Source organism: Polypterus senegalus, chromosome 5 (genome assembly GCF_016835505.1).
Source record: "Polypterus senegalus isolate Bchr_013 chromosome 5, ASM1683550v1, whole genome shotgun sequence".
Lineage (NCBI taxonomy): Eukaryota > Metazoa > Chordata > Cladistia > Polypteriformes > Polypteridae > Polypterus > Polypterus senegalus.
The window spans coordinates 187,766,913-187,827,281 of record NC_053158.1 but is presented as its reverse complement, the minus strand read 5'-3'; the positions used below and the strand labels follow the sequence as shown (position 1 = coordinate 187,827,281).

General features: G+C 40.0%; 1 protein-coding gene across 1 annotated transcript; it reads left to right on the top strand.

Annotated features, from left to right (window-relative positions):
- The first annotated feature begins 13,453 nt into the window (after positions 1-13,453).
- LOC120529723 (vitelline membrane outer layer protein 1 homolog) lies at positions 13,454-59,899 on the top strand. Its single transcript, XM_039753786.1, has 5 exons — positions 13,454-13,484; positions 14,037-14,103; positions 58,844-58,964; positions 59,222-59,334; positions 59,532-59,899. Exons 2-5 carry the CDS (start codon positions 14,048-14,050, stop codon positions 59,815-59,817), a joined length of 576 nt encoding a protein of 191 aa, XP_039609720.1. The 5' UTR covers positions 13,454-13,484; positions 14,037-14,047; the 3' UTR covers positions 59,818-59,899.
- Positions 59,900-60,369: the final 470 nt, after the last annotated feature.

The following is a 60,369-nucleotide window of genomic DNA, read 5'->3' as shown; positions in this document are numbered from 1 at the left end:
CTTAATTCAGAATTTTGTAGAAGACCCTTTGTTTGCAATTAAAACTTCAGGTGTTCTTGGGCAAGTCTCTACAGACTTTGGACACCTGGCTTTGAACAGTTTATTTTTTTCTTGCTGGGAGCTCCTCTCAAGCTCCTTAAGATTGCATAAAAAACATCTGTAAGCTGCTATCTTAAGGTCTCCCCAGAGATTTTCTATGCCCTGCGAACGTTGCGATCAAGTTCCTGTCTCACTGGGCCACATGTTTTGGGTCTGCACCAAATTAACATTATTTTGGACCAAATCTTTAAATGCGTTTCAGACAGCCTTGATGTCCCAATCACTCCTAACCCATTAACTGCTGTGTTTGGGGTACTTCCAGATGAGCTTAAAGTAAAGAAGGACAAACAAACTGTGATCACCTTTACTACACTATTGGCACATAGACTTATCTTGCTTAATTAGAAGAATCCTAACTCTCCGATTCTACATCGTTGGTGGGGAATCCCAAAAGAGTTTAGAAACCTTACAGTGCTTAAAGCATTTTTTAAAATTTTGTTTCCAAGTGTAGTGACTCTTCAGGCAAAAGCAACTGTCCTTGGAGAGGTTTCCTTATTAAAGTCGCAAAAAAAGAAAAAGATTCCAGTGAGCCAACCCTGTGTGAAAGTCGTCCTACGCAATAATCCTCCTCCTCTCCTTTCTCTCATCTCCCTCACACCAGCCACAATTTTTTTCCAAGGTAAAGTGCAGGTAAATTTGTTTTACATATTTTTACTTTAAATTTTGCATTAATTGTTTTTATATGAATATTTTTGGGTTGTGGAATGAATCATCTGAGTTTCCATTATTTCTTATGGGGAACTTCGCTTTGATATACAAGTGCTTTGAATTGCAAGCATGTTTCCAGAATGAATTATGCTCGCAAACTGAGGCACCATTGTACTTATTATTACTAGCTTAAAGTTTTACTCTGTTGGCCCAGCTCTCTTTTTTAGGGGTGATGGTTGATTTGTCTTGAACTTTTTTTCTTATTTTGTAAAACTTGAGTTATTTGTATGGAATGTTTTTTAATGTATTTTAATAAAATCAATAAAATTAAATAAAATTTAAATAAAAAAAAAACATTTCTATGAGATTTAACTCTGGGCTTTGTGTTTGGGCCACTCAGTCAGAGACTTGTTCCAAAGCCACTCCATTGTTGTCTTGGCCGTATGCTTTGGGTCATCGTTGTGCTGCCTGAGGTTGTGTGCGCTCTGGTGCTGATTTTCTTCAACAAACTCTCTGTATTTGGCTGCTTTAATCCATCTCTGAGTTCTGAGCAGTCTCCCTGTTACTGCCACTGAGAAGCATCCCCAAATATTGTCACCACCATGCTTTACCACGGGCATGGTATTAGGCAGGTGATGCATTGTGCCTGATCTTTGCCAGACAAAAGGCTTGGGGATCTTCCAAAAACTTCAATCTGACCAGAAAGTCTTTTTCTTCTCATTCTCTATTAGTCCTTTAAACTGGCACATGCCTTTTACTCAAAAGTGGCTTGTATCTTGCCACTCTACCTTAAAAGCCTTTTTGATTGAGTGTTACTAAGATGGTAGTCAGTCTGACAGGTTCTTCCATCTCAGCAGTAGACTTTTGAAGCTCTGTTAAAGTGACCATTTGGTTTTTACTTACCTCCCTGACCAAGGCTTTTATTACCCAATTACTTCGTTTGGCTGGACAGGCAACATTAAGAAGAGTCCTGGTAGTTCCAAACTTCTTCCATTTCACAATTATGGAGGTCACTATGACCCACGGAGTCTTTGAAATGGATTTTATACCCTTGCCCTGATCTATACCTCACCATTAGTTGATCATGGGGTCAAGAAGGAGTTATTTGAACTTCATGGCTTGGGTTTTGTTCTGACATGCAGTGTGTATTGGGGCATTACATACACAGGCATGTGTGTCATTCTAGTGATATCCAAGCAGTTCAATTTACCAAGGTGAACTCCATTCAACTTCCTGACACATCTTAAAGAGAATTAAAGCAAAGAGGATGCACCTCAGTACAATTTGGAGTACACAGCAAAGGATCTGAATACTGATATGAATGAGATATTTTAAATTTTCACTTTGTATACATATATATTTACATTCTATGTCTTGTTTTTTTGTCTTGGCTTGCATTCCACTGGCACAAAGAAGTGAGCTGATAAATTTTAATCAGAAATGCATAAATCAGGACTTTCAGCATAATCCATCAAGGATTTCCTGCATATATGGTACAGGATGTCAAGTTCAAGTTTACTATGATGTATACATAGTAAAATTAAATTCTTATTTACATGTAGACCAACAGATTGCATTGTCTACTGTTACTACTCATTTGGATATTAGCTACGGATCTGACATGCTGTAATGCATGACAGCTTGGGGTACCGTAATGTTTGAGAGGTGGGAACGTACTGACCTGCACAAATTCTTTTGGTGAATTTAAACAGATTTCACTCCCCCTGCCCTAAGAAATCTCACTAGGGCATATTGTTCAACATTAGTGCAATCCTGTAGAAGAGTGTTCATGTTCATTTGATCTTGGCCTCAGTTAGACTAATGGCAGAGTGATGTGCTGTGCTGTTCAGACTACACATAAGCCATTGCAATCATGTTGCATTGCATCAGCTTCTACCTGTTGCTTTTCCTGCATAATTTTAAAATTGCCATTACTTCCTATTGTGATGGATGGCTGGCATTTCAGTCCAGCCGGAACATCCCTCTAAAAAAGAAGACAGCCATTTTAGGGCATTACATCCCCGGGACGCTAGATGGCAGCTCCCCTGGATGGAAATGGTTCCTCGGATTCATGCAGGGCAGCGTGAGACATGGAGTCCATCTCTTCAGCCCTGTTGAGTGCCGTGGGTGCCGCCAGGAGGAGCTTACCAAGAACCCGGGGACTTTTACAATTACGCCACTCCGGAAGTACTTCGGGGTCACGAGGACGGAAGCCTGCAGTACTTCCGGGACAATTGATGAAGAAAGATGTAGTGTTGACCCGGAGAAGAAATACTTCCAGGTCAAAGGACTTTGGGAAATCTCAGTGGGTGAGCCAGAGTTGGGAGGGTGTGTGATGGAGCTGCTGGGAGTGGAGGATTGTTATTGTGATTACTGTGTTTATTAATGATTGAGAACTGTGGATTGTGAGGTGCTTTGGGCACAATATTGGAAGAATATTATTATTAACTCTTCTTGTGCTTTTACACGTGTCTAGAACATCTGTCTGGTGATTTCAAAAGGGCAACAGCAACTCCTAGAGTTTGTATGTGTAAATCTATCTATCTATCTATGTAATATATGCCATCGGTGCAAGTATACAGTGCTAAGAAAAGTGTTTCACCCCACTGGAGGTTTCACATTTTATTATACAACTGGATCACAATGGAATTGACATGATTTTTTTGGAACTGATCAAAAGAAAAACACCCTTTAATGTGAAAATTAAAAGATATTTCTACAATGTGTGTGATCAGAATTCAATAAAGCTTCACTAAAAGAACCTAATGGAAATATCTTCAAGCAACTGTAATAAAAAAATGTACATTCTGGCTGGGAATGATTAACTTACAGTCAGAAAGAACCAGGACTTTCAATAATCTATCAAGGATTTCCTGCATTTGTGGTATAAGATGTCAAGCTCAAATTTAGTACCATGTGTACACCGTACACAGCCTACATAATACAATGGAATTCTTATTTACATGTCTCCTCAGACTATTTGGTAGTAATACAAAACCAATAGAGACACGCACACACCCAAAAAAGTGAATAAATAGTATGAAACATACGCACACATACACACACACACACACATATATATATATATATATATATATATATATATATATATATATATATATATATATATATATATATACACACACACATATATTTATTTTATGGACAATTGGAAGGGCACATGAAAACGTCAAGAAAATGTTGTGGGTCACCCCTTTTAATCCCAATTAAAATACTTCCAATGAAATAAATAAGAGATGTGGACCTGTTGACAGTTTGTTAAAACAACCAAACCGTTGATTACCTGAGCGGGTGTACCATGTAAGCTTATTAATACCCTGGAAGGACTGGGAAGTTGATTTAGCTTTCCACCGACTAACCCCTAGCCCTCTTTGGCAAATCACTGAAAATAAATTATGGTAAAGAAGTGATCCAATTTCACTGAAAGAGCCATCCTGGTTATAAAACTAGTAGAAGTCAGAAAGCCAGGGTGGATCATACTCATTTCTCATCATATTGTTACACAGTTAAGGGTACTCATATGGGAATACACATCTCCCAGATGCGTAGAGAGTGGAACATTGAACTGGAAATAAAAAAAAAATACTAGACCTGGGTATAATAGAAGAAAGTGTCACCTCCAGAAATAGCCCTTTTGCATTGGTCTGCATACCGGAGAAAAGCTGGAGGTTTTGTAATGACTTCCGGCCACAGAAATGATCGAAGAGTGGATTGCCTACTCAAAAGGATGAGCAAAACACAAATTCTAACCACCCTTGTTATGACAAAAAGTGCTGCCAAATTCCCTTACCAGAATCCACAAAAAGAAAAACAGCATTTAGCACACCTAATGGTCACTGGCAGTACCGTGTCTTTCTCTTTGGACTTCATGATGCCCAGATGACCTTCCAATGTCTGGTGGCTAAGCTGATATGACCCCACAATACCTATAGTGCTGCCTAACCTAGATGACATAGTCATCTATTCTAACACCAGAGAATTATATGTGCCTCATGCCTTGGTTATGCCAAGCATCCTCTATGAAGCCAGGGCACACATCAACTTCAAACATGCTAATTTGGGTTGACAGAGACCACATATCTGGGGTATGTAGTTGATCGAGGCTCTGTGAAGACACAGTATTCCAAGGTTGCAGCAACTCAGAACTCGTTCTTTCTGTAAAGTGAAAGGCAAGTGCAGGCACTACTGGGATTAGTAGGATAGTACAGGAGATCTGTGCCCTTATTCTTGGAACGAGTTATACCTTTATTTGATTCCACATACAAACAGGCACATAACATGCTGGAATGGAACCCTGTGGCTGAAAGTGCCTTCCAGGATTTAAAGAAAGACCTTACTTACTGCTTTTAGTTAATAAATAGAGAGGGGTACCATGGAGGTTCATAAGCCTTCATCTTGTCTCATTTAGTTTATATATATATATATATATATATATATATATATATATATATATATATATATATATATATATATTTAATGAGGGAGAGCTGGGACCCTTACCTGGCCAGGACCCCCTCAGTGTTGAATGACCCGGGGAGATAGCATGAACATGGCATTGTCTCCCCCAGATCTCTAGAAGCCAGCCCCTCTCAGCTTCAGCAGCTCCACAGACTCCCACAGGGCATGATGGGAATTGGAGTTCTTCAACTAGCCCTTTTGAGTTCTGGGTGCGACGCCAGAGGGTCCTTTGGGAACTAGCGAGCCCTGCTTTGTGGGGCTCCCATCATACTCCGGAAATGCTCCTGGGCCCAACCTTTGGGATACAGAAAGTACTTCAGGGGATTACTTAAAAGGAGTTGCCTGCCACAACTCCAGGGTCTAGAGTCAGGAGGAAGAAGATGAAACGAAAACAAGGAGAGAGAAAGAAGAAGAAAAAAAGACAAAGTTACAAAGTGTGCTGTGTGCTTCATAACTGTACTTGTAGTTGTGGCATGGGAAATGCTTATAAGGAAGAGTTCCCTACAATAAAAACACTTGTTAGCTGTGACTTGTGTTCGAGTCAGTCTTTGTCATGTGTTTGGGGAACTGGAGAGCTCCCTGGTACCCACAAAATATATATGTATATATATGTATATCGTCACGCATGCACATTAATGGATCAACCTCCAGTCTCTTCTGAGGTGTGTACTAGTTGAAAGGGGGCACTTACACTAAACTTATCCTCTCTTTTCCCCTCCACAGTGCTGAAAAGATGCCCAGTGAGGGCAACTGACTATGTCGCTTTTCGTCCTGTGGTATAGCAGTTCTGCGGCTCCTAAAGAATGGCTAGTTTTTTAAAATAATCTATTGGCTGTGTCAGTCTCAGTGGGCGCACTCGCACAGCTGTGTGGAGAAGGTGAGGTAATTGGGGCAAGTCGCACCTGCACGTGAGGGTGCAATCTTTCTCAACTGTTTCATCAGCTTCTTGGGGTGTATGACTGAGACACTGTGCCCATGGAGCCGTATAAGTATGGGGTAAAAGGGAGAGAACAGAGAAAGAAGTGAAATGCCGGGAGAACAGCAATGGGTGGAGAGGCAGGTCGAGCCAGCAGCATGGAGAAAGGCGGTTGTTAGAACCGCGTAGGTGCAAGGGTTTTGGTGCTCTAGGGGTGGATTGTGCCTGCTGACAATTCTGGTAAGAGCAGGTACAATCAAGGTGGAGTCCTCCCTAGGGATTCAAGGTATGACTGTGGGAGCATGAAGGAGGACGGGAGGATAACCGACCCTGAGCGGTCTGGCGGAAGCCAACTGAGGCAGCCAACACAGGAGTTGGGAGGAGAGGACCGCAACGGCAAGTGTCTCCACCAGCTGCATGAGTTATGGGTGAGCTGGGGAGATGAAGAAGGTGTTGTGTTGGGCTCGTCCATGTCAGAAGAAGAACAATGACCCGCCTGATGTGACACTGATTTTAGTCATCCTTTAAATCTTTTTATCTCACAGATTTCACTGCTTTTATGGATTATATATTTATTGTACGCACTGTACTTTCTTTTGGATAGGAGCATTCCTTTGATTTTTAATGTTTAATAAAAGCACTTGCCCTCTGCACCATCCCGTTGCATAGTGTGTTTTGTCCCCATCTGCCAAGCTTATTCTGTTGTGTTATCGATGGTGTCGGGTTCAAGGGAATCCCATAATGGAAGAGGGAGCATGGAGCATATCCTGTGGTGCCCATAAGGTGGTGCCACTCGTTAAGACAGTGCTCCTTCCCACTGTGACTATTACAGGTTTACCAGTCTAGAAAAGGTTTCTCCTGCTAGGACTGTGACTTTTATTTGTTTAGCACCATTGAGTGCACCTTTTGTTTGGACTGTTATCACAATTAAACGAGGATGACCGGATTGCAGTTCCTTCCAATGACCACAATATATATACGTATATATTTTACCTCTCCCTGTGATGGACTAGTGCCCTGTCTTGGGGATTGTCCCTGTCTTGCACCCAATGCTTGCTGGGAATCTGTCGAGCCCCCTGTGAACCTGTTTAGGATTAAGCGGGCTTGGAAAATGGTAAGATACGGTATATCTTACATCTTCTTCAACATTTCCTGATAAGGTTCGTGATGGCAGCAGGCCAAGCAGGTTAGCTCTGACTTTTCTGTCATCGGCTACAGATTGCAGCTCTTCGTCAGGAATTCCCAGGTGCTCCCAAGAAATTCCAAGAGATATAATCCCTCTAGCAAGTCCTAGGTTTGCTGCAAGGTTTCCGTCTAGTGACACATGCTCAGATTTTTGTCTTTAGACTCAGCTCCAATTTTTCCACCATGGACTGATGTAGCAACTGCAAAACAGTTGGGAACTGCACACCAAAGGAAACCCTACCAGGAGCAGAAAGCTCCAGACATTCTAGCTCCAAGCATCCATAAGATGCACAGGACCCACGACCATGGCAAAATGACGATCCAGGATGGCGTATACATACTGTAAAAGGATTTCACTCGACACACTTAAAAAAGGTTTGGGGCAGCCACCTGTATATTATTCCTGGCTGCAAAAGAGTCTTTGAAAATACAGAGATGTTCTCTATATCGAGTCCAAAACAGAACTGAAGAAGGATTGACAAGATGGCAGCTTTAAGGGATAGGACAGGAAGTGATGTAAGGGGACCGGAAGTGATGTTTCTTCATTAGTCAGCTGTAACTGGAAGTGATATTCTTCTAGGCGCTGGAACCGGAAGTGATATTCTTCTGGGTGCCGGAACTGGAAGTGACGTAATCTGTTTTAAATCAGACAGGTTTTCCCGCGGCTGGTCTGTAGAGGTGACAAGAGACGGTTTAGTGCACCCCGCCACCCCCTGGCCTGGCGTGGAATTACCTTTGCTTGGTGACAATATGTATCCTTTTTAAGTCATAATGTTTCTTGCAATTTATGTTTTTATGACAAACGCCACCAGGGTATTTCAAACCCTTTACTCCATGACATTTGAAATTTTTCCCTAAACCCATGGAGGCAACACAGAGAAGGAATTAAGGACTATTCCTTTAAGAAGACCATTTCTCAAGAAGGCATACACTAGACAGAATTTTGTAGGTAAGGCTACAGTTCTTTTTTGGCTTGTGCTCCAGACAACAGAGGTATTTCTGGGGATTATCCCAGAAGTATCAACAAATGATGGCATAAAGTACCTCTTTGCTAAAACAGCCTTTTAGCTTGGACTTAGGAAATGATTAAGTAGCAAAGACTCAGGCTGGCAAGTAGGTGGAGTGGCTAGTTCAACACAAGAAGATAAGACAGAAGCAGGGGCAGATCTACCTTCAGTGCATTCCAGGTGTGTACCCAGTGGCCCCCACTCGATGAAACAATCAAGCATCTGTGCGAAAGTAATCACCCATGGGAACACCCCGATCCCATGTCCAAGCGTGTCCAGGCATTGAACTAAACAAAGGGGACCAGGCTTGACCAAACAATTGAGTGTCCATACATGTTGAACTCACTGAGGGGGAAACACTTGATAAAATGATCCAGTGTACATGTGACAAAATCAAAAGCGGGGAGACCTATATTCATTAAATCACCCAGGGGCCTGTAGGAGTGTTAATCAAGCTTCGCACTGGAGTTGTCTAGAGATCAGAGAAGAGATTACCTTGGGTGTATGTGTACTATATTTGTCATATAAGTATTGTGGTTTTGTATTTCTTCTGCTTAATTAACCTCCTACCCATTATTATGTGTTCAAATAAATCTATTTTTGTACATTTACTCTAGGCACAGGTAGCACAGTATTTAAGTAAATAAATGCTAATAGGATTCTCTAGAACACAGACGGTTAAACTTGTATTTTATTGCAAGTAAACAGATTAAGTGTAGTTTTTAGGATGTGAAAAATAAATATAACTGAAAAATATTTACCATGTAAAATGTAAACAAAAGTCAAACATTTCCTGAGTTTATTTAGGAGTTCAAGCTTGTTATTCTTCTACATTAACCTCTGGTTGCTGCACATGCCTCCGCAGACCATCACTGACCCATCACTAAAGCGGTCATGCTGAATGATGTTACAGGCAGCATAATGTTCTCCACGGCTTCTCCAGACCCTTTCACGTCTGTACTCAGAGTGAACCTGCTCTCATCAATGAAAAGCATAGGGTGTCAGTGGTGGACCTGTTATTTTTGGTATTCTATGGCAAATGCCAGTTGAGCTCCACGGTACCGGGCAGTGAGCACAGGGTCCAACAGAGGACATTGGGCCCTCAGGCACCCCTCATGAAGTCTGTTTCTGACTGTTTGGTGAGATGCATTCACACCAGTGGCCTGCTGGAGGTCATTTTGTAGGGCTCTGGCAGTGCTCATCCTGTTCCTCCTTTTCCAAAGGAGGAGATACCTGTCCTGCTGATGGGTTAAGGACCTTCTATGGTCCTGTCCATCTCTCCTAGAGTAACTACGTCTCCTGCAATCTCCTCCATGGTCTCGAGACTGAGGTGGAAGACACAGCAAACCTTCCGGTAATGGCACGTATTGATGTGCCATTCTGGAGAGGTTGAACTATCTGTGCCACCTTAGTAGGGTCCAGGTATCGTCTCATGATACCTGTAGTGACAATGACTGTAGCTAAATGCAAAACTAGTGAAAAAACAGATGAGGAGGGAAAAATATCAGTGGCCTCCACCTGTTAAACTGCTCATTCCTGTTTTGGGGGTCGCCTCAGTGTCAGTGGCGTAGCGTAGTGGGGGCAGCCCACCCCGGCGGCACTTTTAGGGGGCGAAAAAGAATTCCTGTATATTTTAGTCTTTTAAATTGAAATACCTAAATAAGGGGGCGGTGAAATTTTCCTCCGCCCCGGACGGCTGACACCCACGCTACGCCACTGCTCAGTGTTGCCCTTCTAGTGCACCTGTTGTTCATTTCACTAAAACCAAAGCAGCTGAAACTGATAAACAGCCCCCTCTGCTACTTAACTGACCAGATCAATAGCCCAGAAGTTTCATTGACTTGATGCTATACTCTAATTAAAAAACAAGTGTTCCTTTAATGTTTTTGAGCAGTGTATATATTGTGGAGAGATTCTTTATTCTTATGCATTCATTTTGTATTCTTATCTGTTCACCTCTGTCTATAAATGTAACACCTATCGAAATTCTAAGATGATTATGCTGTAGCGGGGCCACATAGGGGGTTTTTATTTGTATGTAAGTATGTCCTGTTGAGTGATTGCTAATATGAATAACAACACTGGTTGCACCAATTTCTGTTTGTAAATTGGGGTCGGTGTCATTAAACAGGTTTGCACAGATGTGGTGGGGCTTGTGGGATTTGTGCTTTATGGTTTGTATCGACTGTACCAATAAAACCGGAAGAGAAGGACGTGGTGGTACTTTTTTTTTCCAATCAGCATCATTTGCAGCAGGCCCTAAACCTTTCAGTTATTGGACATTCGTAGCTGAGAAAGATGGTGCTTGGCCACGAAATTTAAGGATGGTGGTGGATTCTTTTTCTTCCCAATCCAGTCCTTTGATGTTCTTGGAGAAGAGGTGTGCCTCTGAAGACTATTCTTCTGGACTCCAGTGGTAGGACACCTATTGTTGAATAGGAGCATTCGGCACTTCTTTCCATCATTTAACCATAGTTTCCATTTCTAGAATCACTTCCATCATTTACAGTAAGGATTTTTTTCAGGACTGTAAATATCGTAGTGTTAGGGTTTGTTTGTGGGGTTTATTTAGTACTTTTTGTGTTTGCAAGTAATTATTCTAACAAATAAGGAACATTTTATATATTTATGTGTTTGGTGAGTTTAATCTTTGTGGGCATTTTCCTGTGTGTTGTTACTATTCGGGCGGCAGGGTGAAAATACGGTAGGGCTTAGGTGTTGGCCTGATTCTATCTGTCGCTCATTTTAAAAGCATAGCGGCTTCCTTGCTACGTAAATCTGGTATCTGCATCTGCTAGAAGCAGGGGGTGTATTGATAAGGGGGATGAGACAGAGGTGTTTCTTGGTGCAAACAGAATTGTCTGCAGCATAACATCAGGAAAACAAAGGAACTGGTTATTGACTTTCACTGCACCAAACAGCCTCTATGTCCAGACATTATTCAGCGAGTTGATGTAGAAGTGGTCCACTCCTACAAATACTTGGGGGATCACATCAATGCCAGGCTGGACAGGTCTATTAACACAGAGGAGCTATTAAAGGAAGGCCAGAGTAAACATCACTGAGTGCCATTATGAATAAAGCTGCACGTCCTCTCTCTGACACACTAACATTGAGGACTTGAAGCCAATGAATTATTTGGCAGAAGTATGTTGGGAAATACTATGGCTCCTTTATACCAACAGCAGTACGCTAGTATGGTGTGTCACTAGGACTAGGACCGTCAAGTGATATGTTTTCATCCTTTTTAAATTTTTTTTTCTAATTTTCCATGTCATCCTGGTATGCTAGTAGAGTCTTTCTTCCCAAGTGCACCCTAAGTCCGTGTATGGATTCTGTGCTAGCAGATTGACCATGGACATGATCTTTTTAATTAACTGGCCTCAGGAGAAGTGTTGGGAACAACATATTTCACTCTGCAAAGGAATACGGAGCAGATTGTTGTTAATGAAGAATATGACAAAACATAAGACCCATATATGTACAGTATATACTGCATAAGAACACACAGATCTAACAAATTATTGTAATAGAAAAAAGCAGACACTCTGGGCCGAAAAAGACAAAAAAGCAAAGTTAATCTTGTCAGGGTCCACAAACAATATCTCAGTTTTGGGGTGTAATATCCAGCTCTGACGGCAACCTTCTTGAACAGGCTTACTGACACATTACGGGAAATATCAGATATGTCTATACTTACATATATGGTGACATACTGGCATATTTTTTGCCAAATAGTAAATGTGTTGATTTATTATAATTTATTTGGCACAGATTATTTGTGTGGCACAATAACCCATCGATCTATTATCCAACCCGCTATATCCCAACTACAGGGTCACGGGGGTCCGCTGGAGTCAATCCCAGCCAACACAGGGCGCAAGGCAGGAAGCAAACCCCGGGCAAGACGCCAGCCCACCGCAGGTGGCACAATAACCTCCTCCTTAATTCATTTTGCAAAGTTTCTCAGCTGGCTATATGTTATATTAAAGAGAGGTTATTCTTGGTAGATGCCACTTTTTATTCCATTTGTAGATCTGTCAAAGGTATTTAGCTTGCGAAGTTTAGCATTATTATATCCTTCCACGAGGATGGACATGCACTGCAAAATCTGATTCAATAGTGCAACTTCTAAGTCCTTTCCAGCGTGCAATGAGCTAAAACATATGGTAGCCAGGAAAAAAGGTTCAGCAGCTTCCACCTACTCTGACTGAAGCACATGTTACACTTTACTTGGCAGGACCGTGTCAGCAATACAGAGAACCTCTAATGTGGTGGCATCTCAAGTATGTTCAATTTACTCTGCCAGATGGCTAGACCATGTACGCCTAATGAAGTCTGGTTGTATCCCCAAATGTGTGCTGAATATTCCCCCAGCTTGAGGACCACATCTTCATGAAACTGGATGGCATTGACTTCAACAACTGGGGGAGTTTAGCACAGATTTAAACATTATGGAAGGCCATTGTCAATAGTACAGTGTAGAGAACACAGACCCAAAGGAGGACTCTGCTTACTGCCAAGAGAGCCACAAGGAAGGAGAAAGATATTCTATTTAAAACACCATCGCCTTTCACTTGCAGTTGCTATGCAAGGGCCTGTCTCTGTAAAGTGGGATTGTTCAGTCACTCAAGAAGTCCCAACAACTGACCTCTTTTTCCTTAGTGCTAATACCATTGTCTCTTTCAAGAGAGACATATCGATGCTGATAATATAGCATTTTAAAAGAAGAGCTGAGCAATAAGACTTTTACAGAATGAAATAAAATATTAAATATCCAAACATTTCCAGCATTTTCATTTTCTTAATTTTTATCAACATTTTACCCATGTAAAAAGCTTACATTTTATGTTCAATTAGCAGTGCTACCCATCTAAGATGGGTTGAAATCAGTGCCTCCGTTTTGATGCGCCCTCTTTTGGAATGACACAGACATAGCAACCGGATGACACACAGACAGACGCACAGACACTTTGTTTTATGAAGGTGGATTTTCCTTTACTTAAGAAAATCATGTTAACTGTTTTTGCTGCAGGGCAGAACCGGAAAAGGGTTGTGATTGACATCCAGAGTAGGTTTGTCAACATGTGGAGTCCAGAATATAAGAGCGTCCGTGAGCTTTGAGTGCCAAAGACCTCTGCTTTCACAAGGTGAGTTCTGTGTTTATTTTTCTGGACTTTTTCATTAACATTTTTTCCTTTTCCTCTTTCTGCAAGTCAGGATTAAATGTTTAGTGGAGTAAGAATGTGTAATGGAGGAAGTGTAAGGTTGGGAGGAATACTGAATGAATCAGTTAAAGAAGACTGTTTAATAATTTATGTGATGTGAAATATCAGCTAATATATTAATAGCAGTTACTAGTATTTTTACTAAATGTCCAAGCTTAGACAGTGTACCATTCTTTGTTAATGCAGCTCTAAACAGATTGTAGACAGTTTCCTCAGCAGAGATGTCTTTTGCTTGTCTTCCAGGTTGAGCACTGCACAGCATGATATATATTTGTCACTTACTCTCTAAACTTATTTAAGCAGATTTTTTTCATGATACAGAAGCAAATTGTAATTAAAAAGTCATATCCATTGATTTAATGGAATGACATCTAGCCATTGATGTAAGAACTTGGAGGAGAAGAAAACAATTTCTGGTTGTTTAATTAATTGCTGAGGTATTATGATGTCCTTGTTTTATTATTTCATTTCCAGACAAAGCAAAGATGTCTTCAAACCACAATGGAGTCCTGCTTAGCATCCTTTGCCTTTGTGCAATCAGGTTTGTTCTTTTTTTCTGTTCACATGCTCTCACTTCAATGTAATATTTTTGGGGACAGTCACTTCAGACTCTGTACCCAGGGGTCCAGAGGGATTTTTTCATGTTTACCTTTAGGGTTTTCAAAAAAATACCATTATTCCTTTATTATTTAGATTATATATTTAATTTCACATTCCATCAATGTTTTTTTAAAAAATTGTATTGTATTTAAACATTATATCTTAGAATAAGATGCTGGAAAAAAGCATCTCTGAATGGATTTTAATCATGTGACCTTCAATCCTACCACAACTCTTACTCAAGCCATAAACAAACACACTGCTGTAAACTATTGTCCATCCATCCATTTTCCAACCCGCTGAATCCGAATACAGGGTCACGGGGGTCTGCTGGAGCCAATCCCAGCCAACACAGGGCACAAGGCAGGAACTAATCCTGGGCAGGGTGCCAACCCACCACAGGACACACACAAACACACCCACACACCAAGCACACAGTAGGGCCAATTTAGAATCGCCAATCCACCTAACCGGCATGTCTTTGGATTGTGGGAGGAAACCGGAGCGCCCGGAGGAAACCCACGCAGACACGGGAGAACATGCAAACTCCACGCAGGGAGGACCCGGGAAGCGAACCCGGGACTCCTAACTGCGAGGCGTAAACTATTGTGGAGAAGGAAATATATATACTGTAAGAAGTTACCTATATGAAAAAAAATCAGACACTTTAATCATTCATTAGTTTAAAGCAATAATTTATTGCTTTGATAAACACAGGTACACGAGCTGCTGCTGCTGGAGGTGTGTGCACGTCGGATTGAGCAGGTTACATTTATGAGCTGACATATACAGATTGTTACTAAACATCCCTTATCAGTTGTCATTTTTCAGAAAGAATAAAATAATTTTAAAACAAGCTGTATGGCTAAATTAAAAATAAACAAGGTTTGTCTAACAACTGCACTCATTTCTGTTGTCTTGATTTGAGACTTATAAGAAATTAAGTATGTGAAAAATAATTTAGACACATTGATCATTGATTAGCTTGAAGTAAGGATTCATTGCTGTGACTCACACAGGCACAACCTAAAGAACAAGCTTGCTGGTCTCAAAGCAGTTGTGTTCCCAGGACCTTAGATAAAATATTAGTGTCACCCGATGGTCGTCTTGTTACACTCAAGTCTCTCCTTCTGTGGTTGGCCCTAACCTCTCATGCGGTCTCCTATCTGTCAGGGGAATGAAGAAGCTGGTGAATATGAGTGAAGGCAAATCTGAGCAAGATAAAATGAGAGTTGAGGCCGCTCCATGATTAGCATTACAAATAAACCCTTAGTACCCTTCAAGATTTTAAACCATCAGTACAGCCCCACAATCCCACACTATCTACATCACAAAGATAACACAGTGGCCGTAAGAAGACTGTTGCTTCTGATGGATATGAGACTCTTTGGCACAGCTATTTTTCAACTGTATATTTTGAGGGTATGTGAACTAGCAGGGTTTTGTCATTTGGTGCACTTCAGTTTGTGTTCTTTTGTTTAGTTGCACAGAGGTCTTTGGATTGTCTTCAGTAATCAGTGTGAACAATGGAGGCCAATGGGGCGACTGGCAGTTATTTGAAAATTGTCCTAATGGATGGATTGCCTATGGATTTGCTTTGAAGGTAAAGTAGACACTAAATTTTCAGGGTGTAAGAATATTTACTAAATACAAACATTGACAGAATATGAAGCTTGAGAAAGAACCTGGAAATATTCCTGTTAATTTGTAGTACTGACTTCAAATTATTTCCATAACTGACATTTTTTAGATATAGTACTTTACATATTCTTTGAGTTCTTGAATAGTATAAGGCTGATATTTTTGACTGTCATACAATAAAAAGCATTTAATGATCTTTATTTTTTTCTGTTCAATACCTTAGGTAGAAGCCACCCAAGGAAAGGGAGATGACACAGCACTGAATGGAATACGGCTGTTCTGTAAGGCATCAGCAGTATCTACTGTCACACATAGTATTGAATCGGGGAGTGGGCCCGTAAGTTGCTTTGTTCGTTTTTTAAACCTTTCCTATCTTGGTTGTGCTTTATGGTATTTGATTTAAACATTTTATTCCAACTAGTCACTATTCATAAATTTTTATACTTATGTTTTAGGTTTTATTAGAAAAATACATTAATGCCCGGAGTTGATCAATCAAAGTTAACTAAATGTTTTAAATTTCTTTGCAGGTGGGGCACATGGACAAGCACACAGTGGTGCCCAAAAGGTTTTCTCAAAACATTCCTGCTGAAAGTGGAGCGTCCTCAGGGGAAAGGTGATGATACTGCAGCCAACAACATCATGTTCACATGCTCTGATGGGACTGTACTGACAGGTTATGGACAGGGCTGGGGAAACTGGGACAATCCAAGTAGTGCCTGTGAAAGGGGCATCTCTGGCATTCAGACAAAAGTGGAGCGACCACAAGGAGATGGAGATGACACGGCTCTGAATGACGTCCGTTTTAACTGCCGTTAAATCCTGAGTCTGCACAGCACACCTTAGTGGCTTGTTGAGAAGGGACTTTAATATTTACATGATAGCGATATTTAAACTAAGATAATGCTTTATGGGTTAATAGGGTATTTAGGATGAGCAAGGATTAAACATGTTTAAGGATTTTTTTGCTGCAAATATCTTAGTTACTATAATGATTAAATAAGCACCTTGCAGCATTAATGCGATTAAAGGAATAGTTCAATATTTTTCAAGTCAAAGTTTTTTCTTTACAAACATACTATATATGCAATTGTCATGTGAAACTGTGTTCTAAACTTAAACACTTTCTCTAAATTTAAATAAAATATCTTTCCTGCACTAGGGCTTTACATTGGGTGCTATGGGGTATAGAGAAAAAACACCAAAATTATGAGATTCAACCATTTTTAAAAGAAGACCAGCTATGTGTGATACCTCAGCATATGAACATTTCATCCCCCCTGGGGAACGGCTTCCTCTCAAAGGACCAAACCACAGTAAACATTTTGTGCCATTTAATAGGTTTTGATTTGATTTACTGTTTACTTTTGTTTATGTGTGAACTCATACAAGTAAATAGAAAATGTATAAATACCACTAGAAAAACAGTACACAGAACATGCCATAAAATTATGATTTCCAGATCTCTTTCATTATCACAAACATGCATCGGAAACATGGAAGGTGCTGATCAATACTTGACAACTGTCCTGGCTTGAAAAATGAACATATTTGGTAAGTTTTTACATTTTTCCTCCATGCCCGATACACTGGTGCTTTACAATGGAGGGTATGTAAGATATTGTTTTAATTTATAAAAAGCATTTCACTTTAGAACACAAATGCATATATATCATGTTTTTGAAGAAATAATATTGATTTGAAAAATTCCAAATGTATACTTTGAGGCAAACTGCAGTGCAACAAATTCTGTTTAAATGCTTAATGAAGTATTCTGTGGACCCTTCTCCATCCCTACCAATGGTTGACTTCCTTCAATCAGACATTAATGTTAAGAATATAAATAAGAACATTGTATTTAGACATTATGTTTCGTAGCAGACAATCTTAAATCTTAAACTTATCTGAATTTCATTTGTCAAAAATAAATGCATCTCTAAGCAAAAAACTGCATCTATTATTCTTACTGATTTTGGATTCTCTGAGTGTGTTTGAGTTGTGATTGTGCCCCGTGTTTCTAAAAATCTACAATGAATTTAGTTGGGATAAGAAAAGGCAAAAGGTCTTTTCTTGGATCAGTGTTTACAGCCTACATATTATCAAAATTTGCAAAATTAGGTAAGATTATATTCTGTAGCAGAAGGAGATACTCTCACCATGACCACCAAATCTAGCATAAAGCCAAACAGGCCAAAGATTGCTTTTCTGCTGAACAACTATATGTTGAATTCTCAAGAGTGAGCTTGCGCAGCTTCATCATATTACAATCAGAGTGCTGAACTGACAACATGATATATAAAGAGAACTATAATAATCATAATAAACGAATAATAAAACAGCAGAGAACCCGTGGATTAAATAAAAAGGAAGCTTCCTTGGCAAAGCAAGGAAAAAGGATGGCTTTATATGTCTTTCGTTTATAAAACAGCGGAGAAGCTGTGTAAAGGCTGCTTCACAAAAAAACAGCGGAGCGCCATATATGAGCAGGCAGTCAGGTAAAGAAGGGAATCAATAAATATCTATAATCGTAATAAACGAACAAAAAATAGCGTACAAGCCGCGGATTAAGGAAATGGGTACCTGAACAGTAAAGTAAGTCTCGAATAGCTACACAATAACTATAACAATCTTAATAAACGAACAATAAAACAGTACAGAACCGCGAAGCAAGGAGAAACGACGGCCTTATATGGCACTGGTTTATAAAGCAGTGGAGAAGCTGTGTGAAGGCAGCTACACAAAAAAACAGCAGAGCGCCACACTCTGAATGTATTCCTCGCATCACCGTTATACCCTCTGATCTCCCATTTCAATTGAAATGCCTCAAATTTCCAGTAAGGCTCTGCTGCGCGATGACAATTAATAAGTCTCAGGGACACACCCTACAAAAGGTTGCCATTGATTTGAGGCAACATTGCTTTTCTCCTGGACAACTGTACGTTGCATTCTCAAAAGTAATCTCAGTGCACAGCTTGGTCATATTACAACCGGAGTGCTGAACTGACAACGTGGTATACAAAGAGATCCTTAACAGATATATATATATATATATATATATATATACACTATAAATATATATATATATATATATATATATATATAGATGTGCAGATATGTATATATATGTATATATATATATATATATATATGTGGATATGTATATATATATATATATATATATATATATATATATATATATATATATATATATATATATACGTGTATATATGTAGATATGTATTGTGGCCCCCGGCCGACGCCTTAGAGGACCGGAGGAGGGCGTGTGCCCCCTCCAGACCGAGTGGGGCGCCCGTCCTGGTTAGACAGGGGCCTTGGGTACAGGGCTTGGAAGCCCAGCCCTGTAGGGACCCGTGGCCACCGCCAGGCGGCGCCCCAGTGCCTGTTTATTCCGGGAGCCCGCACTTCCGCCACACCAGGAAGTGCCGGGGGGAAGACGACCGGGGAGACATGGACGGCTTCCGGGTGCGCAGCCAGCACTTCCGCCACACAGGGTGTGGCCACCGTTAAGTGCCGGGGAGCAGCTGGAGCCCATCCGCTCCCCATAAGGGCCGCCCTCCAGTCAGCGGTGGAAGTCGGGAGGCAGAAGACGGAGCTGGAGAAAGGACAGGAGGCGGCCAGAGGAAAGGCACAGTGACTGTGGGCCCTGGACTCTTGGGGGATTTGGTGCTGAAGGCACTGGGGTTGTGTGAGTGCACGTGACATTTATATAATTGTATATATGGTAAATAAACAGTGTGTGGAGCAAAATATGTCGTCCGTCTGTCTGTGCCGGGGCCAGCGTTCACAGTATATATATGTAGATCTGTATATATATGTATATATGTGTCTGTGGGTATATATATATATATTTATCTGTATGTATATACTGTATGTATATGTGTGTGTGTGTGTGTGTGTGTGTGTGTGTGTATGTATGTATGTATGTATGTATGTATGTATGTATGTATGTATATATATATATATATATATATATATATATATATATATATATATATATATATATATATATATAGATAGATATGTGTATATGTAGATATGTATATATGTATATGTTCTCACGCACGCGCGAGTAGGAGGCCGCGGACGGATTCGAAAGCACCTGGGAAAACATTCGCCGCAGGGAATGGCGGGGTATTAACTTTCTCCCTCTGCTTCCTTATAGGAAAAAAGACCTCCCTCCTCCATAGCCGGATTTGACCGCAGTGCGGCACTTCCGCCCTTCCTCCGCCATCTTGCCCTGACGTCATACTTCCCATCCTCCCTCATGGTCCTTCCCAGCATTCTTCCACTTCCGGCTCCTCCCCAATAAAATGCCCGCGACGCCAGGACTCGGCGTCGCGTTATGAACTGTTTTGTTTATGATTTTGACCTGTTTAATTTTGTGTACAATATACGGGGCCGGCGAAACCCCAACACTTATTACTGTCTCTTCGACTATTATACAGTGGCGTAGTCGGCAGGATTGTGCAATCCCGGAAAAATGACGGAGGGACAGGACCTGAATACCGTGCTACAAAATATGAACGCCCAACTCCAGGCGCTGCAGCAGGCGCAAGCCACCACCACTTCTTCTTCTTCTTCTTCTTTCAGCTCCTCCCGTTAGGAGTTGCCACAGCGGATCATCTTTTTCCATATTACTCTCACTGCACCACTCGGAGTATTTATATCACTGTATCTGAGTGTGAATCACAGCAGCAGCTGATCGGAAAGAGAATTATCGGTATACAGCTTTAAGTACACGCTGTCTCAGCCACGCAAAATGTTTTAAAGCCTTTCCTGTACGGACCTCGCGGTTCAGAAACAGTTTAATCCCAAGAACTTTAAATGCATTCAATCAATTGCTCCTTGTAGAACTGTTTGTACTTATAAGTACAATCACCCCACTGTAAACTTGCACTACATTTATAATATCTCATAACCTGGGCCACTTTATAAAGCGCGTATTTACATATGATGACAAAATCATTTTTAGGGTGAAATGCAGCAAAATATGTTTGTTAAATTATACACATAAAACTTTAACTTCATTTAAATAATCTATATTCTTCACTGGGAGTGTCGTGAAGGATAGAATAATTAAACATGTACTACGAAGATATTTCAATGTTCTTTAAACGTTTTGAAGAATCGGGGCTAAGCTTACAGATGGCTTAACGCGTCTATTACAGAGCTGATTGTATGGCGATCGGTTACTTGGGGAAAGAAAAGCAAGGACTCTTGGGGCGGCCACGCCAATATATATCTATACTAATAAAAGGCAAAGCCCTCACTCAGTCACTGACTCACTCACTGACTCATCACTAATTCTCCAACTTCCCGTGTAGGTAGAAGGCTGAAATTTGGCAGGCTTATTCCTTACAGCTTACTTACAAAAGTTGGGCAAGTTTCATTTCGAAATTCTACGCATAAGGGTCATAACTGGAAGCTATTTTTTCCCATATAATGTAATGGAGTCTTGAGTTGGAGATGGCGTGGGGAGTTTCGTGTGACATCATCACGCCTCCTACGTAAGTACGTAGAGAACAAGGAAGAACTCCACAGCGATGAGCACAAAACGCCATTTCACAATTGAGAAGGCAGAAAAACATTATGAAGCAAATGATGCATATGCGGAAACAAAGCACGGCGTGAACCGTAAGTTTATATTAAATTAAGTTCATAGACAGGCTGCCACTAGCGTTTGTAATTTAGTGCCTGCCCATATAAGGCCGTCCATCAGCGGCAATCCAATACAAACACTGCCGCTAAATATTCACGGTGAAGGACTGTGCTTATGCAGAGGAAGATGAGATGGTCAGGGTGGTGTTTGGCACAAACTCATTGAAACTGCGAGAGAAACTTTTAAGTGCCGGGTCTTAGCTGACATTACGAGATGGCACCAGTACAGCTGGGAACCTTCGATGCAAGAACACCAAGCTGCTCACGTGAACTGACGAGTGCACAGACAAAAGCAACAGTTCCAAAGAGTGCTGAACAAAAACCGAATTACACAATTGAGAAGGCAGCAAAAAAATATGAAGCGTCTTATACATACAATCATATTCATAAGTGCAGCTACTGCGGAAACAAAGCACACGGTGGAAAAAGTGAATGTCCTGCTAAAGGAAGACAGTGTAAAAAAACCCGTGCATGCAGTTTGTCACATCACAGATAAAAAGGAAGACAAGCTGTTTATTGATGCAGTAAGGAACTAATCGATGAATGAAACCTCTTATCTTTACAACGATTGACAAACACGGAATGTAACTTGAACACATCCTACAAATACGAGCCTGATTGAAAGAAATAATGATAATCAAATCCTTGATGACAGCAACATTCAATAACACTCACAAAACAATTACTGTATATTGACAATCATGTTACGTTAACTTCTACTTCTCCACTGCGATACACGGGTATATATATATAAATGTATATATATAGCCCCGATCTACAATACATACTTTAGCATAGACAAGCCACGCGCTGTAATTGTAGAGTCTTCGCTCTAACGCCGACATTCGAGGTTCGATTCGAGAGGGGTGTACTGAGTATGTACGCGCGTTACCCGATTCGTTTTACCTTCGCATCTCCTTGGTTTGGGACGTATGAAAAAATATTAGGTTAACGCAGAATCATGTTACGTTATTTTTAAAATTTTCCCTTTCTTAGCACAAGCACAGCTGAGAAGCTTCGATGCATGTACTCCATAACGCGTTAAAAATAACGCATTTAATCACACTTTCAATTCCAAGCAAACGGGAACTTTTGTCAATGCATGATTTCCTGGTACATCCATTACACTGATGCACACATCACAGCTACAAAAATGTTAGAGTCGGAATAAAGCGTTCCTACGACTGATCATTTCGACTACCCCGAAGCCTTGATAAAAGCATGGTTTTGTGCACACTGAAAAGCAAGCAAAATTAGATGCATTACAGAAAGCGGACTTTGTGGCTCTTACTGGGGATCATTGGACTTCCGTGACCGTTAGTAATTCTAAATACATCTAATTACAAAATGTTCAATGATCACACTGTTTTAGCCTAATGTACAAAATAATTTTGGCTAATGTTACTCAGAGTTTAAAGAGTAAGCTGGTCAAATTACCTTTTATGTTTCTGACTTATTTTTTAAGAAGAAAACTGCACTTTATGGTGAAATTTTGGTTATTATTATTTAAAGACAATACTATTCTGAAAATGTACTTAAAGTACTTAAACTACCACTTTATTTTTAAGTCTGCCCAATTTTAACCAGGGATGATATTTTTGTTTCTGTTTTGAATTCAAATGCAGTTTAAAAGCTTTTTTTCAGAAATTAAAACAGCTTCAGTTTACAATATTCATGTCCATGTCTATTATTTGATTCTGTAAGCCCACTAAAACCGTTTTAAATAAAAAAAAAAACATTTGCGATTTGGGGCAAATTTATGTGTCGATTACATACGATTAATCAAGATTAATTCTTACACAGCCTCTAATTAATTGGATTAATTTTTTTAATCGAGTCCCACCCCTAATATATATATATGTAGATTTGTATATATATGTGTATATACAGTATATATGTAGATATGTATATGTTGTATATACAGTATGTATATATGTGTGTGTATATATACAGTATGTGTATATATGTATATGTATATATATGTATGTGTGTATATGTATATATATATTTATATATGTGTCTGTGTGTGTATATATATATATATATATATATATATATATATATATATATATATATATATGCCAGCAACACTCATGACAATTACAAAACAATTACATTGTCAATCATGTTACGTTATTATTAAAATGTTTCCTTTTCTTTTTACTTCTCGCTGCCAATCGCAGGTATTTTGCTATATATATATATATATATATATATATATATATATATAAATAGATAGATATGACAACAACACTCATATCAATGACAAAACAATTACATTAACAATCATCTTACGTTATATTTAAAATGTTTGCTTTTCTTTTTCATAACTTCTTTAACACACTACTTCTCCGCTGCGAAGCGCGGGTATTCTGCTAGTTGAATATAAAACAGATAGAGAAAATAACAACACAGCTAAAAACGCAGTGACAAATTTCGACAAAAGATAAATGCTTGTCATGAGCACGAGGCTCATGAAACACATGTTTAATAATGTGCTTTAGCTCCTATCATCATGAAAATGACATCACGTATACATCTCAGTATTTTAGTTATTCAGAGAGCTGTAATATCACGAATGTAATGGACTCTGTGTCCAGTTGGAGGAAGAGAGCCAGTTTAAGAAGCAAGTAGTGATTCACACACATAGATCACATACGATTAGAAGGTCAAATACAAAACAAAGCATTAACGTGCTATACTTTAATTACGATGTGATTTGAGAAACTGGTTGATTAAACGATTTTAAGATTAAGTTTATAATGTTCTACTAAATGACAAAATAAACTACGTGATTAAAGTGGAAATGTCGAGATTGAAGTTGACATTTCGTGCTTTTTCCCCACCGTGTGCCTTTTTTCTCTGTACCCTAATAAACTTTCATATGACACTCAGACAGTGGGCTTACAACTCTTCTTTTCACGGCAACTTTGATATGTGACTTCTTTTTTATTTCCGGCACTGTGCGATTTTGTGAATGTGAGCTTTCAAGTTTCTCCAACACGCTATGTCACTCGATCAACTTCATTTTGTTGATTAAACCACGGTTTATTTGAACAAATAGTATGTTTTTCCTTTGCCTCCACTTGGTTTTCGCTGAAATTCTTATGTTTCCCCCCGTGCTTTTCCCATTGTCTTTTCACAGAAGGCTGCGCTTAAGGGCGATTTATATTGATTTGCATATTCAAATAGGCGTAATTCTGGGAGGATTTGGGGCGTTACATAATGCGCGTGCACGAGCGTTAGTTTTCACGCTGATCGGGATTTATGTAGCGGAAGAACGTGGAAGTTAGAGTACGCACAGATTCCTGCATCTGGATTTTTCTGTGCGTAAACACATTTCGGCTTTTGTGCTTACGCCATGTTATAGTGCGAGTTCTACGCACGGCGTTATACATGAGGCCCCAGGTAGGTGGCCGGGGGGGCGGAGCCCCCCAGAAGCTAAATAAACTTTAATAATGGAAATGCCTTTTTTCGTGTTTCCTGCATCTTATTCTGTACGAGTTTTTGCCATTTGAAACAATCATATTATTAAACCACAAACATATACCCATTTTCAAAGTAGGGTTCTATACCATTGTATGCTATTTTTCATGGAATTACAGGCTAGATCTTGCCAAAAACAGTTCGTGAAAATTGACTGAAAGACACGCTTTCCTGAAGAGCAAATTAACTCATTAGTGTACATTATTAGGTCAGTTACACTTGCAGGATAAACGTGCTTCATTCACAATATTGCATCCCACGTACATGTGCTACTGCTAGTGCATGTCCCGACTTCAAAAGAAGAAACAGCAAACCAAATTCCAAAGAGGCAAGGGAAGAAGCAATCTCACTCTGCACTCTAAACTAAAGGAAAACAAAGTAAAATACAGCCGTAAGTGTAAGGAACAGGCAAGCATCCGCAAATGTTGTTGTGACTTGTGTCAAATATTCATTCATTATTAATATATAAATTAATATTATCAGATTCACAACTGCAACGAAATTTACAGAGAGTACAGTCTGCAGACTTCAGACTATACAGTAAAGTGTGTACAGCATTATTTACTTAAAGAATAAAGAGCTAAAATTAAAGTTAAAAAAAAGCACTTTCAATTCTGTCCTACAAAATAAATTGGCAAGTTTAACTCTTTTAAGTTTAAGCTTTAACTTCAGTGAAAACGGCTCACCTCAAACGCCATACTGACGAGTGAATGAATGAATCAGGCATCAGCTCTTATATCAGGCTCAGAGCAGGAATAATAAGATAATTCCTGGCTCAGAGCGTAGCATAGCCAAAACGTCTGGCCGAGAACCGCTTCAACCACATTACCACGCCCCCTCGCTAAACCACGAGCACTGGGATTATTTATTTAAAAAGCGGCTCTTTACGTGAGCTGTGGACCCGGTTTATGTTGACACAACATTTATCTCATCTAAGCAATGTGCAGAAGAAATTAAAAAGGACAGTAAGATGCTAGGTTGTATTGTAAAACTGTTGAACATAAATCAAAGGACATTATGCTCAGACTATATAATGCATTAGTAAAACCACAACTTCAGAACTGTAACAGTAGTTCAGGTCACCACACTACAAGAAAGACATGGCAGCATTTGAATCTGGAGAGCAACCCAGGACTTACTGTAAGGACATGTTGTACTTGGAGTATTAATCTTTGTAATGGATGGCACACATGGGCTGGCATCCTGGCCTGGATTTAACAGGGATTATTACCCGGCCCAGGGGCCAGTGCAATGGAAGGACTGGGGGAGATGAGCACTGGTGAATATTTTCTCCCCAATACACTAGATGGCAGCATCCCTGTGTTAGGATTCCCACATAGACACTCACAAGGCATGCTGGGACCTGTAAGCCTGTAGGGCAGCTTGTTGGATACTGTGGGGGCTACAGGGGGAGCGGCCGGGATTCACCAATCCTAATTTCAGTGGACTTCCGTTCACTCCAGAAGTGCCATCAGCAGGCTATGCTATGACCCGGGTCATAAATAAAAGAAACCACTTGATCTTAGAATAAAGATCGTCAGGAGGATTGGGAGAGAAAAAAAAAGAAGAGGAGAAGATTTATGTTGTGTATACCTCTGTCAAAGCCTTTTGTAAGGCATTTATTAAAATAAACCTTTTTTAATGTACCAGGACTTCTATTGTGGTGGTGGTTTCTGGGGTTTGGGGTGCTGCAACTCCCTCTACTGGTCACAAACTGTTTAGTCTCAAGGACAGGAGACTGTGTGAGGACCTAAACCCGGACTTCAAAATCCTCAAAGGCACTGTTTAAAGTACATCCAGAAGAATTCTTTCAACTTAACTGTGAATCATGTAATTGAGGACATGAGTGTAAATTAAGGGGAAGTGCAATTAGGACAGAAGGCATGGAAGCACCGCTTTATGCCAGAGTTGTGAGAGTCTGGAACAAACTTAGGAGACATATAGTTAAAGCAGAAACCTTGACAAACCTTGAAGAACCTTCTGGACAGCTTAGCTGTTATCTAATCAAACAAGCTTGATGGACTGAATGTTTTTTCTTGTTTGTCAGATTTCTTACTGCATGTTGTTACTAGTGGAATAAGTAAACCTCCAGTTCTCAAATAAAAGGGATTTGAAAATTAACTCAGTTAGCCAAACCCTGGCTAGTCTCAACAAGTAAAAACATTGAATCTTTAAAAGTAAAAAGGTGTATTGTTCAAAAAAGCATTGTAACAAAAGGAGTTGCCTGAAAAGGCAAAGGCAATCCAGGCTCCTCAATATACAATTCAGCGAGTCAAAAACAGAGCAAAAGGTTAAAAAAATTAAAAAATGTTCACAAGAAAGCACAGAAGTCACAAAACAACACTCATCAAAGCCTGCACATTCAATGAACTGGAGGAACTGTTGGGTTTTCCTCAGTCTTTATAGGGCTGAGGGCAGTTTCTTCAAGTGAAGGGCAGATGACCACCCACAAAACACAAGGAACATAGCAGAAGATACTTTGATATAAAGAAACTAAATGAACAACAATTTGTATGTAAAAAATAAACACAACAGACATAAATGGGACAATTAAACCCCGGCCAGGGGGAGCCCTGTCTGAAATATATCAATATGTCAGGCATGCATTTTTTTTTATAGGCTCCTCTGCAGCTGGCTCTGATGCCGCATTCACATGCTGTCACACAGAAGGTAAATACGGGTTTCAGGGTTGGAGATTCCACAAGAATTCCTCAAAAACTCATCGCTACAAGTCAGATAATTCAGAGAAAGCAAAGCTACCCGACTTCTCTGAGTTGCGATATAACACTAACCTTTCACCTTAGCAAATTACATAAATTACAAAATACAATCTGGTCAACCAGAAATGTAATTTTTGTGGTCGAATTGCATTTGCAGCAAAGTTATAAATATTTGATATGTTTAGCGTGCTCTTTATTTAAATTAAACAACAAAGTATCTTAACAAATAACTAATCAAAAACAACTTTGAGTTTCTCCAAATATTCCAACCAGAAGTTCACACAAATGCACTAAAGTGAGAAGGTGAAGCATCACAAGACGGAGCTGTGAAAACTCCACAGCACGCAAACACAATATGAACCTGCTTATTTGCACGTTAGAATGCCAGTTCATACTGTAACTGATGGGGGGCGCTGTCGTCCCCTTGAACCCTCAGACTAGACGCCAGACACCAGGTAAAAGTCCAATAATAATTTTTATTTGGACAAATAAGTGCAGAAAGCACCCTCCACTCCACTATACTCATATAATAAACAATAATCAATCACAACACAATCCTCCACTCTCCCAGACAGTTGCCACCCTGCCACCCAGCTCAGCTCACTCATCTGGGATCTTTCACAGTCTTTTATATTCCCTGACCCAGAAGTGTTTCTGTACCCTCAGTCCATGTGACTTCCTGTCACTTCCGGGTCAGATCAAAAGTCCTCTTCTTCATCCCGGAAGTACGTCATTTCCCCTGTCGCTGTGACTAACACGTACTTCATGGGTTATAGGGCACGTAAGAGACTCTGGGCCTCCTTGCAGTATCCTCTGTTGGGCCCCAAGGTATCCAGCAGGGCTGTAAAGGAGAACTCCAATGTCCATGATTCCCTGCTGACATTCGGGGCACCTCCATGCTGCAGGGAGAGCTCCACCGGTGGCCTGGTGGCCAGGATGACTGGCCGGCCATAGTCCACAATACTCTTGGTGAATTGTCCCCAGTCTGATACAACTTTATGTATATTTAAACGAAAGAAAACTATTTTCACTTTGAAATGTGCAAGAAATATTTATAATGTGTCACTGCTAGGTAATGATAGTGTGGCAACTATAGGACAGTCCTGAAGATTGAAAATGCTGGGTGTATAAATGACAGACCTGGGTGTATAAATGAAACCTGCATTTTGCAGGTTTCAGGAATATTTGTGCTACATTTTTTAAACATGGAAAGAATGCAGAAAGAGACCTTCAGAGTAGGAAATAAATACAGTAGGAGCCGCGTGCAGAAGATAGTGACTAAGTTACTGGTAAAGATCACAGACAGAGAGTTACAGTAAGACAATGGGAGAATGAACTGAGGCATCGGCCATGCAACATGACGAGGGAACAGCCATGGCTAGCTTGTGGTGTTTATTTGTAATTTTATGAGGCATTTCCTATTGCCCACACCTACAGAAAAAATCAATAGAGTTTTGCTGCAGAAGTTCCATTGATGAGCCAGTCAAGTCTTATACTTTCAAAGACATTTACCGGACTTTGCATTACACATCACTGGTCTTGAGCGACACAGCCATTTATTTGCATCTTTCTCAATGTGTTCATTTCAAGGTGTACCTTGTGTAGTGTTCTCATAAAACATCCTTAATCTGTGGTGGTTTTGGGAGCATTAACTTACTCAGGGGTAATGGTGACTATCAAGAAGGCATTCTTGTAGTAGGTGTATCATAATATTGGTGTGTTGGGTTGCACAGTTTGCTCGGTAAGTCATGTGACATAAGCATGCAGTCTGATTGGCTCTTGGGTCACTGAGCACCAGAGCTCTGCAGCCTGGCCTAATACACACTAATTGATGACCTAAACTAGTTCATTCTGTCTTGGTATTGATTGTAATGTTACATCAAGTGACCCTTTTTTGGCTATGTGAGGCTGTACAGTAGCTTTGGCATTTCTAGAGTGGCTTAAGCCACCACCAGATTTTCTGTGGTACTGTGATTTTAACTACATATTACAAAAATGTGCTAGTTAGATCGATTGGTTACTCCAAATTTACTCAGAAAGAACCTATGGATGCACGTGAGTGCGTTGTATGGAGGACCATTCATTCTTGGTCCTGCTTTAGTTTCCTTTACTCTCTTAACTATAATGTGTCATAACAAAGAAATTTAAATTGCTGTGAGTTTTGTCCTGTTCTTGATCATTTTTTTAAACTTATACCAACCAAGAAGGTGCATACGCTTGACATTTGTTTTTTCTTTTCAGATGGGGATCTTGGACAAAGTCACGATGGTGCCACAGCGGTTTCCTTAGAGGTTTTGTTTTGCAAGTGCAGCCACCTCAAGGATATGGTGATGACACAGCAGCTAACAATATCATGTTCATATGCTCGAATTATGAAATCCTTCTAGGCCTAGGAGGAAATCAGGGAAACTGGGGGATTCAAAGCAATTTCTGTGGGACAGCCATCTGCGGCATACAGACAAGGCAGGAGTCTCCACAAGGCATCCTGAACAATGACGTTGCTCTAAATGATGTCCGCTTTTACTGCTGTCAGGATGATGATGTGCACTAAAATATCAAGTATGTGTTAAAGGTGACACAGCACTTCTTAAAATGAATACAGATTTTAAATGTTATAAAACGATAAAAGCTTGTGAAAAATTTATGGCTAGTAAGACTCAAAAATAATCCCTCAATTTATGCATTTTTTCATTTTAAATACACAACAGTGGGGACAGGATTAAAATAGATATTATTAAGCCTAATATTTTTTAGGAAACGCTCTTTACCTGCATCCATCCATCCATCCATTATCCAACCTGCTATATCCTAACTACAGGTTCACGGGGGTCTGCTGGAGCCAATCCCAGCCAACACAGGGCGCAAGGTAGGAAACAAACCCCGGGCAGAATGCCAGCCCACCGCAGTCTTTACCTGCATGTAACAGTATATCACATGATGACAATATGCCTCTATTTTGAACTATTGTGGATCTTGATATTTGCAAAATAAAGAGAAAAAAATGGCCTAATTTGTCAGTGTTCAATGATATTGTGTCAGTATTAACTTGCTACGAGAAACATAACAAGGGTATCAAAATAGAATCTTGCTATCTCACACCATTTTAATCCTAAAGGAATGAATACTCCACCCAAAAATGAGATTTTATTGTATGTAAATGTTAATTACCCTGTGTAGTTTGTAGTGACGGCTGTGAAAAATGTGTAATCTCATATTTTCATGCAGAATGGAGATTAAAAAGTCATTTACTAATCTGCACCCCCCGCTCTTTCATTTACTATATATTGCCTTTGATTCCTGTATCATTTTCCTGTGATGACACTATGTATGATTCATTTTCTCCCTTTGTGGACTATATATTATATATTCCAAAGCTCAGGAGACCGGGTTCTTCCGGGTCCTCCCTGTGTGGAGTTTGCATGTTCTCCCGTGTCTGCGTGGGCTCCGGGCCCGATTTCCTTCCAAAAGCAGGTTAGGTGGATTGGCGATTCTAAATTGGCCCTAGTGTGTGCTTGGTGTGTGGGTGTGTTTGTGTGTGTCCTGCGGTGGGTTGGCACCCTGCCCAGGATTGGTTCCTGCCTTGTGCCCTGTGTTGGTTGGGATTGGCTCCAGCAGACCCCTGTGTTCGGATTCAGTGGGTTAGAAAATGGATGGATGGATATATATATATATATATATTGTAACAATTAAGAGTCCAAGACATCATAAATGTTTGGGGCAGACATCCGCATATTGTTTTTCCTGCATGCAAAAAGACTGACATAAGTAGTACGATGTGCATAGAACAGAGTCCAAAACAGAACTGATTATAATAGCCAAAGATGGAGGCTTTAAAGGCCCATAGAGGAAATGACGTGACTAAAATGGCTGGAACCAGAAGTGATGTTGTCTGGACTGAAAGTGACGTCAGCAAAGGGACCGGCTTTGGAAGTGACGTCAGCAAAGGAGTCAGCTTCGGATGTGATGTCAGTAAAGGGGCCGGCTTCAAAAGTGATGTCAGCAAAAGGGCCGGCTTTGGATGTGAGATCAGCAAAGGGGCCAGCTTCAAAAGTGACTTCAGCAAAGGGGCCGGTTCCGGAAGTGATGTCTTCTGAAGCACCGAAACCTTGCAGGATTTCCCGGGAAAGGTCTGTACTGAACTGAGAAAGACAGTCAGCGCAGTCCGCTGCGCCCTGGTCGAATGTTTTATTACAATTATTCAGACCCTTTAGCTGCCTCCTACTTGCACGTATGTGACAATATACTGTATATATATATATATGAGGTCCGGGAGAAACTAACAGATAGTTATAGAACATGTTCTAACTTGTCACAGTGAGAAAAGGCTCAACTCGGTTGCTTCAAAGACATCTTTTTACCCTTTTTCGAAAAATGTGAGAGTGAAAGATTGAACTGCGAATTAACATCAAGTTCCTTGTAAAACTGAAGAAATCCACAACAGAAACTTTTCAATTATTGACTGAAGTTTACAGGTGAAGAGTACATGTCCTGTTCACATGTTTTTGAATGGCACAAATTCTCAAAGGAACCCATTTTTTGTCGGTAGAGGTTGTGAAAGCAAAAACGATGGAGATCCTCAATAATCTTTCAGAAAATGATCTGCAGGATTTGTTTCAATGTTGGTAGTATCATATGCAGTTGTGTGTCAACTAAGAAGGGAACCGCATTGAAGGTGATTATAGTTAATTGGGTTGATACCCTTCTTCGGCCCTGTCTCCTGGTATCACTTCCACTTCCATTCTCTTGAGATTGTGCTAGGAGACATAGAAAACCTTCTTGTGACGGCACGTATGGATGTGCCATCCTGGATGAGCTGGACTACCTGTGCAACTAGGACACTAGCAAAATACAAAGCTAGAAAAGAAGTAGTCAAGAAGGATAAGGAGAGAGCAATTGTCTGTGGCCTCCATTCCCTTTTTGAGGGTTGTCTTGCTGTTGCCTCTCTAGTGCACCAGTTGTCAATTTCATTTGCACCAATTCAGGTGAAGTTAATTCACAATTTCTTAGGCTTCCTAACTGGACAGGGTGATATCCCTGAGGCTTAATTGACTTGGTGTTAGACTGGGATGATTAATTATTCCCTTAATTTTTTCGAGCAGTGTCATATATGCATACACAAATACAAGCAATGCACAGGTAATATGTGTTGGTTGTGTACTTATTTCATCCCCAGTGGCTTGCCTTTGCTCTGAATGAAGGAAGATTTTGAATTTATATTGCATATGCCTTGTTAATCCCCAAGGGGAAAATATCTTTTCACATGACCATTGGAAGTCAGCAGCACAGGGTAAGCCATTTTATAGCATCCCTGGAGCAATTTTCAGGTCTTGGGTCCAAATGAAATAATCCTTTCTGGCAGCGATTGGATTTGATCCGGCAGCTTTCCAGATTCCAGTACACTTGGGAAGAAAGACTCTGAAAGCGTACTAGGATGACGTGGGCATCTCACTCAACAAAACATGATCATTAGCTAGTGAACACATTGCACATTCTTACCTTTCAGTTTTCAGAGGAGAAATACTTTCTTTCCACCATAACCAATATGTGTAGCATAACAGTTTCCTCTTTGTTAAATCACATTGCTCCACAGTAAATGAATAAATGGAAATCCAAAAGCAATAGCATGCGGCTCCACTTGCAAAATATATTTCACATTAATATTTCAGAGTTACTCTTCCAAACATGCATAGGGCATAGATAGATAGATAGATAGATAGATAGATAGATAGATAGATAGATAGATAGATAGATAGATCTATCTCACCACCTTGCATATTGTAATCTTTTTAGTCAGCCAGTAAAAAGTGTCATTTTGCTTGACTTCTCCCATAATGGCTAACACGGTACAACATCCTAGTACTACAGACTTACAATTTACAAAATGACACCTCACAGTGCTTACTCAGATTCATCCTTCACTGATGCACTTAACAAGTTTTATGGGAGATTTGAGCAACAAGGTGCTTTGTATCAACAGTCCCTGTGCCCCTCCAATTCTAAAGTGGTTTTGACAGTAACCACCTCTTCACAAAGGCCTCACCCCTATCATTCATTTTCTATCAAGGAATACGATGCCTGGAAACTGCTTGCAACACAGAACTGCAAAATGTCATCTTCAACAATCAAACACTGTGCCCACTCCTCTCTTCAAGACATCTTTGTAGTGATGCTACCGGGTAATGAAACTTCAACTCCCTACAACTACAAGTCCCTGCAGTGGCTCTGATTGGTCATCTGTTGCGGGTGCAGGGGCTGCTGGGGACAAGGAGGCTGGCGTGAGATTTTAAAGGAGGCCAGTTCTACGGAGAAGAGAGAAGTCTTTTGTTGTTTCATGTCTTGAATTGCCTGTCTGTTTGCCTTCCTCTTTACTACCTGTGGATCTTGTTTTGTCCTGGATTATCTCCTTTGCATGTGGATGGACTGTCTGGTGTTTGCCTGCTGTGTGAGGACTGATTTGGATTCTGTGTCTATCTTCAGAGAAAGGAGCGCTCCTGACCCCATCATTCGTCATCTTCAGGAAATGCCAGTAGGATTGTCTTTAAATTCACATACAGCGAGCTGATCTCTGGACTATCTATCTCCATCATTTCATTCCATCAGTTGTCATTTTTCATGGACATCATGGTGTATGGCTTTTGTTAGTGGTTTGTTATTATTGAATTTGTGTTTATTGTATATCGCCGTAAAGGGAACTGGGGTGGGATTGTTGTAGTTTTTTAGTTATATTTCATTTAGTATTATTTAATACAGTCTTCAATTTCTGTTTTATTACCGGTTGCTTTTTTGTCTTTGTGAGGGAGTATAAGTGAGTTGGGCCAAGGCTGGATACACTGCTGGGATTCCCATTGGAAAAATAAATAAATCACCGTCAAAGGCGGTGAGAATCTTAGCTGGGGTTTTAGTCTGCTACATCTTTATCCAATCACCTGCACAGTGTACCTTCCTTGTCCCCACAAGTCAAACACAGTCACAAAACACAAGCACAACTCAATTCAATTATTTTCTTTTCCTTTCCTTTTCTCTTCCTTCTCTTCTCCTCCACTCCGCCGCCCTCTTCCTGGCTCTGGCTTCCCGAGTGGTGGCTGCTAGCTCCTTTTATAACACACCTGGAAGTGCTCCAGGTGTTTGATGACCTATTTCTGGCAGCACTTCCGGGTGTGGCAGAAGAGCAGCTCTCCAGGGCTCAGCGGCAGCTGTAGCATCCCTTGGCGGCACCCACGGATCTGAGGCAGGGCTGCACCAAACTCTAACTCCCATGAAGCCCTGCAGGAGTCCGAGGCACCACTGCAACCAGGGGTCTGCCATCTAACACTGACCAGTTTTAGAGTTAAAAGTTATAAGGGTTAAAAACTAACAGGGAGGTAACACTCTGGATAGGCTGGCTCCCCCAGTCCTTCCACTGTGGAGGCGTCCTGGCTGGGCAAGTGTCCTGGCCATCCGCCACAATGTTTATATGTAGATTTTATGCATTATCAAACTTTATATGCACTGAGCTGCTAATTTATTATGTACACCCCTACCCGAGCACCCTGAGGAAAGCCCATCCATACTGACAAACAGTAATAAGTTGCTGCTGTTTTGTTTTTCCAACAGAGTCAGTGTACACTCACATCTCAGTGGTCTGCAGCCAGACCCACCTGTGTTGTTCTGTTTTTGTTTTTAGATACAAACATAAACCAATGAGTGCTGATTATTCGTATAACCACCCCAGACCTATTCAAACCGTCATATTTAACAAACAAGCAAAAAAAATCACATCTTTGGACAAAAAGACCAGGACATACCCACTGAGGTACTGGAATATAAGGAAGGGCTGCTGAACTACTTTTCCTATGAAAACATAAGGCAGAAAAACAATAACAAATCCTCACAAATGTTACCTTGACTTATTTATCATCATGGTGGAGTAGGGGCCTCAAAATTTGCATTTAGCTGAAAATAAAGTGATTGAGATACTTCCATCCTATAATATTCTGTACCTCAGTTTTGTGCCTTGGTTTCTGCATGTCTGTTTTGAATGGCAAGAAAATCTGCAAAAACAGCTGTAAATGCAGAAGTTGGGCCACTAGCCATCCATTCCCTCGTGCAGTCACATCTCTTCCTCAATCTAATGAGGAAGACTCTGAAACTGCTGATTTCTTTATAGCTAAGGAGTGTTAGATAGCATTTATTAATTCATATCCAAACCAGAAAATACATGCCATGATGTTGGTAAATGTCCAGGAGACTAAACTATTAATATTACTGCATACAATAAATTATAAAGCACATCTTTCATACACAGGACTCTTCATCAATGAATGAGGTGGAAGAGGAGAGTCTTAAATTCAAAAGGTAATTTCAATGAAGCTTTAGTTTGCTGTTTAGGATGTGTGTGGTGAGTATTCCAAAAATAACTATTTCACAATATTTTAGCAAAAAAGCATGCGTTTTGCACATTTCGAGCATACAACTGGATAAATGACATGTGGATTATGCAACACAACCAATGTCAGAATATTCTTTTTTTCCTTTTCCATGGATGTTTTTCACATCATTTGCCTTTGTTGTACACTGGTGACTGTTGGCTTCTATTATGTCATAAACATTTTTCTTTACTTTCTGCTTGAAGACATGAGGTTGAACGTTTTTATTGGCCTTCACTACAAGGAACATGGGGTAGTAACATAAAAATAATACCATTTTCGGGTGAAGTATTCCTTTATAGACTCATACCCTAATGCTGATGCAAATAATATATCAGTTCATATTGTATAAGATTTGATTCTGTTGAACACAACTTTCTTGGTTTACACCTTAGACAATGAGCTGGACTTTCCTGGCAGTACCTTAAGCTGGTTTCACTCCCATATAACAGGAAGAAAATCTCTTGTCAACAACCGCTACAACCATCTGGATGGATATCATGTCATGTCATTTTCTAACCCACTTAATAATAATAATTCCTTGCATTTATATAGCGCTTTTCTCACTACTCAGAGCACTCAGCAATTGCAGGTTAAAGGCCTTGCTTAAGGGCCCAACAAAGCAGAGTCCCTTTAGGAATTTACGGGATTCAAACCGGCAACCTTCCGATTTCCAGTGCAGATCCCTAGCTTCAGAGCCACCACTCAATCCAGAGAATGGTCACGGGGGGCTGAACCCTATCCCAGTAAGCATAGGGTGCAAGAAAGGAACAAACCCTGGACAGGGCGCCAGTCCATTGCAAGGTGAGCATACACACACAGGCCAATTTAGCATTACCAATCCACCTAAACTGAATATCTTTGTAGTGGAGCAGGCGGAGGAAACCCAAAAAGACACGGGGAGAACATGCAAATTCCACGCAGGGAGGTACAGGAACCCTCTTCCCCTTATTGCGAGGCAGTATAGATTTACCACTGCACCACCCAGATATAGATGAAAATGTCCAAAATCTGTTTATGAATTCCTTCCAAAGTAACATAAATGTGAAGGTAGGGTCTAAAATAAACAAAAAAACAAACATTAGCTATCACAACTTCTCTCTGTTGAATTGTATGTGGCAATGTTAGCAATAGTTATTAACAGAGAGCTTCAATATATCCACTAGATGGTGAACTTCACTCAGGATAACATCAATACCCAGAATATCGCTAGAATGTTACACAAAAAAGCATTTAATCTACTTAAATAGCTAAATTAACCCTAATATATTTGTTGATTGTACTAGATGAAACTATAGCACTATAATTCTAATACAAAACAACATGTGTGAAACTCCAGGAAAACTGCATCTTAACACCTTAGTTTAGTTTCCTCTAATCTTTCTGTTCTTTAGAAACTCCAGGGACTCAGGATAACCAGGTAACCAGGCTGACAGAATCATCTAAACCAGTGAAAAGCAACCTTTTTCGAGTTGCGGCGCACTAAGTCCAAAAAATTTCTTTCGCGGCGCACGTCGTGACGACACAATCTATGGACAATCGTCAATAAAAACAGTTAATTTTACAAGTTTGAAAGACATTTTATTAATAAAGGAATCAAAGGATAAATCTTAAATTTAATTAATGTGAACGTTGAGATTGTTTTTAAGGACATATGAGATTGATGCGAGGATCAATTTTCGAAAGACAGACGCGCATTTCCTTGTCGATCATTTGAAGTCTCTCGCGCTTCTTAGACTTCATTTCCGTAAGTGTTCCGTTATCTGTTTTTCCAACATAAAATATTTTTTTAAAACATTATGTTTGTAATCTACGGAAGCGTATTAGTAATCAACCAAAAGTTCAAAAACAATATAAATTTTAAAAATTTTACAAAGTTTTACCGCGCCCTCACTCACTCACTCACTCACTCACTCACTCACTCACTCACTCACTCACTCACTCACTCACCTAGAAAATTTCCAACTTCCCGTGTAAGTAGAAGGCTGAAATTTGGCAGGTTGCCTGACAATGATCTAAACTATTGACAGGCATAGAGATGCAACATACGTTATTGTTTTCACCATACACCATTCAGCTGATATACTTTATATAAAAAACACTAATGAACTTGTTCAAGCACCTATAGAGCAACCTTATAGCCTGAAGATGAAAACTCTCCCCAGATCCTGTGGTGTGAACTCAGTCACGTTGGCCAGAATGGAGGAGAGAGGAGGAGAAATGACTGTGCAGGATGCCCGAGGTCACTAACAAGACAGCGTGTGATACCGTATATACAATATATGTAAAATGTTATGCCTCTAATAAGGATGGACTTCACTGTGCGCTTTGACATGCTGATGAGCATAGATGAAAATATATCTGGGCTCTTTTTAGAAAGCTTAGAAAGTAGGGGAATCTTCTTTATAGTCAAGATGCTTTGTACTTACTTCAGGTCTTCAGTAATGGTATCTCCAAGAATTAAAGAGCTGTTGACTCTTTCCACAGCATCCAATTGTTGGTGAAATTGTATTCTGCCAATGTTATGTGACCTGCTCCTTAGTTTGTTGACATCATGGAGAAGTCTGTTTTCCTAGCACACATGTATCAGAAGGCAAATGTCTACTGTGTAAGCTAAGGTATGTAATTTATTTTCTTCATGGCCCCATCCTCTCTCTCTCTTATTCTTGCTTATTATATTCATTTCTCTAATAAAAGATTTGTTCTCTTTACATTCATCTCAGTTCAGAGAATGTAGAAAGAGCACCATCTACTGTACAAAATCTATACATTCCTGGAATAGCCTAAATATGTAAAAAATGTTTCACAAAGGATTTAAATTAGCAATAGGTTGCCACAACATGATACTATGGGCCAAAGGTATCAAAGACAATATTTTTGAGGAACAAAAATTACCCATGCGGGATGGTATATATCAACAAACAGCTAGTGCCACATTTTCTTTACAAACAAAACATCTCATGTTCTCGTCTCATTTGTTTATTATCCCCCACATCTCTTTTCTTTCCACATTATTAGCTTTTCTCTTTTTGGACATTATGGTGGGTTAGGAAAGCTACCAGCAGCCATAGTGCCAAAATGTGTTTGTTCATAAAGTTGAAGGAGTGTGGCAGTCCAAACACTTGTACGCCTCTGTCACTGGAAAGCAGTCTTACTGGCTTCTGGGTAGGATTTAGCAATCTCAATGGCACCGTCCCATCTCTGGCTTCTGCCAGGATGACAAGTGAAAGGGTTTTACCTGTTGTTGCTTCCCCTAATGCTTGACACTTGACCTTGGGCATGATTTCCCACCAGCCCTTTCATTCCAAAGGGGACTAGTGACTGCTTGTCTCCCAGCCACCTTACCCACTCCTATTCTTCCATCATTGCCCACAAACTGTGTCTATTTGTGTACTCTTACTAGGACACATCAAAGGGATGCTCTTTCTGGAGGACTGCGACAGTAAAATCTCTTTACTCCATCTCCATGAAAGCAAAGATTCCAGAGTTCACTCACCACATTCATGCCAATGATGCCAGGATCTTCTTCCAGTTCCTCTATGCCAAGCTTAGCATCAGCCAGCAAAAATATGCACTTTCCATGTAGCATCTGTCCCATACATTTAAAGTCATTTTCAAGACATCCAATCTCTGGAATTTCTAGTCCATTCACTGCAGTAAGTTTCCCCCACTTAGTGGATGGCAGAGTTGAATCTCTTCTTTTGAAATGAGATTCAGTGATAGTATTCACTTTAGAACCAGTATTCAGCAAACAGTTAGTCTTACACTGTAAAAAAAAATAATGTTAAATTTATCCTGGGGTCGCCAGGATATTACCGTAAAAAAGAAGGTCACAATATTTTTTGGTCTATGGGACACTTTAAAAAAATTTTACATTTACAGTAAAATACTGGCAGCTGGTTTGCCAAAATTTTACTGTAATTAATAAGGTGACAATATTTTTAGGTCTACAGTATAATTTTGTAGTAAAAACTATTTGCTCTTTGCAACAAATTCCAACAGAAGGGAATGTTTAACCATAATCAGAAATTCATGTTGTGTAATAAATATAACAATCAATAAACAATATGTATTGGCAGGGTCAAACCCCAGTATACAGTTTGCATCAGTAAAGTAACAACAACCAAAAGCAAGCATGTACTGTTTATTTATACACATTGCAAACAATTTAATGTTTGAGGAAGTTATGACACGTCTGGTGGGGAAGTAAAGTTTTCTTTTGTGGTGTATGGTGTCCTACTTATCGAATACAACCCACCATAAATCAGCTTCCATAACCTCAAAAAACCTTCAGCACACAGGGAAAAATAAGTCTGCTAACTTAGGTGAAGTTTTTTTCCCTACCATTCAAAGGTATGCGGTTCACCATATTGTAAAAAGGGGCGTGTCCTTATGCAAATATCGTAACCGGTTTTACTGAAACAATGATTCACCGTTTTACATTTTACGGTTGTTTATCTTCGTTATTTAACAGTTTTACACTGTAAAATTAACAGATTTTTTTCAGTATAACTGTAATGCATGAATAAATGGTATTTAGCATATTTTGAAGGTAGAAAAATATTGACTTTACAGAACTTGGCTGTAAAAAATAATGAAATTTATTGTTTAAGATATACAGGTAATTTTCAGTAGAACATAAGGTAACTTTCCTTTTTTTCAGAAAAGGTCTTTTACTTTCACCATTTACAGTATTTGTATCTTTAAATTTACTGACATTTTTTACAGTGTAGTTCCAACAATTAGAATATCAATGGTTAAGCGATCGTCAAAAGCACCTCTCCATAGGTGGTGCACCCCTTCATTTACAGTATCTCATACTTTGCTGTCTATTTACTATTGAGGGGCCAGGACCACCATTCACATATTCAGTTAACCACTCTTTTGGGTGTTTTGTTGTCTACCTGTGGTAGTTTTAACACCTGTTGGTTTATCCTCTGACTTGGTCTTGCATGGACACTTCCTGCTAGTATGGCTGGCTTGACCACATGCGTAACAAATATACCTTTCTTCTGCATCCTTCAATGGTGGCTTGCCCCTGTGAGGTCTCTCTTAATTTTCATTACAGATAATCACAAATAAGTCATTTTGGTGGTCTGCCAGTTTCCTTATTTCAGCATTCACCTAGCTCCTAGTACAACCAGCACCTGGTGTGTGCCCTTCTTTCCCTTCAGATCATTTAATAGCAGACTGCATAAACTCAATAAAGCTTAAGCTTTCCTGTTCTTTTAGTTTTCATTTAATTTCTCATCTTAAAAAGTCATCCCTGAGTCCTATTACCAGCTGCTCTTTCAACACTCTGATGGCATCGGTGAGTCATTGCGGTTCTCTCTGTAATATCCTATTTAATTTTTCTTGAAGGTCACATGCATATGCTCTTATTGTTTCAATCGACCCCTTTCTTTATTTCATAAGCCTCTTTCAGTCTTGTCCCAATTAACACTTTATCATGATATGTCTCTAATAAAATCTGAAACATTTGCTCAGCATTTCTTTCTTTCTCCTTCAGCATTCATTTTACTGTCAGCTGAGCTTCATCCTTCAAGTGCTGCTTTAGGAATTCAACACAATTCTTCTTCTAGTACTTTTGAAATTTTAAATGCTGATTTCATAGTATTGACCCACTCTCCTATATTCTCTCCTATATTCTTTTCACCTGGTTTGACTGGGCATCCACTGAATTCTGGAAGCCTAGAGTCACTGGGAATATAGACTCCTAATGGGGTCCTTTGTGCTGAAGCCTGTTGCTCAATTCCTGTTTTTGCCAATGTTAAAGCTTCCTTCTGTACTATTCTTGTCTCCAGAAGCATTCCTGGCTGCTCCTCTAACTTTTGCTGCAGAGCTGTTAGTTGTTTTATTATATCTTCCAGCTCTGTCATGCCTGGATTCTCTCCAACCCAACTATAGCACTAAAGCTCTGTTGACCCCTTTTTGTAAGATCCTGTTTGTTGACCCCAGAAATGTAGTGCTCTACTGCAACTCACCCATTGATTTGTTGTGACCACCTTATAAAATAACCTTTTCCTTGAGCAATGCCTTTCCCTCTCTGACCACTTAAAAGTATAATATTCATATTTCTGGCTGTTCAAATGACCCACTTTAACAATTCCTGAAGGAAATGAAAATCCTTGCTTTAAATTAAAAAAAAAAGTTTTTATTTTGATTATTTAAACCATAAACATGAAAGCAATTTCTTTTTTCTTAACTATTCTGACTCCTTTCCTACCTTTCATTAGAAAACTAATATTGACATCTTGTTACTCCCAAACATTTCTTAGAAATTACATATACCATCTGTCTTATCTCAATACACAAGCATATCATTTAATAATGCCCAAAGAAATGTAATACAAAAACAAATAAAACCTCAACACCACCGTTTTTTTTTCAGCAATTGGGTGTCATCAGGATGGCAGGGTTTTCCTCTCTTTTCAATTATTCTACTCACAGGGCCTCCTGTTAGGTTTATACTTGGTGCTCACAACGCAAAAATTTGCGGGGGCAAAATTTTGGTACATTATGTCAGCATCTTTTTTCACTATCAACATCTCCATAGTGGCGGTTCGAGGTGGAGGGGTTTGCGTGTCCCAGTGATCCTAGGAGCTCTGTTGTCCAGGGCTTTATGCCCCTGGTGATGGATGAGACAAAGACCGGTTCAGAAAACCTACCATAAAGAATAAAAACTTTGGACAGTGTTTTCACTCGCCCGGACGTGGGTCACTGGGGCCCCCCTCTGGAGCCAGGCCTGGAGGTGGAGCTCAATGGCGAGCACCTGGTGGTCGGGCCTGCACCCATGGGGCTCGGCCGGGCACAGCCCGAAGAGGCAATGTGGGTCACCCTTTCCATGGGCTCACCACCTGTAGAAGGGTCCAAGGAGGTTGGGTGCAGTGTGAGTTGCGTGGTGGTTGAACGCGGGGACCTTGGCGGTTCGATCCTCAGCTTCAGAAGCTGGCTCTTGGGACGTGGAATGTCACCTGTCTGAAGGGTAAGGAGATTGAGCTAGTGCATGAGGTCGAGAGGTTCCGGCTTGATATAGTCGGGCTCACCTCGATGCACAGCTTAGACTCTGGAACCAATCTCCTTGAGAGGGGCTGAACTCTCTACCACTCTGGAATTGCCCCCGGTGAGAGACGCCAAGCGGGTGTGGGCATTCTTATTGTCCCCTGACTTGGAGCCTGTTTATTTGGGGTTTACCCTCCTCCTTCAGGTGGGGGACGGGTCCTAACTGTTGTTTGTGCATATGCACCGAACAGCAGTCTGGAGTACCCACCCTTTTTGAAGTCCATGTAGGGGGTGCTAGAGGGCATACCTTCTGGGGACTCCCTTGTTCTGCTGGGAGACTTCAATGCTCACGTGGGCAATGACAGTGAGACCTGGAAGGGCGTGATTGGGTGGAATGGCCACCCTGATCTGAACCCGAGCGGTGTTTTGTTATTGGACTTCTGTGTTCGTCACGGATTGTCCATAATGAACACCATGTTCAAGCATAGGGATGTTCATATGTGTACCTGGCACCAGGACACCCTTGGCCTCAGTTCGATGATTGACTTCGTGGTTGTATCTTCGGACTTGCGGCCACATGTTTTGGACACTCGGGTGAAGAGAGGGGCGGAGCTGTCAACTGATCACCACCTGGTGGTGAGTTGGCCTCGATTGTGGGGGAGGATGCCGGTCAGGCCTGGTAGGCCCAAATGTGTTGTGAGGGTCTGCTGGGAACGTCTGGCAGAGTCCCCTATCAGAAGTAGCTTCAACTCCCACCTCCGGCAGAACTTCAACCATGTCCCGAGGGAGGTGGGGGACATTGAGTCCGAATGGACCATGTTCCGTGCCTCTGTTGTTGAGGTGGCTGACCGGAGCTGTGGCCGTAAGGTGGTCGGTGCCTGTCGTGGCGGCAATCCCCGAACCCATTGGTGGACACCAGCGGTGAGGGATGTCATCAAACTAAAGAAGGAGTCCTACAGGACCCTTTTGTCCAGTGGGACTCTGGAGGCAGCTAATAGGTACCGGCAGGCCAAGTGGAATGCGGCTTCGGTGGTTGCTGAGGCAAAAACTCGGGCGTGGGAGAAGTTTGGGGAGGCCATTGAGAACGACTTCCAGACGGCTTTGAGGAGATTCTGGTGCACCATCCGGCGTCTCAGGAGAGGGAAGCAGTGCAGTGTCAACACTGTATATGGTGGGGATGGTGCACTGCCTAACACGACTTGGGACGTTGTGGGTCGGTGGGGGGAGTACTTCAAAGACCTCCTCAATCCCACTAACATGCCTTCCAATGAGGAAGCAGAGCCTGGGGACTCTGAAGTAGGCTCTCCCATCTCTGGGACTGAGGTCACCGAGGTGGTCAAGAAATGGGTGGATGCGATACACCTGGAGTTCCTCAAGTCTCTGGATGTTGTAGGACTGTCTTGGTTGACACACCTCTGCAACATCACATGGACATCAGGGACAGTGCTTCTGGATTGGCAGACCGGGGTGGTGGTCCCCCTCTTTAAGAAAGGGGACCGGGGTGTGTTCCAACTACAGAGGGATCACACTTCTCAGCATCCCTGGAAAAGTCTATTCGGGGGTCCTGGAGAGGATGGTCCATCAGAACCTCGGATTCAGGAAGAACAGTCTGGTTTTCGTCCTAGTCGCGGAACAGTGGACCAGCTCTACACCCTTGGCAGGGTCCTGGAGGGTGCATGGGAGTTTGCCCAACCAGTCTACATGTGTTTTGTGGACTTGAAAAAGGCGTTCGACCGTGTCCCTCAGGGAATCTTGTGGGGGGGTGCTCCGATTGTATGGGGTACCAGATCCCCTGATAAGAGCTGTTTGGTCCGGTTTGGTGGGCTCAGGATTGGGTCACTGCTTCTTACAGATGTTGTTGTCCTGTTTGCTTCATCAGGCCGTGATCTTCAGCTCTCTCTGGATCGGTTCGCAGCCGAGTGTAAAGCAACTGGGATGGGAATCAGCACCTCCAAATCCAGAACCATGGTCTCAGCCAGAAAAGGGTGGAGTGCCCTCTCAGGGTTGGGAGAGAGATCCTGCCCCAAGTAGACGTGTTCAACATTCTTGGGGTCTTGTTCACGAGTTTGGGAAGAATGGAGTGTGAGATCAACAGGCGGATCTACGTTCCTTCCCTCACCTATGGTCATGAGCTGTGGGTAGTGACCAAAAGAACGAGATCGTGAATACGAGTGGCTGAAATGAGTTTCCTCCGCAGGGTGTCTGGGCTTTCCCTTAAAGATAGGGATAAGAGAAGCTCAGTCATCGGGGAGAAGCTCAGAGTAGAACCGCTGCTCCTCCGCATCGAGAGGAGTTAGATGAGGTGGCTCGGGCATCTGATCAGGATGCCTCCTGGATGCCTCCCTGGAGAGGTGTTCTGGGCACGTCTAACTGGGAGGAGGAATCCCTGGGGAAGACCCAGGACACGCTGGAGGGACTATGTCTCTCGGCTGGCCTGGGAACGCCTCGGGATTCCCCAAGAAGAACTAGAAGAAGTGGCAGAGGAGAGGGAAGTCTGGGCATCTATAATCAAGCTGCTGCCCCCATGACCCGATCTCAGATAAACGGAAGAGGATTGATGGATGGATGGATGGATCTCCATAGTGACAGACATCCATGTCAGAACAGGTGGCATCAAATTACAAGCTCTTTGAAAATGGATTTAGAAATGTGCGAGATGAAATGGAAGCAAATTCGATATAGATTCATCCATAATGAGTGGGCAATGTCCGAGAAAAGACCTGGGGATTCAGCCATTGCAAGATAACGCAATGTGATGACAAGCCTCATTGCAGCTCCAATGTTCCATGTGCATGTTTGGTGATGAATGGTTCAATGCGGTGAAGCAAATCATCAAACTTAAATGCTGACACACAAAAGTATTTGTGGTGCTTTTCTTCATCCAGTTCTCGCATAGGCAATACAAGTGTCACATACCATCTTTTGAGTCACTGTTACCGACTTTCTTTGCACCTTCGTAACAGCATGAGAATTCAAAGAATTTTTATCTTCAACATCTTTCTTCCCTTAATTTACAACACAGCGAAACTGGACGTTGTTTTCTCACCATGATGATGTCTAACACTGCCACATGGTGGAATCCTTCATATTTACATAAAGTACGCTCTCAAGTATAGTCAGTACACTGCTTGCGTAGCAGAAATGTCTGCAAGTGTACGCATCATGCAGAGTTAAATATATCTCGAACCTAAGTCTTAAATCCCCACAGCGCTTTTTCTGCTCTAACCTGTCCGTCACTTCTCATAATTCCAAAAGTCAGCGTTTTCCATTGCATCCACGTACTGGGATGAATTCATTGGCACTGCAAGAAGGCCCCCTAAAAGCTTCTTGTTCCACTGTTTCACCCCATCTCTCTCTATCTTTCATCCATTTTGCACCTCTCCAGTGGCTTCTATTTTTATACTCCTTACTAGCCTGCTGCATATCACAAAGTGCCTTATATAGAAGTGATTCACCGGAACCACTATCAGCGTGCTACTTTTTTACTGACCACATCTCATCTAGCACCGCCACGTGCTTTTAATTGGAGCGATTCTCTGGACTGCATTGCTTCTTTGTGTTCTGTCTCTGATATCGCGTCTCTGAATGTTGTGTTGAAATCTATACTGAAATCACATGTCCAGCTCTAAATGCATGCCAGCTTGTCTTCATCTTTTTCGCCCTTCTATATGTTGCCACTCCTCTTTTGTTTCTTTTTAGTGCTTCCTTCTCCTTCTATTATCATTTTTAGGGTGCTTCACAACATTCAGGGCATAACTATCTTTTGTACTTCTCTGACATTACATTAACACTGACACATGCAATTCGACAATGAGAAATTTGAATATCAAATTTATGTTTATTGTTTATTTTAGACCATACCTTCACATTTATGTTAAGTTAAAAGGAATTCATGAACAGATTTTGGACATCTTCGTCAATGTCTGGGCAGCACGGTGGTGCAGTGGTAGCACTAATGCCTCAGCCTCAAAGTAAGGAGAACTGGGTTTGTGTCCCAGGATCTCTCTGTGTGGATTTTGTATGTTCTTCCAGTGTCTGTGTCAGTTTCCCTCACCTGTTTTGGTTTTCTCCCATAGTCCTAGAACTTTAGAGACTTTTAAAACTAGACTTGATATTTTTTTAGAAGAATTAAGTGGATAGGACTGATGAGCTTCGTTGGGCTGATTGGCCTGTTCTTTTCCAGATTGTTCTAATGTTCTAAAAATTGGTTAGGTGGATTGGGAATCTAAACTGGCCCGTGTGTGTATGCTCACCTTGTAATTGACTGGCGCCCTCTCCAGGTTTGTTCCTGACTTGCACCCTATGCATTCTAGGATAGGGTCCAGCCCCCGGCAACCCTGCTCTGGATTAAGCGGGTTAGAAAATGACATGACATCCAACTCTCACCAGATGGTTGTAGTGGTTGTAATTCAATTGCAAACCAACTTAATTCTTCACAACAATCATGGATTTCTGACATATAATCACTACAGTTGACAAGGGATCTTCCTCCTGTAATATAGGAGTGAAACCAACTGAAGGTATTGCCAGAAAGACCAGGTATAGATACACCAGACCTATATATTTGTATCAGCATCACGATGTTAGTCTATAAAGGAATACTTCACCCAAAAATGGCGTCATTTTTACTTGTTACTTATTCCATGTACTTTGTAGTGATGGCCGATAAAAATGTTTAACCTCATGTCTTCATACAGAAAGGATGTTTATGACATAATAGAAACCAATAGTAACCAGTATAGTACAACAGAAAATTATGTGGAAAAAAAATCTGATATTAGCTGTGTTGCATAATCCATATGTCAGTTATCCAGTTGTATGTTTAAAATGTGCAAAACACATGCTATTTTGCAAAAATATTGTGAAATAGTTACTTCTGGAATACTTGCCACACATGTTCTAAACATTAAACTAAAGCCTCATGGGAATGACGTTTTGAATTTAAGACTTTTCTCCCACCTCATTCATTGGTCAATAGTCCTGGATATGGAAAGATCCTCTGCTTTATAATTTATTGCATGCGGTAATATTAATAGCTTAGTCTCCAAGACATTTACACACATCAGTTTTGGTGTGTATTTTCAGGTTTTGCTATAAACCAAATACCAAAAGAAAAATGTAATAAATGCCATCTAACACTCCTTTGCCATACAGAGAGTAGCAGATCCTGAACCTTCTTCATTAGGTTGGCCAGCAGCATTAGTTTGTGACAGCAGCATGTAAGGGTGCCTCCAATTATGCAGATTTCATGTACTTTTGGACTGAGCTTTATCTTTTACTTTTTCTTGGCTGCTGTCACTGAGGGCTGGGTGCATAGAGATCTACCCTGCAAATCATGCCAGGCCAGGAATATTATAGGATGGATGTGTGTCACTTGCTTTTGTCTCTGGTAAATATAAACTTTGCTGCCCTTCTTATTCTTCCAAAAAGATGAATGGTATTAGGGCATATTTGGGCGGTTTTGTGACTGTTTTTTTTTCCTTCTTTAACTTAGGATAGGTAGTTCCGAAGCACTGCGTTATCCTCCAAGGCCTCAGAGGCTATGTTCTTGTCTTTTTGCCAAAACATGTGACTTTTGCTAAGCATTTGTTAAATATGACTGTTAGACTACGTCTGGGGCATATGCATGAATAAAAAGCAATCTATGCATCCATTAAAAAAAAAACAAACAACAAAACAGAATAACCAAAGGCAGCAGGACATTAATGTCTGTTAACAGTATTAAGGATAAGGAGTGGCCAATAAGGATACTATTATATTTTGTTTAGTCCATATTTTCATATTTGCTGATTAGCTTTTGCTACAGTTGTGCTTGAAAGTTTGTGAACCCTTTTTCCATATTTCTGCATACATTTGACTTAAAACATCATCAGATTCTCACTCAAGTCCTAAAAGTAGATAAAGAGAAACCAGTTAAACAAATGAGACAAAAATATTATACTTGGTCATTTATTTATTGAGGAAAATGATATGCTTCATCATTGGAATGGTATTAGGCAGGTGATGTGTTTTTCCTTGTCTTTGCCAGACATAAGGCTTGGGGTTCTTCCAAAATCTTCAATCAGACCAGAAAATCTTTTTCTCTCATGCTCCATTAGTCCCTTAATATGGCATATGCTTTTTACTAAAGAGTGGCTTGTATATTTCACATTACACTAAAACCCTTTTTGATGGAGTGCTACTGAGATGGTCGTTTGTTCAACAGGTTCTTCCATCTCTGCAGAGGACTTTTGAAGCTCTGATAGTATGTTCTGTGTTCTTGGTTACCTCCCCGACCAAGGCCTTTCTTATCTGGTGACCTTGTTTGGCAGGATTGCCAACTTTGGAAGAGTCCTGGAGGTTCCAAACATGTTCGATTTCACAATTACTGAGGCCACTGTGATCCAGGGAGCACTCAATGCTTCAGAAATTGGTTTTATACCCTTGCCCTAATCTATACCTCACCGCTAGTTGATCATGGGGTCTTATAAAGTGTTCCTTGGACTTCATGGTTTGGCTTTTGTCCTGACTTGCAGTGTGAATTGTGGGACATAAGGCATATGTCTTACTAAATGATGTCCAAGCAATTCATTTTGTCACAGTTGTCCTCCAATCAACTTCCTAACACATCTTAAGAAGAATGAAAACAAGCAGAACACACCTCAGCACAATTTGGAGTGCACAGAAAAGGGTATGGATATTTAAAATGAATGAAAGATTTCACTTTTTGATTTTTAATATATTTGCAGACCTGTTTAAAAACATGCTTCCGCTTTGTCAAAATGGGTTATTGAGTGTAGGTTAAAGGGAAAAATGGAAAATGAATTTATTAAAAATTAAATTTGCAACTCAAAGTGTGTAGGAAGTGAATGGGTCTGAAAACTTACTGAATCCATAGGAAACATCTCAATTAAGAGAGAAAGAATCTGTGGGCAGGCCACACTCACACTATCCTACCCCTTCTCTCTTTTTTGTTTATTGGTTTAGTTTTTTTCTTTCACTATTGGAAAACACTGTATAGATTATTGGGTTTTGAAGCTGCACATTTTAAACTTTATTTTGTTATAATCACAAAGCTGTTTTGTTAACTTTTTACACTACAGGACTCAAAGTAATGGAAGAAATCCAAAGAATATCTTGCTGTTTCTTAGTTTGAACATTACAAACAATTTAATTCATTACTTCAGGTGAACTCTGCTCTGTGTATTCATTTATTTAATCATCCATGTCCAAAGGTGCAAGGGACAAAAAAGTTGTATCTGCATTTACCCTTCCTGGACAGAATTTCAAAGTTATATTTAAGTCTGAAAACTTAAACACCTATCAGTAAACAGTTACATTCACTTTGGATGTTGTTAGTATATAAGTAAGAGTATTGTGTTCATTATAAATGGTTACTGAAATGGACTTTAAGGGCGTCATCTGTAAATCTCTTATTGTCTGACCATGTCAGAGCTAAAAATCCGAGTTTTCTTAAATATAGTCTGTAAATTCTTTCAGCAGGTGTTAAAATGGGTAAGTGAAAAACTTTGTCTTTTATATAGCACAGTGCTGAGTGATTCCTCATATGCATCAGTTTGCAAAACTAATATATCTTCCAAATTTAAATATGGGCGAACACTTCTATCATATACCTCAATGTCCTAAAATGATTATCTCCCCAGACTATTTGTGTTCTTTTATTAGTGCGACTTCTTGCTCCATCTATTACAGATACTGGCTTATGTATAAGTAAATCGTAAAATAATATGGCATAATGGCAGTAATTACATACCTAACCCGTTATAGCCAGGAAACCCGGACATTAAATTAACTCCTGGACTGCTGATGAGGTTTTTATTTTTTTAGCATGTATACAGCTTCAATTGCCTCTTATAACATTCTATATTCTTCAGCTGTGTAACATGGCTGGAGATAAACCAAAACATGATTGGGATATCAACCCGTTTACCCTGTTTTGTAATAACAACAAAAAAAAACCTAAAGACAGCTCTATGACGCAGAAACCTAGAACAAAAAAAGCAGCTCATTTGTCCTTAACAATACCGTCTAACTGCGAGCTCTGTTCTCAGCAAGTATCATGTCAATTTGAGACCCTGCCTTCATGGGAACAGTTCCTTTTTATGCTGGTGGAACTGGAAGGGGTAGAGCCTTTTTGGGGCTTTTAGGTGTGGCTAGGCATCCTCCTTGGGCAGTGGCTCATTGCTGGAGGGAAAGGCAACAATACTATTAGAGTCAGCTCCCCGAGTCGTCCCAGGGTGGAACTGCTTACATCCTCTGAGGTGACGGCTGAAATGACCTTCCCAGTGTAGCTTACTTAGTTTTTGAACAGGTTGAATTTTCAGGCCTTAATTTTATTCAATACTCTTTGGGTAGCTTGAAAACACATTTTACATATTTGATATGTTGTGTGAATATTTCACTATAGACTAAGACATTAATAGTGTAAAATGAAAAGTTTGTCCCATGGGGCCTCTACAGTCTTTTTAATGCTGAAAGGCAGAAGGTGCATTATTTAAGCCCAATGGACATCTATTCTAAGTATTCATATAGTACAAGTGGAGTTGTAAAGGCTGCAAGCTTCATCTACGACTATAAATCAAGAGCTTCACGGATCCAAGGATTTTGTTTAAACACCCTTTTACACAAGAATATGTTAGGTATTTTGTGTTTATAATGCATAAATACAAAGTAAACAACAATAATGACAATACAAAAAATAGCATGAAACAGAACCATAATAAATAAAATCAAAAATGTAGGCAAACCATAATCAAGTTATTAAGTGAAATAAAATTATTGATCACATAAGTAAGTCTTTACTTTTGATGTAAGTATTTCAAATGATTGAATTTGTCTAATTACGAGATTCACATCTGAAGTTCCGTGTGCAGCTCTCATCTTTCTTGTAGTGTGCTGACACAGTAGCTAGCACTTGAGGCTCTGCAAAGTAGATGGACCAGGTGCATCCCAGCACCTAAGGACATCCTGTACTCTGACAGACTTAGAGTATTAAACTTGTTTAGTCCTGAGCAGAGGAGATGGTGGGTGGACCTAATCCAGGTAGTGTATTTAAAATCATCAAAGGCATTGATAAAGTAGATACAGCAGAATTTTTCAACTAAACAGAGAGTCATATCCTCAAGGACAAAAGTGAAAATTAAGAAGAAGTGCAATTAGCCAGAAAGCACTTCTTTACGCAAAGAGTTGTGGGAACCTGAAATAAACTACAGAGACATGCAGTTGAATCAGAAACCTTGACAACCTTTAAGTAGAACCTGAATGAGATATTGGGACAGCTTATCTATTAGCCAAACAAACAAGCTTGATGGACCAAATGGTCTCCTCTCATTTGTCAAATTCCTTTTGTTCAAAAGAATTCCAAAGATCGGAAGGAAGCAAAATAAATAAAAGCACGGGCTTCAAAACATTTTTATCTGAAAGTTGGGATAGACAAACAATGAACATCAGCACGTTGGTACATACGAATTAATTAAATTCCATTAAAGAGGTAAGTAAATGAACATGTAAAGATTTAAACATTAAAATTTTGAGTTGTATCTATTGATAAATGGGAAGCCAGCACAAATGAGACTGTTTTGGAGTATTAGCCTGTCAAAGTACAGGGTCAAGGAGGGACATATTAGATTTTAAAAAGAAGGTGTGAATTTCATGAGGAAAAGAAATTGTAGGATTGAGGAGTTCAATCCATATCTAGGTTAGATGTATTATTAAGACATTGTTATATGATTTTTAATGTTGTAGTTTTTGTTTTGAAGATTCTCCAGTCACTTTGATGTTTTTTAAGAAAGTTTATTTTTTGTTCCTATCTCATTTGTTGCTTAAGCAATGTGGCAGGAAGCACGTGTTACTGTGATTGTTGTATGAATCACATCATTGGAAGTGACAATAAAATATGGTAGTAACTGTGTAACACTACGTTTCTAGATGGGATAAACAATAGTTTAAAATTCATTAGCGACAATAAGTTTCAACAAATAGGCCCTAGTGTCAGGTTTTGTTTTTGCCATTCTGAACTCCTTTCTGCCTTTAGCTAATTATTTCTGTCTTGCCCTTGTGTTTTTGTTATGTCCCTGCACATTGTCACTACGTTTGCTATCACACAAGAATCATGTCCTGGTTATTCATTTCCTTCTCTCACATATCTTTGGATTCAGTGACTTTCATGTCATTAGTAATAGTTACAGAGGCAAAATTTGAAAAAGTACATAGAGAAAATAAGTTATTTTCTGATGTTTATGGCCCAGGTAACTAACTGCTGTAGCAGAAAAAATGTACAGTATAGGGTTTTAATCCTGTTAGTAAAGTAACATGTGGGTTCATGGCAATCTGCATTGAAAGAGACCAGTAAAATAAGGGTAGACTGTGGAGACATTAATGTAGCAATTATGGAGTACAAAAACATGGATTACTTATATTGGTAGTAAAAATGCAAGAATAAATAGTAGCTTTGGTAAGCTTCATGTTTTTGTTATACTTTTTTACTTTCTTTAACCAGATTTGCTTGTAAACCTCTACATCTTGGCTCATCAAGTTAAGACAACTAGTGAAACATTGAGAGTATTTTGAATTTTACAGAAATTGATTTAACTGGGATAGAAGTATCTGATTCTGCAAATAATGAACGGTTATTAAAGTTAAGACAGTAGTTTATATTAAAAGAAAGTTTAGTTAAAGATTAAATCAGAAGTCATCTAAGGTTCAATGATTAAACCTGATGAACATTTATTCTAGGAACTATAATAAACAAATGTAGTTTATGACTGTGGATAAACTAATGTACAGCCAACTGGCACACTTAAGTGAGCTGTTAAATTTTCATCAGAAATGCATTAACCAGGACTTTCAGCATAATCCATCAAGGATTTCCGGTGTGTGTGATATGGGATGTCACGTTCAAGTTTATCATCATGTGTACACTGTACATAGACTACATAGTACAATGAAATTCTTATTTAGATATCTCCTCAGACAGTTTTTGGCACTAATACAAAACCAAAAAAGACAAGCATATTTCATTATATAAAATTATTTATTGTATCGGGTGTTAGAACATCAGTGTTATGTCACATATAGCTAGTCCCGTGTCCCTATTACTACAAGATTTGTGAGGCTGCCCACTCCCTTCTCGTCAGCTCTCATTTGGGATCAGATAAGTGTATAAAGTGTATACAAATTCAGTGAGTGTATAAAATTCAGATTTTATTTACCAGGAATTACAGAGAAAGTAAGATTTTTTTTGCATCACCTTACCTGAATGCAAGCTGCATCAGATTTCCTCACGAGAATGAGCACCCGCGTTCCTTTGCCAATTATTAACATACTCTTTGAGAGAACAAGAGTTGATATAGTCAGCCCACTTGAACAATTGGCTAGAAAGCATGAATACATACTCATCTTGGTGAACTATGGCCCCTGGTATCCCAAAGCTATCCCATTGCAAGAAGCTAATAACAAAACCATTGCATAGGGATTTTTAGGGATGTTTATTGGGTATTCCAAAGGGAAGTCCTCACAGACCAAGAGATGTCCTTCACACTGGATATTTTCAGAGAGGTGCTCAGATTACTTTGGATTAAACACATAAAGACCTTGGTTTATCACCCCAAATTGACGGTTTAGTGTAGTAATTTAATGTACCCCTCAAACAAATTTTATAAAGGTGGTTAGAGACAATGGGAGGGACTGGGACCAGTTTTTACCTCTCATTCTCTTTGAATGCCAGGAGGTGCTGCAAGTCTTCACCAGGGGCCTCATGTATAAATGGTGCGTACGCACAGAAATGTTGCGTAAGAACTTTTCCACATTCAAATCGCGATGTATAAAACCTACACTTGGCATAAAGCCACGCACTTTTCCACGGTACCTCATGTCTTGTCGTACGCAAGTTCTCCGCTCGGTTTTGCAAACTGGCGGCACCCAGCGTCAAAGCAGTGCTACTGTTCTTGTGTGATTACTCATTATTTTCATGACGCGGCTTTATAAATACACAGAAACTAACCACATATTGTTTATTAGTGTAATGCATCTGATTGTAATTAACTTGTAACAATATAATGGTCCAGGGAACAGCCATAGTATTCCAAATACCATAACTGCTCTCACTTCTCCTTCTTCTTCTTCTTCTTCTTCTTATTTCAGCTCCTCCCGTTAGGAGTTGCCACAGCGGATCATCTTTTTCCATATTTCTCTCACTGCACCACTCGGAGTATTTATATCACTGTATCTGAGTGTGAATCACAGCAGCAGCTGATCGGAAAGAGAATTATCGGTATACGGCATTAAGCACACGCTGTCTCTGCCACGGCAAAACGTTTCAAAGCCTTTCCTGTACAGACCTTGCGGTTCAAAACAGTTTCATCCCAAGAACTTTAAATGCAGCCAATCAAGTGCTTATAAGTACAATCACCCCACTGTAGACTTGCACTACAGTTATAATATCGCACATCCTGAGCCACTTTATAAAGCGCGTATTTACATATGATGACGATATCATTTTTAAGGTGAAATGCAGCAAAATATGTTTGTTAAATTATACACATAAAACTTTAACTTCATTTAAATAATCTATATTCTTCACTGGGAGTGTCTTTAAGGATAGAATAATTAAACATGTACTACGAAGATATTTCAATGTTCTTTAAACGTTTTGAAGAATCGGCGCTAAGCTTACAGATGGCTTAACGTCTATTACAGAGCTGATTGTATGGCGATGGTTACTTGGGGAAAGAAAAGCAAGGACTGCAGTGACGGCTACGCCAATATATATAGAATATAAAACAGAAAGAGAAAACAACAACACAGCTAAAAACGCAGCGACAAATTTCGGCAAAACTTAAATGCTTGTGTCATGAGCACGAGGCGGCTAGTGTCTGCAACATACGTGGCCATCCACCGTGCATAAGATACTTTACTGACATTGGCGGGCGAAGGAGCCAGTGTTTGTGATGCACCATCTGTTGAATGACAAATTCAATGCATTTTAATACTGCAAATGTTTCTGATGCACTATCTTTTGGAATGATGTGAACATAGTAACTGGACGGACACACAGACAGACATCCAGATATATGTTGTTTTATTAAGGTGGATTTCAATTTACTTAGGAAAATCATGTTGACCTTTTTTGTGTCAGAGCAGCACCAGAAAAGGGTTGTAGCTGACATCCAGAGTAGGTGTGTCTACGTGCAGAGTCCAGAATATAAGAGCGACTGGAGCCTTCAGTTCCAATGACCTGCGCTTTCACAAGGTGAGCTGTGTCTTTGGTTTACTGGATGTCTTCTTCAACTGAATACTTTTTCCTTTTCCTCTTACAGCAAGCCAAGTCTAAGTGTTTATTGGAGTAAGAATCTGTCATGGAGAAAGTGTATGGTTGAGAGGAATACTGGATGAACCTGCAAAAGAAGACCATTTAATAATTTAGCAAATTAACTGAAATATCAGCTAACAGATTAGTAACAGTTACTAGCATTTCTGTTAAGTGACACAGCTTACATAGTGTACCATTCACTGTTCATGCAGTTCTAAACAGATTATATACAGTTTTCACAACAGAGATGTCTTTTGTTTGTCTTCTAGGTTCTAGCACTGCACTGCATAATGTATATTTGTTAATACTTGACAAATCTACCTGACTGAACATGTAACTTACTCTCTAAACTGTTATTTAAGCAGATTATTTCATGATTGAGAAGCAAATTGTAATAAAAGTTATAGACACTGGATGGATGGAATGATGTAACAACATGGTGAAAAAGAAAACATCCTTCTGGTTGTTTAATTTATTGCTGAGGTACTATGATGTCCTTGTTGTATTATTTCCTTTTCAGACAAAGTAAAGATGTTTTCAGACCACAATGGACTCCTGCTTAGCATCCTTTGCCTTTGTGCAATCAGGTTTGTTCTTTTTTTCTGTTCACATGCTCTCACTTCAATGTAATATTTTGGGGACAGTCACTTCAGTCTCCGTACCCCAGGGTCCAGAGAGATTTTTTCATGTTTACTTTTAGGGTTTTCAAAAAATTACCATTATTCCTTTATTATTTAGATTATATATTTAATTTCACATTCCTTGAAGGTTTTTTTAAAAAAATTGTATTATATTTAAACATTATATCTTACAATAAGATGATGGAAAAGAGCATCTCTGAATGGATTTTAATCATGTGACCTTCAATCCTACCACAACTCTTACTCAAGCCATAAACAGTTTACAGCAAACAAACACACTGCTGTAAACTATTGTGGAGAAGGAAATATAGAGAGGTGTGGCAGAAAAGTAATGAGACTGGCAACACTGCAAGCGATCTGGCAACGCTGCGCTGTTGTCCTTGATAGAGCACGTGTATCAGTACCCTCCCATAGCTCAGTGCGAGTTTCAACTCCTTCCGTTAACTACGTGATTTTTGTGACTGCTATTAGCGAAGTTGTGTTTTTGGTTGTGCGTCACGCAAAATGGAACAGCGGAATTTGGAGCAACATTGTGCCATTAAACCAACCAAGTTTTTTATAAAGACGTCCTTCAAAGGCTCAGAAAAAGGGTCATTCGCGTGAGACCAGACATTGCAGACAAATGGATGCTCCATCATGACAACGCCCCATGTCACACTGCCCTCTCCATAACAGAATTTTTGACCTCAAAAGGCATTCCTGTGGTTCCCCAGCCCACTTATTCACCTGACCTCAGTCCATGTGACTTTTTCCTTTTTCTTAAACTGAAAAATGTCCTCAAAGGACGTCATTTTGGGACTTTAGAAAACATCCAAAAGAGCGTAACAGATATGCTGAAGACCATACCGGTTGAAGACTTCCAGCGCTGCTACCAATAGCGGGAACAACGTCTCCATCGGTGTGTAGCTGCCCAAAGGAACTACTTTGAAGGGGATAACATTGATGTTTGAAAAAAATAAAAACTTTGGTAAATAAAAAATCAGTCTCATTACTTTTCTGCCACACCTCGTATATACGGTAAGAAATTGCCTATATGAAAAAAATCAGACACTTTAATCATTCATTAGTTTAAAGCAATAATTCATTGCTTTGATAAACACAGGTACACGTGCTGCTGCTGCTGGAGGTGTGTGCACGTCGCATTGAGCAGGTTACATTTATGAGCTGACAAAGACGGTATGTTACTAAACATCCCTATCAGCTGTCATTTTTCGGAAAGAATAAAATAATCTTAAAGCAAGCTGTATGGCTAAATTAAAAATAAGCCAGGTTTGTCTCACATCTGCAGTCATTTCTGTTGTCTTGATTTGAGACTTATAAGAAATTAAGTATGTGAAAAATAATTTAGACACATTGATCATTGATTAGTTTGAAGGAAGGATTCATTGCTGTGACACACACAGGCACAACCTAAAGAACAAGCTTGCTGGTCTCAAAGGGGTTGTGTTCCCAGGGCTTAGATAAAATATTAGTGTCACCCGATGGTCGTCTTGTTACACTCAAATCTCTCCTTCTGTGGTTGGCCCTAACCTCCTGAAGCAGCTGGTGAATATGAGCGAAGGCAAATCTGAGCAGGATAAAATGTGAGTTGAGGCCGCTCTATGGTTAGCATTACAAATTAACCCTTAGTACTCAACCTTCGAGATTTTAAACTCCCAAAGCAGCCCCCAATCCCACACTATCTACATCACAAACATAACTCTTTGGCACAGTCATTTTTCAACTGTATATTTTGAGGGTACGTGAACTAGCAGGGTTTTGTCATTTGGTGCATTTCAGTTTGTGTTCTTTTGTTTAGTTGCACAGAGGTCTTTGGATACTCTTCAGTAATCAGTGTGAGAAATGGAGGCCCATGGGGCGAGTGGGAGTATCGTGAAAATTGTCCTAAAGGATGGATTGCCTATGGATATGCTTTGAAGGTAAAGTAGTCACTGAATTTTCAGGATGTGCAAATATTTACTAAATGCAAACATTGACAGTATATGAAGATTGAAAAAGGACCTGGAAATATTCCAGTTAATTTGTAGTACTGACTTTATCTTGTTTCCATAACTGCCATTTTTTAGATATACTTTACATATTCTTTGAGTTCTTGAGTAGTATATGGCTGATATTTTTGAAAGTCGTATAACAAAAAGTAATTAATGATATTTATTTTTTCTCTTCGATACCTTAGGTAGATGACTCCCAAGGAAGTGGAGATGATACAGGACTGAATGGAATACAGCTGTTCTGTAAGGCATCAGCAGATTCTACTGAAACACATCGTATTGAATCGGGGATGGGCCAGTAAGTTACTTCAGTCATTTTTTAAACCTTTCCTATCTTGATTGTGCTTTATGGTATTTGATTTAAACATTTTATTCCAACTTGTCACTATTTATAAAGTTTTGCACTGATGCTTTAGTTTTTATTAGAAATATACTTTAGTGCCCGTAGTTTATCAGTCAAAGGTGGTTAACTAAACTTTTGAAATTTCCTTGCAGGTGGGGCACATGGACAAGCCCAAAGTGGTGCAAAAATAGTTTTCTCAAAGCATTCATATTGAAAGTGCAGCAGCCTCAGGGATACGGTGATGATACTGCAGCCACCGACATCAAGTTCATATGCTCTGATGACACAATAGCAAAAAAAGGACGGGTCATGGCAAGGTGGGGAGATCAAAGTAGTGCCTGTGAAAAGGGCATCTCTGGCATTCAGACAAAGGTGGAGCCACCACAAGGATCTGGAGATGACTCGGCTCTGAATGACGTCCGTTTTTTCTGCCGTTAAATTCTGAGTCTGCACAGAACACCTTAGTGGCTTGTTGAGAAGGGACTTTAATATTTACATGATAGCGATATTTAAACTAATATAATGCTTTATGGGTTAATAGGGTAAACATGTTTGAAGGATTTTTTTTTGCTGTAAATATCCTAGTTACATCCTGTGGTGGGTTGGCACCCTGCCCAGGGTTGGTTCCTGCCTTGTGCCCTGTTTTGGCTGGGATTTGCTCCAGCAGACCCCCGTGGCCCTGTGTTCGGATTCAGCGGGTTGGAAAATGGATGGATCCTAGTTACTATAATGATTAAATAAGCACCTTGCAGCATTAATGTTATTAAAGGAATAGTTCAGTATTTTTCAAGTCAAAGTTATTTCTTTACAAACATACTATATATGCATTTGTTATGTGAAACTGTATTCTAAACTTAAGCACTTTCTCTAAATTTAAATAAAATATCTTGCCTGCACTAGGGCTTTACATTGGGTGCTATGGGGTATGGAGGAAAAACACCAAAATTATGAGATTCATCCATTTTTAAAGAAGACCAGCTATGTGTGATA

Coding starts and splice junctions, on each gene's coding strand:
- LOC120529723 (XM_039753786.1), top strand. CDS start 14,048: ATGTCTTCAAACCACAATGGAGTCCTGCTTAGCATCCTTTGCCTTTGT. Junction 14,104..58,843: donor CTTTGCCTTTGTGCAATCAG/GTTTGTTCTTTT, acceptor TCTTTTGTTTAG/TTGCACAGAGGTCTTTGGAT. Junction 59,335..59,531: donor ATTGAATCGGGGATGGGCCA/GTAAGTTACTTC, acceptor ATTTCCTTGCAG/GTGGGGCACATGGACAAGCC.